Source organism: Poecilia reticulata, chromosome 20 (genome assembly GCF_904066995.2).
Source record: "Poecilia reticulata chromosome 20, P_reticulata-male-v2, whole genome shotgun sequence".
In the NCBI taxonomy this organism is placed as follows: Eukaryota; Metazoa; Chordata; class Actinopteri; order Cyprinodontiformes; family Poeciliidae; genus Poecilia; species Poecilia reticulata.
Window position 1 is genome coordinate 26,313,134 of NC_088849.1, and position 70,062 is coordinate 26,383,195.

The window sequence follows — 70,062 nt, forward strand, 5'->3', positions numbered from 1 at the left end:
CCCTTTAAGAAGCTGTTCTGGAAGGAGGATCTCAGTCAGTCTGACCCTTCAGAGCCAAACTCTCATTTCTGCACCTGATCCAGAACCTTCACAGACCAAACCGGAACAAACCAGACCCATGTGTTAGAACGGCCTAGTCAAAGTTCAGGCACACATCCAGATGAAGATCTGTCTCAAAACTTCAGACATCCGATCTGACTGAGTTCATGAAGCTTTACAAAGAAAAATGGCCAAAAGTTCCACCTGGTCTGGAAGTAAAATCTGGAGGTTAAAACAGAATCAATGATTCTCAAACGTTTACAAATGAAAAACAATTTACAACTTGATTTTCTTTCCTGTATCTAAAGGCGTCTGTTGCTCCGCCTCTTAAGATCTTAGTAAATAATCAAAACCTTCTGATTGGAACCAAACGTGTGAAAACGTCCTGTAAAACCTCAACAGGTTCAAATAACTTTTATTTCATTTCTGGAAGACCAGACGTTTCTGTAAAATGTTCTGAAGTGTCCAGACGTTCTGCAGACAGCGGTCCATCCAGAACCAGAACCAGAACCAGAACCGTCCTGCTAACTGAATATCTGCCAGACTCCGTCCTGGTTTCACTGAGACCATCTGAGGGACCAAAATCCCTGATTTCAGACTCGATGAGGCGACGATGACGACAACCAGAAACCCGCTGAGTCCAGAACCAACCCAACTGGACCCAGACAGGCCAAAACATCAGAACATTTAAATACTGGAAGAAAAGCCGGTTCTGATCCAAACCCTGAAGCTGAGACGGTTCTGAGAGAAACAAACTGAAAGACCAGATTCATCCTGAACTAAACAGCTCAAATAAAACAACCAGAAAACAAACTTTTAACTTTTAAAGACTGAAAATGATTCAAGTTCAGGAAGAATTTATGCAAAGAAAGAAAATATCAAAAACACATTTCAGTTACTCTAAACTTTGCTTTGGTTTCATTCATTAAGTTGTAATAAAATTTAAATGTCAGAGAAATTATTAAATAAATCAACTCAGGATTTCAGACAAAAATGTTTTTCTGTTTAAATTCAGTTCAAACCCAGAAATCAAAGTTTCTGCAAAACTAAAATATAAAAACAGATGAAAGCTGCAGAAATTCATCAATAATAACTAAATATTTCTGTCAAAAACCATCAAATTCAACAAACATCAGATTAAATAATTCACTTGTTTTAATTATTCACTCAAAATCTTCATCACTGTAATTATCATCATCACTGGATCCGAGACGTTTTGTCCTGAAATCATGTTTATATTTAATGACGTATATTATGAAATATGTCATATTTATATTATGTATATTATGATGTATATTAATAAAATGATCTGATTTATTTCTATTTAACTCAAATGGATAAAAAGTGAAACGTCCTCAGATTTGATTTAAATCTGATGTTTGATCCTCCATCAGAACCACTGGCCGTTTAAACTGGACCCAGTCAGAACCGGGTTCTGTTGGTTTAGTTCATCAGAACCTGGAGAAAATATCAATTTAACCTGGAAAACAGAGCAGAAATAAACCAACTGCAGAGGAAATCAAGTCAGAAACGGTTCCGGGAAGTTTCATGTCGGACTGAGTCACAAACTCAGAAATAATCTGTTTATTTATATTATTCAATGAATATTTGAATGTTTTAGAGCTGATGCTTCACAGTGTGGAGGTCAGAACTGAGCAGATAATAACTCAGAACTGAGCAGATAATAATAACTGATAAACTTTATCAGCCAGAAACAACAAACTGAATCTTCCAGGTTCTCAGGAGAAACTTTCATTTCAGCAGAAGAAGAAAAAAATCTGAGAATCTGGGAATAAAGAGCGAAGCTGTTCAGATTCTTCACATCTGGATCAGAACAAACAGAACCGAGTCAAACTGAAGCGGATCGTCCAGGTTCTGACGGAACAGAACATTTCATTATGTTAGCAGATTTAATCTTATTTTAAACATTTAGTCTCATGTTGGTCATGAACTTTACGTCATCTAAATTCATTGTCGTTTAATTTATTGAAATAAATGTTTAATATTATCAGCAAAAGGAGATATGAAGAAAATTAAACAGGATTTTTCTCAATCAGTTCCTGAACTTTTACAGGTTTGTGGAAATAAAAGTGAACAGAAACAAACGACTGAACCCGTCAGAGCAGAAAAGACCCCGGAGCTCCGGAGCTCCGCCGGCCGCAGCCTCACCCTGTCTGTCCGGGTCCGTGCAGCAGCAGCGGCCGATGCGGAGCAGCAGCAGCAGCAGCGCCGCTGCTCCGGGCAGGAGCTCCATGGAGACGGTCCGGTTAGAAAGTAGAGTCCGGCGGGTCAGCTGAGTCTGTCCGACTGCTGCTCCATGAGCCGAACCGAACCGAACCGGGAGGGAAACTGGAGCAGAATGACGGGTCAGAACACATTCAGGGCTGAGCCCAGCAGCACACACACCTCCAACACACACACACACACACACACACACACACACACACACACACACACACACACACACACACACACACACACACACACCTCCTCCTCTTCCGGTTGATTTGGTCTTCATGACGTGCAGATCAGTTTGTTTGAGACAAACGTTTCCCAGAAAGTTCGGAACGTGAAGACAAACAAAAAGTTTAAAGGAAACATGAAAAAAGCATCAGAAACATTTAGATCAGCAGAAACTTTAACATGTTTTTACTCATAAACATTCTGCAAAGAACAAACCTGAAATATTCATTTTATTAGTAAAGACAACAAATTCAACAAAATATTTAAAAAAACAAACATAAAAATCACATTAATTGTTGAAATAAGTTGAAGTAAATATTTTTATTCAGAAGTCAAAAGTAACTAATAATTACAGAGAAAAAATATCAAATTCTTTTTATATTTTATAAAATATTTAATTCTTATAAGTATAATTATTTTATAAAATAAATATTTATAAATATTTAATTAATAAATAAAATAAATACACAACCAGATAAAAATGAAGGCCAACAGACTGAACAACAAAGTTTTAAAGGTATTTATGGACCTCAGAGCTGCTGACCACAGCGCCACCTAGAGGTCAGAAAATGTCCAGCAGCTGCTCAGTTTGACAAGTTTAAGAATAATCTGGTTAGTTTCTTAGTTTGTTCTAACTTTTTTATTTAGGTTGAAATAAAATTAATGTCACATCAAAGATAGAAAAACTTTTTAAATGATGAATTTTCTTTGGAGCCGCTGTGACACAGACTGCTACAGGAGCTACAACTTTACAGAAACTTTAATAAGAGTTACAATAATATTTAATTTCCCTTTGGGATCAAAACATGATTATTATTGACTTATTCATTTTCTTTTAGATTAGGAGAAAAACAATGTTTTTATGTTTTGAATATTTTATCTTTGGTTTTTCTTTGTGTTTCACATTAAAGCAGAGATGCAACATGTCAAGTTTTCATAATAATCACCAACATGTCTTACAGATGATTTATTGTTTTATTTTATGTTGTTTATGTTCATATAGTGATTCTAATGACTGAAAAATATTCATTTCTGAAAATAAAGTTATGTAACATTTCAAAGCTGAAATTTGATTTTCTCTGAACTAAAATAACAGATTTTCTCTCTTCTTCGCTCATTCAGCTGTTTTTGTTGCAGCTTCAATCATTTTTTAATTCCATAGTTTAATTATCTTTTAGATTTTTTAACTGTTTAATCTGATTAAATGTTTAAAACTATATTCATTGCAGTGATAATCAGATGTGATTTAATGTTTCTATCTGATTTGCTCAACATTATTTTATAAACTAAACTGTTGATATTTTTACTTGTCTTGTTTCTGAAGATGTTATTTTTTCTGCAGCAGCAGCAGCAGCAGCAGCAGCAGCAGCAGCAGGAGCTGCAGCAGCAGCAGCAGCAGCAGCAGCAGCAGCAGGAGCTGCAGCAGCAGCAGCAGCAGGAGCTGCAGCTGCAGCAGCAGCAGCAGCAGCAGCAGCAGCAGCAGCAGCAGCAGCAGCAGCAGGAGCTGCAGCAGCAGCAGCAGCAGCAGCAGCAGCAGCAGCAGGAGCTGCAGCTGCAGCAGCAGCAGCAGCAGCAGCAGCAGCAGCAGCAGCAGGAGCTGCAGCAGCAGGAGCTGCAGCTGCAGCTGCAGCAGCAGCAGCAGCAGCAGCTGCAGCAGCAGCTGCAGCAGCAGCAGGAGCTGCATGATGAAGTCGTCCTTCACCAACATGAGACGTTTCATGACCTTCACTTTTTATTCTTCATCTGTTCCAGAGAAAAGGACGAAACCTGAGCTGCTCCACCTGCTGCTGCAGAAATAATCCCACTGATCAGCCAAACCCAAAACCATCAGCCTGACGGTCGGATCAGAACCGAGCGGCTGCAGCAGCAGCAGGAGCTGCAGTGACTCTGTGTCTCAGGTGAGCAGAAAGCAGAGGTTTGGTTTGGTTTGGTTTGGTTTGGTTTTCTGTTGAACTGCAACAGGAAGTAAAGGTTTATTAATCTGATGATTTAGTTCCTCAGGTTTAATCTTTTGGTTTTGAGGTCAGGAGGTCAAACCAAAACATTTGGTTCTTCATGTTGCAGCAGAAACATCCTCTGGTTCGTTACTGCAGAGAAAAACTTGATTTATTATATACATTTAAAGTCTCTTCACTCTGAGCAGCTCAGAAAGTCGGTTTGAGTCAGAAAAGATCAAATGAAGCTTTGAATTTATTATTAGCTGCATTTATGAAAACTATTCAATTTGATCTATTGTCATTTTTAGGTGTTTTTGGAAATGTTTCAAATTTTACATTAAAATTCGCAACAAAAGGTAAAATATTTACTTATAATTCTTTTATTTCGTATTGTTGACTTTCAGGAGAAACTTTTTCACTTTCTGTCGTTTTATTCTGAACAAACTTTATAAAATCAAAGCTCACAGTTTAAATCTCAGCAGGATGTTTTTTTCCTGCTTCCTGTTTTCACAGATTGAATGCAGCATCATGAGCTACATTCATAATTAATATCCATTTTCTGCTTGTTGCCAACAAAGCAAGAAAAACTCCCTGATGGATTTTCGCTGGTCGTTCGTCTCTAACAGCAGCTGACAGCCAGTTGCTGGGCAGAACCGGCTCTGGACCCGTCAGCCACCAAAGTTGGTCCTAAAAGTGAATCTGATTTATGGAAACTTTTCATTTCTACCAATGAAGGAAGAACCAGAGGGAAAGTCAGAGGAAAACTGCAGAAATCCCAGAAAACTCTAGAAAACTGAAAACGTTGCAGCGATTTCTGGATCAGAGGAAGAAAAACTGAAGAAAACAACAACTGGGTCATCAGGGTTCCTTGACCTTTAACCTTTTGGTTTGTTTCTGGGTTTAGACACAATGACACACACACACACTCACACACACACACACACACACACCCACACACACACACACACACACACACACACACACACACACACACACACACACACACACACACACACACACACACACACACACACACTCACACACTCACCTGGGTGTTTCATCAGTGTCTTCACTGTCTCAGCATGTCGCCGTCTGGATGAAACATCAACCTGATGAAATGTGAGGAAATCAAAACGTTTCTGGATGAAACGTTTTAGATTCAGAACCATTTTCATTCCTCCTCACAGTAAAGATCTATTAATTAAAAAATACATGGAGTGGAAACGTGATAAAACATGAAAAATGTCAAACATATAACCGTTAGCGTCACATTAACCATTTAAACAGGAGAAAAGAAAAAAACAGAAACAAGTTCAAAAAGCTACAAATCAGAGAGAAGAACCAGATTTATAACTAATTAATCTGAGTGTGTGTTCGATCAATAATCAGCTACCAGTGGGAACGCCCTCAGTCTGGATGAAGATCCGCTTTGATCCGATCGGACCAGCAGAACCTCAGCTGGATGAAGGAGGATCAGAACATCTCAGGTTCTGACTCTGGTTTGTTTTTAGCTTCTTGTTCAGATTCGGACTCGGCAGATTAACTCACCAATAAAACCAGTTAATGGTGCAATAAATACAGACTATAGGTTAGAAAACGGCTCTGTTGTAAATTAATTTTTATTAAAAATAAAAGCAGATCTCAGGTTTGGTGTTTTTAGATAAAGTCAAACCAAAAACCTTCACAGATAAACTGAAAGTTTTTGTTTCTGTTTTTCTGCCTTCAGGTTGTTTCAAACCAGGTTAAACTTTTAAAATCAGTGAATCTAAAATGTTCAGATGTTGTTTTAAACGTTGATAAATTAAATACAGTTTGATGCACAGAAAGATAGAAATGTTTAAATTAGCTACATTTTATTCTGACTTTATTAATAACACTATAAAACCATAAATGATATTTCTGATGTTTTCTGGTTCTGGTTCTGGTTCAGAACCAGAACCAGAACCAGAAGGAGAAAAATGTTCTGCTTACATCTCAGTTTGTTTTTCTCTTCAGGAGATTAATGGAATTAAATTAAATTAAATTTACAGGAGGGTCAGAAAACCTTCCTGTGTTAAAATAATCCAGATTATCGTCATGTTGACATCTGGGTAAAATCCAGAGAAGGTGAATGGATCCATGTATTTACCTGCATTTTAATCCGGGTGAAACAAACAAGCAGACAGTTTAAGGTTTATTATGAACAGTTATGAAGCTTTAAACCGAAATAAACTTTAATCTGGATGAAGCAGGACGACCTCCAGCTGTTAATACAACAGAAAAACAGTTTTAATCTGCATTTTGAGTTTATGATTTCCGTCCTGTTTCTTGTTTTTATAAATTTTTCCATCCATCCATCCATTTTCTTCCACTTATCCGGGGTCGGGTCGCGGGGCAGCAGCTTCAGAAGGGAGGCCCAGACTTCCCTCCCCAGCCACTTCTTCCAGCTCCTCCGGGGGAACCCCAAGGCGTTCCCAGGCCAGCCGAGAGACATCATCCCTCCAGCGTGTCCTGGGTCTTCCCCGAGGCCTCCTCCCGGTGGGACGTGAACACCTCACCAGGGAGGCGTCCAGGAGGCATCCTGACCAGATGCCCGAGCCTCAACTGGCTCCTCTCGACGTGGAGGAGCAGCGGCTCTACTCTGAGTCCCTCCCGGATGACCGAGCTTCTCTCTCTAAGGGAGAGCCCAGCCACCCTGCGGAGGAGGAAACCCATTTCGGCCGCTTGTACCCGTGATCTCGTTCTTTCGGTCATGACCCAAAGCTCATGACCATAGATGAGGGTGGGAACGTAGATCGACCGGTAAATCGAGAGCTTCGCTTTTTGGCTCAGCTCTCTCTTCACCACGACGGACCGGTACAGCGCCCGCTTCACGGCAGACGCTGCCCCAATCCGCCTGTCGATCTCCCTTCTTCCCTCATTCGTGAACAAGATCCCCAGATACTTAAACTCCTCCACTTGAGGCAGGACGACCCCCCTGACCCGGAGAAGGCACTCTACCCTTTTCCGGCTCAAGACCATGGCCTCGGATTTGGAGGCACTGAGCCTCATCCCGGCCGCTTCACACTCGGCTGCGAACCGCTCCAGCGAGAGCTGCAGATCACGATCTGATGAAGCCAACAGGACCACATCATCCGCAAAAAGCAGAGATGCGATCCTAAGGCCACCAAAACGGATCAACACCTCGGCTGGTCAGACATTCTGTCCATAAAAGTAATGAACAGAATCGGTGACAAAGGGCAGCCTTGGCGGAGTCCAACTCTCACCGGAAACGAGCCCGACTTACTGCCGGCAATGCGGACCAGACTCTGACACCGGTCATACAGGGACCTGACAGCCCGTATCAAAGGGCCCGGTACCCCATACTCCCGGAGTACCCCCCACAGGGTCCCCCGAGGGACACGGTCGAACGCCTTCTCCAAGTCCACAAAACACATGTAGACTGGTTGGGCGAACTCCCAGAACCCTCCAGGACCTGCTGAGGGTGTAGAGCTGGTCCAGTGTTCCACGACCAGGACGAAAACCACACTGCTCTTCCTGAATCCGAGGTTCGACTATCCGACGGACCCTCCTCTCCAGGACCCTGAATAGACCTTACCAGGGAGGCTTAAGAGTGTGATCCCCCTGTAATTGGAGCACACCCTCCGGTCCCCCTTTTTAAACAGGGGGACCACCACCCCAGTCTGCCAGTCCAGGGGAACTGCCCCCGATGTCCATGCGATATTGCAGAGTCGCGTTAGCCAACACAACCCTGCAACATCCAGAGCCTTAAGGAACTCCGGGCGGATCTCATCCACCCCCGGGGCCCTGCCACCCTAGGAGCTTTTTGACCACCTCAGTGACCTCGTCCCCAGAGATTGGAGAGCCCAACCCAGAGTCCCCAGGCTCAGCTTCCTCAACAGAAGGCATGTTGGTGGGATTGAGGAGGTCTTCGAAGTATTCCGCCCACCGGCCCACAACGTCCCGAGTTGAGGTCAGCAGCACACCATCCCCACTGTAAACAGTGTTGGTGCTGCACTGCTTCCTCCTCCTGAGACGCCGGATGGTGGACCATACATTTTTTATTTCAGTTTTATTCATTCTAATTTTATGTTAGATGTTCTGATTCATGTTGGTTTCTGACAGTTTTCTGCTTCTGCTAAATGTTTTAGTTTTGATTTAAAGTTTTTCACCATTAAAATCTGATTGTTTTCATTTCGGTTCTTGTTTTTCCTCTCGGTGTTTAGTTGTTATTCCTGAATTTCTTCCCTGCAGAAGGTAACAGATTGTTGCACTGTGGCGCCATCTGCTGGCTGCGGACTGTCAGCGTTTCAGATTCATCTACCAATCACTGAACAGATGCAGTTCTGACTCAACAGCTTCTCGTTTTGCATTTCAATGCTTCGTTTTTAAATAGCAACTTTATGAAACATTATTAAGTCTTTTCCTTATGAGCAACCTGGCTCACCACCCAGGGCGGCATCGTTTGGGGCAACAGGAAGTGAGTCACCAGTTTCACCACAAATAAGTTTTCTACTTGTTATTTGGAGGCTCAGTGTCTGTTTTTATAAACTCTAAGAAAATTCAGCTCAGTGCAGCAGAATACAGACGATGAAGAGCAAAAGATGGATGGATGGATGGATGGATGGATGGATGGATGGATGGATGGATGATGGATGGATGGATGGATGGATGGATGGATGGATGGATGGATGGATGGATGGATGGATGGATGATGGATGGATGGATGATGGATGGATGGATGGATGGATGGATGGATGGATGGATGGATGGATGGATGGATGGATGGATGGATGGATATTCTTGTTTTTAGCTCTGAATCTTTCCTCTCCATCTGGTCAACATCACATCATAAATTTTTACATAATTTGCTTTCAGACCTAAAACTGAAAAACGAACCAAAGTCCAAAAAAGCTACAGATTATTGATGAGAATCACTGAAAATGAATCTGATCACAGTACAGAAAGTATCAAAGTATTAAAGGTGCTTCAGGTTCTGTACAGTTTATTACTTCATGTTTGGTGTAAAATTGTGAAAATTTACTAAAATAACCAAAAGATTTCAGTTTTTACTGAATTGATTTAGATTTTCTTTTGGTCCGTTTTGGACTCGGTCAGCAGCAGTTTGACCTTTTCCGCCTACAGGAAGATAAAACTGCCCACCTGCAGGATTAAAACGTCACTAATTAACCCCAATTTGTGGTGATTATTATGGGATGTGCTGCTTTGAGTGGGGCTGTGGGATCGTCTCTGAGTGGGAGTGGTCTCCTGCAGGTCACATGGTCCGGGCCTTTGTTGATGTGATCCGGCGGAGAAAGAACAGGAGCACCGAGAGAAAAGAAAGAAAAGTACCGGTCCGACTCCGACCCACCGAGCCTTTCCGCCCAGCCTCCCCGGCGCACAGACGCTCCTGCTCGGCCTGGATGCTGCAGCTGCGGCCCCTCCGGAGCTCCACCTGGATCGGTAGTTCCGCGGCGCCCCGCGGTCGGTTCTTCTCCCCGCCGGTTTGAGCGCTTGGCAGCGGGGGCTGGGGGATGGAGGCTGTGTCCGGGCTGTGAGGTGTGGGGGTCGGTGTGTGCAGCCCCCCGGGCCCTCTGCTGCTTTGTTATCCCTGGCTGCGCTGTAAAGCCTCCTCCCGGCTTTCTCATCGGCTTTTCCAGCCTATTTCCTCTGGAAGTGTTTCTCCTGGAAGCCCAGAGGAGTTTCAGGAGGACGCATGGACACAAAGAGGATTTAAGGATTTTATTTTTGGCTGATTTTTCTCTCTCTTATTCCGGATCAGTTCAGAAGAAGAAGGAGCCAGAAAAACCCAGATTCCTTCTTTTCACCCATTTTTTCCTCAAACCTCCATTCAGCTGCATCTCTCCGTTACCCCCCCTCCCCCCCCCTCCTCCACTCCTGTCCGTCCGTCCATCATGGCTCCTCTGCGCCGGATCTCCTGGTTCTGCTGCTTGCTGGTTCTGCTGGGTCTCCCCGCAGCCCGGAGCTCGTTCCCCCGCAGCGGAGGCGGCGGCAGCGCGGACTGCGGCCCCGGGAAGGCCGCGGAGTGTCCAGGTGAGACACACACCCAACACACACACCTGAAGCTGCAGGTCAGAGGTCACTGGCTGCAGCCTTATTGTTTCTACCCTCTGATCACGTGATTGAGCTGTTGTCATCCCCTGTTGTCATGACGACCAAGCAGGATGATAAACCAGGCGCATCTCAAGGATAACAGGAGGTTCAGCAGGTTAATGAGACCACCTGATGCAGTGTGTGTGTGTGTGTGTGTGTGTGTGTGTGTGTGTGTGTGTGTGTGTGTGTGTGTGACCACTCCTCAGTTCAGGCCGGGTCTATTCTGGGTTTAATTACAGGCTGGGAGGAACTGGGCGAGGCCGACCCGTTTCTGACAGATTCATCAAACCGCAGCTCAGATTTACGGCAGCTGACCTCAAACAGAACCTCAGCTGCATCTGACCGCCGAGACCGGAGGGCAGAGAGTTACAGCGGGTCAGTCGGCTGCAGCCTCATAAACCTGCAGATTTACTGCGAACGGGATGAAACCCAGTAATTAAAGAATAATCTGGGATCACTGAGGTGTTGATGAACGACTCAGACGCTCTGAAGCCCAGAGGACGTCCGTATGTCCGTATTGTCCATATTGTCCGTCTGTCCAGACCTCTGCTGTTCGACTCTCCAGCTCCTCGTTTCACACGTTTCAGTTTCTGCTTCAATGCTGTGAAAACCTCAGAAACTGGACGTTGTTCTGCAGGATTCAAGCTACGGTGGAAATGTGTGACTTTTTCTATCAGCATATTTTAGTCACATTTAAAGAATAAATGTGAAACATTTATGTCTGATCCAGGCTGAAGAGTGAAGGATGAATGGATGAATAATGGCTGCCTCTCCATCCTGGTGTTTGTGCATCTGGAGCCTCAGCAGCTCAGATCAACAACAAAAACACCAAATATACTTTAATATGAATTATTACACGTCTACAGTTTTCCTCCTCTCTGCTCTTTGTGGTTCAGCCAATCAGATCCAAGGAAACTAAATCTGCTCCTGGATTGGCTGCTTTATAAATGCTAACAGCATGTAGCATTGTGTCTCAGTATTCCAGCTTTATAAGCTGCATTTTATTTAAAATATTTTGGATAAACTAACAAATAGCAGAAAAACAGGCAGAAAGTCCAGTTTGTAAAAATCTCTGGATGTGAAACAACTTGAACGTTTTACTGGATGAAAACAGAAACGGCTTTAAGTTTCCAGCTGATTCTGATTTAAAATCTGTTCCTGGTTTATAAATGGATCTTTAACTCCTGAGTGAATCCAGAGTCCAGCTCCGTCCTTCATCAGGCCAAATGCTGACCAGAAGGTTTTTGTCTGGGACTTTATGAAACATATAAACTCTGAACCAATCAGCTTCAATCTGATGGTTTTTCTTTGAGGCTCAGTTCATCCTGAACTTCTGATCCAAATATTTTCTCTGATCATTTTGAGTTTGTGACGAACCAAAAACTAAAACTCTGAAATGTAACATTTAATGTTTTAGTTTTTCTCAGTTTGACTGAATGTTTATAAAATATTAAGTTTCTGACTATTTGAAAGGTTTTTATTCTGGACCTTTTGGTTCAAACTGCCTGGACGAATCCTGGACCTGTTGATGTTCTGGAGGAACGAACATCGGGTCTTTGTTCTGTTTTCACTCAGACGGATCAGCAGAACCTGCAGCTGCTCAAAAAAATGATTATTTTTAGTTATTTTCTGCAGATGAAAAGTTTCACTTTGATGGATTTTCTCTGATCTAAATGTGGAAACGAGGAGCTGAAGGCTGAACAGATGTTCTCCTCGCAAGATGCTCCACTCGGCCTCAGATTTAAACTCGTTTAGTTCAGAATGAGGATTTTAGTGAAGCTTTTATTATCTGAGACTAATGTTGGTTGTGAAAGAAACTAATTGATCACTTTTAGGTTCATGAGAAAAAAAAATTAATGATCTTTAAACAATTTACAAGCTCAACATAACAGATAAGTTATGTTGTCTTCCAGAAGTTTCTGCAGAAGTTTATTTAAATAATTATCTGTAAAATGATTAGTTCAGTTTTTCATGAAGAAGTTTTGACTCCTGAATGAATCCATACTCATGGTTCTGATTAATCAGAACCATGATTATTAATGATGATTAATCATTAATCATCATTAATTCTGATGATTAATTAGAATCATGGACGAATCTCTGCTGACCGATACCAGCTGGTCCATCAGTTCCATCTAAACACTCAGAACCAAACGATCCTCAGTGTCACCATGGAGACGACGATGGAAGCAGCCAGGCTACACAGCCAGGTTAATCCACAAAACGCTTCATTAAAGATTCAGGAGGTTTGATCAGACAGACATGCATCCTGCTGTTAGCTTAGCATCAACCACATGCTGTTAGCTTAGCATGAACCACATGAACCCAGCAGCAGGTCGGGGAGGAGAGGATGAACCACCTGCTGACCAGAACATGGACCGACAGGAGAGCAGCAGCCCAGAGGGTCATGGTGACTCTGGAGGAGCTGCAGCGAGAGGCTCCGGTCAAAGGAGACCAAACTGTAGACTTTTCTACATTCAGAAACTATTTCAAGGCTGATGGGAAGAAAGAGTGAAATCCAGGATGAACCTGAGACTGGAGCAGAGCTTCACCATACAGGAGTGGCCTAGTTAAAGGCTAGATCTACATCCAGCTTTTACTCGGCCCTGTTTTTCCTCCCATGGAGTTAAAATTAAAGAGAAAAGACGAGACGATCTGGAGGTTTTTCTCTCCTGATTCAGTTTCTGAAACATCGAAGCTTCTCTCTCTCTGCGCCGCGTCTCTGCAGACCTGAAACGGTCTGTAAACAACCTGCTGTGGCGGCGGTTACTATAGCAACAGTGCAGCGTTGGACAAGTTGTGGCTTCAGGGACGAGTTTGAAACTCCAGATGAAGATGTGAGGAGGATTTAGGATTTAAACGGTTTGATTTAACGGCAGAATGGAGTCAGATTCCTGAAAACACAGTGGTGTGTGTGTGTGTGTGTGTGTGTGTGTGTGTGTGTGTGTGTGTGTGTGTGTGTGTGTGTGTGATGAGATAGCAGGTGGATGTGGCTGGCTCAGCACTCTGTGGTATTTACTAATTACAGGAGGCGCTGAGGTCACGGCCCCTGTAATTACAGCCTCTCATTGGCCGGCCTGCAGGCCAGCAGCCAATCAGCTGCCATCAGGAAATTACAAGCCTGGACAGCAGTGAGTTTCTGTGCTGGTGGAGGCATTGTTTCAGCTGCAGCGCCACCATCAGGTCAGATGATAATCAGAACCTGATAATCGGAGATTCTGAAGGAAATGAAGCAACTTTACAAACAAACAAACTTTTACTGCATTTAGATTAAAGATAAAAATAATGTTAGAAAACCTTCATAATCTCCAGGAGGGGGCAGCACAGCTGATGGTAGATGTAAGTAATGCTATGTTAAGGAAATACAATGTTTGTTTTCTTAGTTAAAAAAATGAATATTTTTGAAAGTGTGATCCTGAATGATTCGTGTTTTTCAGATTTGTCGGATAAGAAGAGCGATCTGCGCGTGTGCGACGCCGGAACGTGTCGCTTCGGAGGAACCTGCCGCGAAACGGGAGCCGACATCAAATGTGTCTGTCAGTTCCACGTGAGTCCCACCCACCCAGCACAGACAGCGCCCCCTGCTGGCAGCGGGGGGTTAAACATCCATCAGGATGATTTCATTCAGTTCTGAAATCTCCTTGTTTCCCGTTTCAGTGCAACAAGAAGTACGTTCCCGTGTGCGGCTCCAACGGAGACACGTACCAGAACGAGTGTTTCCTCCGCAGAGCCGCCTGCAAGAAGCAGAGAGCCATCAGCATCGTGTCGGAGGGAGCCTGTTACCACGGTAACACTCATCCTCTCACATCCAGCACTTAAACTGGAAGGTTTTGCCTGAAATTACACTCTTTCTAAATTATTCATAAACCTGATCATCGGCTCTCTGCGGCTTCAGAACATCCAGTCAGGGAAACGGGCCGAAGCTCAACGATTAATTATCACACCTCACACAGCTTCTTATTTAATAAAATAAAACTACAAACATTTTACATTTAGATAAATTCTATGAAGCCAGATCTACTAAAATAAAATCATCTGATTGTTTTCATTCTGCTGATAAAAACATTTTTATTTCTTTGGACTGAAAATGCAAAAATAGTCAAGAGATGATGGATGCAGGCGCGGAGCTATACGGGGGGCTGAAGGGGGCGGCTGCCCCCCGGCCCGGGCCCAGATGGGGGTCCATGGGGGTCCATGGGGTCTGGAGGTGCCAGGCAGGGAGGAACGGTTTCAAGTTGCTTTAATGTCTAATTATAAACGGAGAAAGAGCGCCCCCGCCTGTTCAGAAAGGTGTATGTAATGTTAAAGTTACTGTCCCTCAGTGGAATATCGATATGGTAACAGCAGGTCTTTTCTCTTTGTCAGATGGAGGCTCTGGATCTGCAGATGGAGGTAATCATCATTTCATCATCTCCTGGTTGTTTGTTGCTGCAGATGAACTGATGAAGTTTCTGTGTTTCAGATGATGAAGGTTCTGGTCGAGGGAAAAAAGTCTCCAAATGTAAAAACTGCAAGTTTGGCGCCGAATGTGACGAAGACTCTGAGGACTTGGTGTGAGTTTCCTCTGAGCCGCGTTCACACGACCTCCGCCGCCGTCAGGATGAAGCCATTAAAACGGTTTTATCGTTTCCTCAGCTGCATGTGTAACATCGTGTGCAACGGCCACAACGACAACCCGGTGTGCGGCAGCGACGGCCTGACCTACGACACGCCGTGCCACGTCCGCGAGGCGTCCTGCCTCAAGCAGCTCAAGATCGACATCAAACATGTCGGCCGTTGCCAAGGTAACCATCTCCAAAACACGGAGAGAGTGAGAGAAGAGGAGGAGGAGGATGGAAGAGTGGAGGTCAGGGGGGAGAAGAAGAAAAGGTAGAAACATGTTTTCAGTTCATTTATAATAAATGACCTGAATCTGAAAACTGATTTTCCTGCTGCTGTTGATCAACGATGGAGTCAGTTTGGAAGCATCAGACCTGATGCTGCAGCTCAGACCAGATGCTGCAGCTCAGACCAGATGCTGCAGCTCAGACCAGATGCTGCAGCAACTGATGCTGCATCCTGAGAACCAGTCAGATACTTTGGGTTGAAACCCAAACGTGTCTCCCTGAGCCACATTACCGCAGCTCCCTGACCAGCTGCTCTTCCTCTCAACTCCTCCTCTTCCTCACTGCAAGTGTTCAGGATCAAACTGGGAACACTGGGGCTGAAACGGATCTGGATGAATCTGGTTTTAACACTTTAGCCGAGATGAGCAAAAATCACGCTGAAAGACTTTAACATGTTTTTACTCAACTTAAAGTAAAAAGTTTCCATCTAAGAAATGATTAAAGTAAAAAAAGTTTTTGGAAAAAAAGCGACAGAATCATCAGGTGTAATTTGATGATGTGGCATTTTAAGGACCAGAATAAACATAATGAACAAAATAAAAATAATGTATATATATAAATTGTACCCAGTCTGAACTGAAGATATTAGATTGTATGTAACTAAACCTGACAGACTGTTAAAATGTTTATGATCCAATGCTAACTTTCTGTAAGCTAACAGGCAGCATGGAGCAGGACAGACTGATGGACTCAATCTGCCTCCGAGCAGGAGGACAGTTTGATTTATGATCTCAAAATGACAGCAGCGATTATGACATCACATCATTTATATGTCATAAACATGAAAGGATTTGATTTTACAGTTAATTATAATAAATGATCAGATTTTCTGTACTTCCTGAGGTTCTTTATGTTAATCAAAGTTCATGAACTTTTTACTCCTCTTCAAAGTGAGTTTAGAGATTTCACATCATCATCATCATCATCATCATCAGGACGTCCCTGCAGACGCGTCTTCGCCCTGAAGCGTCTCTGTAAACGTTTCCATCGTCGCATTGAGACGAACTCAGAGTTGCATGTTTGCCCTGAGGGAAGAGAAGCTCCTGGACGTGATTCAGGTCAGAGGAGCAGAAACCCTGAGCTCTGCAGGACCAGGCAGCAAATGGATGGAAACGTCAATAAAACAGGAAACAGACAGAAAGAAGCTTAAATACAGAAAAAATACATCCATGAGATTTAACCTGTTTCAGAATCACGGCACAGATTTCCTTCAGGAGAACAGATTTAAAAAATCTAACGATAAACTTGATTTATTTTCTTCTTTTATGATTTTCCTGCTGAAGCATTTTTACTCTGAGCTACAAGATTATGTGCTTTTTGTTTTGTGTTTTAGATAAAAGCAGGAAAGACGACGGCTCCAAGGGGAAACCAGACATCCACAGTAAGCTGCTGCTGCTGCCTCTGTTTGCTGCGACGGCCAATCAGAAATCAGAATTTTCTTCTTCTCTTTTGTAATGCAGCGGTGTCCAAGCCTGACGAGGGGAACGGCTTCCTGGACGGCGCTCTGCCCTGCCCTGAAGACCAAGCTCAGACCTGCCAACACGGCCAGTGTGAGCTGAGACTCAACCTGCCCACCTGCAGGTAAGAGTCCAGTCTGGGTTTACCCAACCGGTCCAGCACCCGGTCCAGAACCTGGTCCAGAACTCCCAACAGGTCCAGAACTCCCAACCGGTCCAGAAGCCGGTCCAGAACTCCCAACAGGTCCAGAACTCCCAACCGGTCCAGAAGCCGGTCCAGAACTCTCAACCGGTCCAGAACCCGGTCCAGAACTCCCAACCGGTCCAGAACTCCCAACCGGTCCAGAACCTGGTCCAGAACCCGGTCCAGAACTCCCAACCGCTCCAGAACCTGGTCCAGAACTCCCAACTGGTCCAGAACCCGGTCCAGAACTCCCATCTGGTCCAGAACTCCCAACCAGTCCAGAACCCGGTCCAGAACTCCCAACTGGTCCAGAACTCCCAACCAGTCCAGAACCCGGTCCAGAACTCCCAACTGGTCCCATCTGGTCCGATTCTCCCTGCATGTTCCAACTAATTTCATACATTCATCTGTTCTGTTGCTTTGTCCAAATGAAACCCAACTGTCTGTCGTTAGAGGCTGTTTCAGTAACCATGGTAACCAGCCTGTGTGTGTGTGTGTGTGTGTGTGTGTGTGTGTGTGTGTGTGTGTGTGTGTGTGTGTGTGTGTGTGTGTGTGTGTGTGCCAGGTGTGACGCCGCGTACGGCGGCCCCCGCTGCGACCAGCTGCTGGACTTTAACATCCTGTATGTGGTCCCCAGCGGACAGAAGCTGCACTACGTTCTCATCGCTGCCATCATCGGAGCCGTCCAGATCGCCGTCATCGTTGCCGTGGTGATGTGCTTCACCAGGTATGCCCACCTGCTGCACATTCAGTACAAAACTTTAGAATCATGTCAACATTTCTGAGAAACTGACAGTTAGAATAAGAGCAACCTGTGGGTGCAGTACCAGGTGTCAGCCAGCAGGGGGCAGCAAACACGTTTTCCTTTGAACAGAACAGCTGATGAAGATCAAGGACATAATTTACAAAAAGGATTTTAACAATATTAAACATTAAGATGTTGCTCTGGAACATCCAGAAGTAAATTAGTCTGATCTTTAAATTCCTTTTGGTTTATTTTGGCTGCACTTTATTCAAGGTTCTGCTTCATGCACTTCCTCTCCTGTCCTGCAGAAGGTGCAACAAGTCGAAGCGTGGCCGCAGACAGAAGCAGCATCTGGGCCACTTCCCGTCGGGAACGTCTTCTCGGATGATGTAGCCGCCGTCCGGTTTTCCCTCCATGTTTTTATATAAATCCAACTGGTCCGGTTTTCGTATCGCAGACAGACTGCAGTTTTATATCGACTTCCTGGTGCCTCTTTTATTATTTCCCCCTTTTTTAAAGTCTTTTATTTCTGATTTCTTAGAGGGGCCTTATTTGTCCGACTTCCCTTCATGTTTTGTGCGGATCTGTTTGTCTGTCCAGCTGCTTTCTGAACACTGTGGGTCCAACAGGAAGCAGAACCTTTATTTATCTGATTGTATCGTTGCTGCAGCGCCACCTTCAGGCTGGCGTCATGCAGGTTGTTTTTGTTTTCACCCTGTGAGACGCAGCCAGACTGTTTTACTGTTTGGTTTTAAACCATATTTCATCCAGTTAAATCTGAAATATTCTGAACTTTCTGGTTCTGCTGCTGCTGAAACATTGAGTTTCTTCCTGCAGGTGTTTTTCTGCAGCCTTCAGGTCGGATATTTAACTTTCCAACATCTGATTCAAGAGCAGTTTTATTATTATGATGACATCATTTCTGTTTAATTTTTAAAATAGAAAATCCACCCATCTCATCGGATGATCCATGTTTGGAATGAACTGATCAGCTGATACCAATTTTAGTCTCTTTGACTGATTTCAATGTTTTTAAGGACCAAAACATGAAGGATAAATGAAAATGAAATCATTTGGATTTCATTTAAAATCCAAATGAAAAATAGAGAATTATAAGTTCAAACTCACCAGTAACTCCAGACCCCAGGATGGATGAATGGATGAGTTCATACTTTATAGTGTACGTCCATAATATTAATTCATTATTGCTAAACAACTGATCGAAAATTTCAAACTGGTTATAATTTAAAACATTAAATGAAAAGAGAAACATTTTTCTGATTAATATTTAGACATAAAAAACTGACATCTGGCTCTGATCTGTTTCTGCTGCACATCAAATTATAAAAAATATCCTTTTATTTAAACTTTGTTCAGATCTCTGGCAGCAGCAGGTTGATAATCTCAGATTATGATCATCTGGAGTTGAAACATTTCATTGTTTCCAGAAACACCTGAAGTTCTGGTTCCTCTGAGCGGGCCGGTCCAGGTCGGTGCGTTTCCGCTGCTTTATCCGTTTCCTTTGGGGAAACGGTGGAGATGTTCTGAATATGCTGGTAATCCGTCAGAGCGATCCGGAGCTGCTGAACTCAGGAGCAGAAATAATGAGCCTGAATTTGGTTTTCAGATTAATATTCTAAGCATTTTGTTTGTTTTATATCTGACATTTTTTCTCTGGAAAGTAAAATCTTGTTTATGTGTCTTAAAGTTTTTCCTTTCAATTTGATATAAAAGCTCATATTTCTCTTTTTTTTTCTAAAATTAAAGATCTGTTGGTTTAACTCTGAATCATTTCATCAGGCCCAGCTTTTCCCTGAGCGTGTCGTTGGGCCTTCCGCCTCCAGGGGGCGCTCTGTACCTGGACTCCAGGGTGATCAGGGACCAATGGCGCCCTCTGCTGGTCGTTTTGTTTCGCTGCGTCTCACAGGGTGACAAACTGAAAATGTAACATTTTGTTCTTTATTCTGTTTATGATGATGATGCACCTGAAAACCAAAATGCTGTTTTTTCTACTGCTTAATAATTAATGAGGTACAAGCTAACGTGTACAGGTTGTTATTATTTTTATTATAATTGTTGCTTCATTTTCAGATGACGCCATTCCGGAAATGGATGCGGATGTTTTTGTGCGTGTTTGGACGAGGATAATTTAAAACGCTTGTTTTTCATATATAATTTGTAACGACGGTACGAACTGTGTTTTGTTGTGGTAGGAAGAGTAGAACGATCAGCTGGCCGCAGGTTCCTCCATGTTCGCTGACCGGAGGTCAGAGGTCTCTGGGATGTGGATCCTGCAGGATCTGGGCCTGGTTTTGCTGTAGATGTTGGTCCTGCATGAACCAGTGAAGTTGTTTAGACTGTGCTGTAGCTGAACTAGAATTAAATTATGATGTTTGAACCTCTGGGTCTTGGTTTCTGTTCTTTCTCTGATTCTGCATATTAAATCCAGGATGTTCACCAAAATAAAAGTTCTGCTGCAGCAGAAAATCAGTCCAGATCGGAAGTGTTGGGATCTTCAATCATAAACATGTTTTCAGTCGTTTTGTGTCTGTAGAGTTTAGGCTGAACGGATATGTTAACGGATCCAACATGAAGATTAAACGGAGCAGGAAGGTAATTATTATAACTCATAAACACAAAGCTAATTCTTGGTGGTAACAATGATTTTCATTTTTAAACCTGAGGAACATCGTATGTTTATACAATTAATAATTATACATTTGTTCTATTGAAAGCACCAATATAGTAATTAGTATTATGATACACGATTAGTTATTTAGGCTCTGGAACAATCAAATGTATTGATCTGAAGTAGAAATCTGTCTAATTTCAATCAGCCTGTAAAACTGACAAACTACTGAAGTGAATCAGAAGTGAAAATCGGTGCCAATAATCTGTCCAGGTCTCCAAATATAGCAGGATAATTATAGGCAGCAGCTGGTGGGGGTTAAACGGTGGGGAGTCCCCGACTCTTTGATTCCTTCCCTCTTTTCTCACCTCTTGTTTTCCTCCTCACACCTGTTCTCATCATCTTTCCTCTTTATCACTCAGCTGCTCTACAAGCTTTAGATTTGAATTGTTTTCATCCCTATTGGTCCACAGAAATGTTCACTTAAGACAATAAATACTTTTTATTCTTAATAGTTATAGTGCAGCAGCTCAAAGAACCTGATAAAGTTTTTAGCTGTCAGCTACGACAGCTGTAGTCTTCTGATGGATCAATATGTAAGATATTGATCAGGTAATATTAGTTATAGCGCAGTACCACTGATGGCCTCTAGAGGCTCACATCAGCTCCAGTGTTTCATGCATCAGGTCTAGTTTTCTGTATCTGATTCATATCAACAAACTCAAAAATTTCCGTTTGTTAAATAAATATTAAAATATTTGAATTAATTTCTGTTTCCTTTCTAAGACGTCTGAACTGTTTGCTCCTCCCACTACAGGCCACGCCCCTTTTGGACCATTTTTAAGTACCTGCTTTCTACCAAGATGGCCGCCATGGCAGCATGTGCCTTAATGAAACCTGACCTGTCGGTTGTCCAACGACAAGAAGGTCTAAACCTGGAGGGAAGGATTATGACAGAAGAAGTGAAAAGTGGTGGGATGACAGACGTGGGGGGGTTTCCAGCTTTTAATACTCTGATCTCAAACAAGCAGAGGGAGTCGCTTTACCACTGCTGTATTTTTAGCAGTGGAGAACAGAGAAACATGCCAGTCTTCATCATCACTGGTCTGAACAACTGGCTTTACTTTCTGTCTGATTGGTCAGTTTCTCCAGGATGACGGACGGTTTTATTCTTCACGCCAGTTAATTAGCAATAAACTCAGCAGTAAAGTTACTTTAGTTCTAGTGTCACACAGGAGGATGATAAACTAATAAATTCAACAACTCCGGTTTATTTTTCTTTCCCCACAAAAGAATAATAATTCAGGTGACACTAATTACCTTCATGAAGATTAATAAAGACTTAAATTAAAGAATAAGGGCAGGTTTCCTAAGTTATAGCTTAGTGAAGCTCATTTCAACAACCGCTTCTTTTCCAAAAGACAAAATTACATGTAATTTGCAGTTTCAATGTGCACATTGAAACTGACCATCAATGTGCACATAGATGGTCAGTTTTGGGGAAAACATGTTCATGAACAAATAGTTTGTGGAATAAAAAAACAAACTAATTCGTAGTATTGGGGGCCCATTTTTGTTCAATAAGCTTATCTGTTGTCCAAGTAAAAGATGGCGGCGGGACCCTCCTGCTTCTGGATGTCGGCCATTAAAAAACCCAACCTGCATGCAGAGCGTTAACCGGTCATGCAGGTAACGGAAATACAAATTTACGGAAATCAGCGAGATTTTTTCAATAAAAAAAAAACACAAAAAAAAAATTAGCGTTTCAAATAAACCTAAAAAAACGCTCAGTAATAAAGAACTTACTTAATAACATCACTTCACCATAAAAGAGTCTCATTTCACAGAACTATGCTGTGAAATGCTGTTATACGTTTCATATAACAGCAGCAGTAGAGAGTAGAGACTTCTCTTCTTCTGCTGAAACGTGCTTAGTCTACATAATCCGCCATTTCTCTCCCTTATGCCTTACTCTTCTTCTTTACCGACACAGGAGACATTTGGGTCTAGTGCCCTCTACAGGACATCCTAAGAACTAATATAACAACACATTAAACATACAGACAGACCAGCGTGGTTTATGGGGGTTACACCAGTAAGACCTCAGCATAAGATCAATATTTGAGTCTTGTTTCTTTAAAATATACAAATATATTGTAAAGTTATTGGGTGAATATCAGTGCAGCTCATTCATCCTCTTGGTGTTTCTCTGGCTCAGGTTACTTCAGCTCCTCCAGCCCTCCCTCCCTCCCTCCCAGGTCCAACAGGGTGGAGACTTTAACTTGATCCGAACGCCATCAGGGTCAACCTCCAGTTGTAGAGGGGTGAGCTGGTCCTTCTGCCTTCTCGCCGTCTCTTCTCTATCCCACTGCCTCAGCCCTCAGGCTGTGGTTCTCGGTTCTTTACCACCACTAACTTCCACAGATTCTACAGGGTTTTTATCTCCCTTCATCTCTTCTTTCATTTTCATTTGGATCATTGAATTCAAGCAACCAACTGACCAGACAGTTCAAAGACCAACCAGCCAGCAAGAATGACGGACAAACCGGTGCTGCCAGCAGGAGGCGGAGATGATGCCGGCGGCATCATGGCGCTGCTGGAGCGTGTGGCGGGCCTCATGGACAACGTCCAGGCCACACAGCAGCGCATGGAGGAGCGTCAGCTGGAGCTGGAGAACACGGTGAAAACCATCCAGGCCGACGTCGTCAAACTCACCAACGATCACGCAAACACCAGCTCCACGGTCAGCCGGCTGCTGGAGAAGACCCGCAAGGTCAGCTGCCACATCAAGGATGTCAGGGTGCGGGTGGAGAACCAGAACCTCAGGGTGAAGAAGGTGGAGGCCACGCAGGGAGACCTGCTCGCCAAGAACAAGTTCAGGGTGGTCATCTACCAGGTGAGGACTAACATTTACAATGATTCTGATGTTTGTTGGCTCTGGAGAAACGTCTGAAACTGTTTTGCATAGTAATGATCGCATCGTGTGCAGCTTAATGTCAGCTGCATGGAAAACAACCAACAGATTCAAGAGACATGGCTGAATTTGAACAAAAACATGATGCATAAATTCAGCTGCTACAGTCCTGACTGACCCAATCAGACGACCGTATTGGAGCGTCGACGATCGGATCGAACAGGAAACTGTCCTGTTCAAACACTGAAAACGATTCAAACTGCTTTTAGAAACTCACAGCAGCAGAAGGTCCAAAATCACCTTAATCATGTTAACAAGACGAGAATAATTCATTTAAGGGATATAAATACAGAAGAATTTTCCATTCAGTGAAAGCTGAAGAAACTAATAATAGTAATTTTATTAATACCAAAGTTTGTTTCATCAGAATTTTATTTAATCTCTACAGTTTTAGAAAAGGTTTTGGTAAATTTATCCTTGTTTTCATGTCTCTTTTAATCCAAATCTGAGTTTATTTAATATGAATGTTGGAGGTCAAATGTCATCAGGCCTCGTTTTACTCCTCAGGCCTTCGCAGTCAGCAGCTGCCAACATGACGGCGTCTCAGTTATTTTAGTTCTGCAGAGACGTCAACCTGCTGAAGGGCCACAGATCTGAGCTTTAATGAGTTTATTGGAGAAATAAAACATTTTGGCTGCTTTAAATCAATCAGCTGCGTTTTGAAACATTCATTGGGAGAATGTTGCATTTCTCTGAATGAAACAGGGAAATAACAGCAGTGTGAGGTTTGGATGAATTACAGCCGTTTAGTTTTGGTTACCTGCACAATAAAAGCTCCAAATACTTTTCTATAATTACTTTATTTTCCTTTTATTAAGCCTTTCCCATAGAAAAGAGCTTATTTCCAGTCATGCATGTAAAGTAAGACCTGCAGAAATTCATTTGACATTCAGAGACTTTCCTGCATCCCTACATCATGTCTCAGGAGTCGGTAGCCAAATATAAATGTCCCACAGCTACAGTTCAAACTGAGCAGCATGTGTTGAGTCCAGAGCTGCTGTAGTTAAATGACTGAGCCAGCTGAGAGCTGAGCGCCGAGTTATTCTGAGTCTGAGCCTCCACCATCTCCTAATATAGCGCTCTGCTAATCTTTGGCCAATCAATGTTTCTGAGCTGCTACCTGCTCCGATGGCAGATCAAGATGAACCAATTAGGGAAAGTTTTCATGCATTTGCTTAGATTAAAATTTCTTGACATAGATTTAGCAAGATAGATTTGGTCCTCTGAGTTAAATGACCATTTCCCTCTTATAGCATAGAGTCAGTGAACACTATGCTACGAAACATGCTTGTTTCATTTGTTCTTGACTAAATCTTACTTAATTCTTCATCTTCCTTCATGATGCACATTGTTGTTGGTTTTCTTTGGACAATAAGCTAACAGAAATCCAGCCCTCCAGGTGCAGATGTCCCAACTTTGCTAGCTGCCAGCTGGTTAGCAGCTGAAGCTAGGTGTTGGCTGACCGTGCAGCTCGGTTACGGCAGGCAGGAAATGTCAGCCTATCAGGTGTCATGAGGCCCCAGTGATGCATGAAATCAAAGATGCTGATTCTCCCATTAACATGATTCCAATTTACTGGTTTGTGACATTTCACTTAGTCATTATTCCAATAATATTTACAAAGAAACTTCCTATTCCTGGACTCACAGAACAGATGATCCATGATCTCAGTGGGTTTTTCCTGACGGGTCCATTTGGTTGAACAGGCCTGGAAGATTTATGGCCCTGAAAGTTTATCTGTCCATCTGTCCATGTCACATTTGGCTGCATCAACCGTTTAGTTTGGGTATTTAGGGATTTTTGTTGGATAGTTTAGGATCAGAAAGGTCATTGTGATGCTAACTAACATGGTTGATCCAAACATTTAGTCTGTTTACTGGCCAGCAGAGTTCAGTCGCCTTTCCACTGGTCCCAGTATGAATGACTGAGGTCTGTTGAATCATGAGTCAGAGTCAGTTTGCTGCTCATTCTTCAACATTTTTCTGAAACCTGACCTGTTAGCGACAGTTGCGCGCTGTGATGCAGCTGGAAGCTGCAGCCCTGACATGTTTAGCTTCCTGCAGCCTGGCGCTGAGCTCCAGAAACAGGTGCTGCGGTTTATTTCTGGAGGCAGGATCAAGACCTGCACACTCACCCCCCAAGTCTGGATGACACATTGTGACCAGCGACAGATTTAAACCTGACATCATCATTAAGAGAAGAAAAGTTAGTGCATAGATCCGTCCTGCAACATCTAGATGCTGATATTTGATCTGTTACTGTTTCTCAGGGTGACCAGGAAGTTAAAGCGATCACACCAGGTAACGAGCCGGCAGAGACCGGCGGTGCAGCTGCAGCAAGGCCTGAGGTGGAACCAGACAAGTTTGAGCTTCCTCCAGAGTCGGACGAGGAGTACATGGTTGTGGAGGAAGCAGACTCCTCATCAGCCGGTCGGATGAAGAAGACAGGCTTGACACGCATCGAGAGCTTCAAAGCCACCTTCTCCAAGGAGAACATGAGCAAAACCCGCGAGAACCTGGGCACCAAAGTCAACAAATTCGGCGAGCGAATCGTAACGGCCGAAAGGCGCGAGAAGATCCGCCAGTCTGGAGAGAAGCTGAAGCAGTCAGGCGAGAAGCTGAAGGAGACCTTCACCAAGACGGTCCCGGCGAAGCTGAACCTGAAGAAAGAGAGGACTGTGGCTGAGGGTCAGGAAGGAGCAGAGGGAGCTGCAGAGGCTGCCGTTCCAGTTCCTCCTCCTAAAGGCCGTAAGAGCAGCCCAGCAGCAGCCCGGGCGGCTGAAGACGAGGCCAAGGCGGCCGAGTCTGAGGTACCCATGTACGACATGAAGCAGCTGTCATAAACAGGACAGGTGGCCAGTTTTCTTGGACCTGAGACCACAGAGAGAGCATGATGTGGTGTCTGAGGAGGAAGTTCTCTGATTGACATGCAGATGGAATCACCTCAACATGACTGAACATTGAGACAAGAACAGATTCCTGGAATCACTGGGATGTTTGATGCTGAGTGTTTTCAGAACATCCAGCATCACGTTTCTGTTTGTGTTACTGTGTCTGATTGAAATGTGTTAGGAGTTTATCACAAGCTGCTGCTGCTGATTTGCATGTTGAAGTTGAAATGTTGGACGGAATGAGTTTGTGGAACGTTTTGTTCTTAAATATGTTGAAAATGAGGAAAAGTAAAGTAAAATGAAGTGAATTTCTTTGTTTGGAAATAAAAGACAAGACAGGATGTTTTGCTCCTGCAGAGACTTTAGTAGATTTTCATATTTGTCCAGAAAGATGAAAGATGATGCAGAAAATGAACAAAACACCCAGATTACAGTTTGTACAATCAGATTTGAACTGATCCCTCTAACTCGTGGTTTTATTTTTATTAATGCTGCATTACAAAGTATAAATCTTTGCATTTTTATTGATTATGTATGTAGAAATGTAGCTTCCTTCACTTTGGTTCTGATCATAATTACATTTTCTTTTCATAATGTAGGCGGTAGAATTAAAGCCTTTGTGTTTCCATAACTGTGTACTGTAGTCTTACAGATAAAAATATTCCACTTGAAGACGATAAGAATAAAATCTAACTTGTCCAGTTTTGAAGGAAAGTGACTGAACAGTGAGGGGAAGTGAGCTAAAGGCAAATAAAGCACTGAGGTTTTGTTGTGTTTTTGTTTTATTCTTTGAATATTTAACTAATGATGGTGTTTTATTGTGAATATAATATATCTACACCCTTGGTAAATTATGAATTAACTGTGATTAAGATTAATTTTGATCAATTTCAGTGATGCAGGTCTGGACAACTGCTAGACCTTTAAATAAATCACTTCAATAAAACTCATCCAACATCATAAAGCTGACAGAATCTCACAACGTGACGCACAGATAAGAGGAAACGAGAATTATTCACATCATGAATATAAAACTCCAGAGGATTTTTATATTTTACCTTCAGAAACAATGAAAATAATAATTTCATTAGTTTCTTCCTCCAACTGAAGAAACCATCATTGACTCACTGAGCTGTTTGCAGCAGCAGCAGATAAAATCAGCAGAGCTGCACAAAAATATGCAGAAAACATCTAAAATATAAAAACATCCAGAAACATCAGGATGGAGCAAAATGCTGAATTTAAATTTATTCATATTTCTTGGTTACAAGTTGAAAACAAATCAAAGGAAAAAAAATTACAGTTTGATCAAGTTCAGAACAAATTAAACCACTAAATGGAGCTTAGATTGAATTTCATCATAATTTATCCAAAGAGACAAAAAAAAAAACAAATGTCAAGACAGGATAAAAAAAATTGTATCAATCAAATTTTATTTGTGTAGCACATTTCAGCAGCAAAGCATTTCAAAGTGCTTTAATTAAAATAAAAACAAGTGACATTGAATAAACTGTGAGAAAGAGATTTTTAAAAAAAAGATAAAAAATATAAAAACATTAAAACCCTTTTAGGACTTCAGTTAAACGTCGTTTAACTGGGACGTTTTCCGAGGGGCTTTATATCATTAAAACGGAAACAATGAAAAGAGAAATAAAAAGAAATAAATAGATAAAAAGTAAAGATTGTTAGGTATTTTCTGAAACCTACATGGAAAAAGAGAACCACAGACAACGTATATGAGTTTTTAACCAAACTTCTGCAGAAGGAGAAAGCACAGTGAACTGCTCCTCCAAGCCGCTCACCATGTGTTCTGAAAATCTTTGGGAACAGCTAGTCTTTTATTATCAAACTTCAAAGAGGGAGGATAGGCAAGATAGACAGCAGAGGAAACAGCAGAGGTCGTAAAACATCATACCCAAACACAGCAAAGGTTGTAAAACAATTTAACATCTGACCTACGATCTGAGCCCGGTTCAAATCTCGGTCAAACTGTTTCACATGAAGATGAACAGACAGCTGTGACCCCCAGGTTAGTTCATACACACACTAAAGAAGAGAACACTTTAAACTGACTAACATTAGACTGAATATGAACTAAAGTAACAACAAAATGATAATACCAAAAAATCCCTATCAAAGATAAAAACATTAAAAACATCAAAGACATCAAAACCCACTCTAACCCTATTTTAGCCATAAGTAACTCTAAACAGGTGGGTTTTAAGTTGAGATGTAACAAAATCTTTCAATTCAGAATCATCAGGATCCAGTCAGAGTCTCTTTAGACTCAAACTGCTGCAGCTTCTGAGGATCAGCAGGAAACAGAGACGATTCTCTTCTTTACATAGTTAATCACCAAAACCTGTAGAGAGAAGAAAGAATCAGAGATCAGATCAGTGAGTTTCCAGCTTCTCTCCAGCAGCAGCAGTCAGTGACGCAGCACATCCAGTAGAAAGAGCAGCAGGGCCTTCAGTCGTGTTCAGAGCAGCTTCCTCTCAGCTCTCATCTTAACGTGTTGCAGTGAACACACTGAGCTCCAAGCTCACACACCTACACACACTTTCAGCATCCAGTCTGCTTCCTCTGCAGGTTCCACTCAAGTCCACAGTGGAAACAAACTGCTGAGAGCCTGAAGGTTCACTGCTGCTCCAACACTGGAGGGATGGATTTGCTGCTGCTGCTGCATTTCAACACAAACTGCTGCTGATGAACAAACATCTGCTGCTGGACATCAGCTGACTGAGCAGCCTGGAGGCTGTCTGTCCCTGAACACATCTGGATGAGACTGAGGACAGGAGGACACATGTCCACATGTGAGGACTGGACTGGAGCAGGAAGAGCAGCTGCTGACTAAATGAATGATGGTTTGTGAAACCAGAGTTTCCAGTGGTTTCCAGGCTGCAGTCAGACTGATCTCAGAGCTGTGACCAACATCAACCTGATCACTTGTTTCCTGTTGAACTGAGAGAACAAGCAGATCTGAGATCAGATCTGCTGCTGCCACAGTTTGATGAATGAGGACCACTGTCTCTAGACATGCTGGACGGCTGGAGTCCAGCTGGACGTCCTGGAGACATGGACACAGCAACAACACTCATCTTCACACCAACACAAACACAGGAACACAGCAAGCTGCTGCTGCTCTGATTGGCTGATTGCTGTCTCTGTGTCCAATCAGGAAGCCTGAACCATTCTCCTCCCACTGAGAAGCTGCAGCTTTACTGGGAACACTGGAGCTTTGATGGGAACTGGTTTAGTTCAACATGCTGACAGCAGCTGGACTCACTGATAACATTTACTTACAAATAATCAATTTGTTTGTCTGGACTTTTTGAAAGATCCTCCAGCTGTTGAACTCCTGAATCCTTCAGGCCGTTTTGTCTCAGGTTCAGTTGAGTCAGATGGAGGCGGCTGGACTTCAGAGCTGAGGCCAGATAATCACAGCTGATCTCTGACAACCTGCAGGTGATCAATCTGGATAAAAAGTTAAATATGTGAGCTGAAGCCAACAGGATGCAGGTTAACCAGTTAAAAAGTCTCATGAATATTAATGCCAACATGCTGCTTCATTATAAAGACCTGCTGACTTCAGTCAGAGCAGTCAAATTCTAATCTTTTCACCCCCAAGAGATCAGATTTGTGCCACTTCCATATGTGGCACTAAAGGTCTGAAGTCTTACAGAGTTTTAAGACTTCAGTTTTTTAAAGAGCTTTTCTGTGTGAAATACAGAAAAAAATCCCAGAAACTCTTAAAAATGCTAATAATCTCAACATTATTAAAACAATGTTGCTGGGAAAAGGAATTAATAGGAAATAGATTCATTATAAATTGACTGAATTCTGGAAAGTTCTTGATAATAGCTGCAACCTCACTGAAAGCAAACTTATTTCATGTTTTGTGGTTATTATTTAATAAATCATGAGAGAAAATGTAAAAAAAAAGAAAAACATTACAACAATCACAACAGTGAAGAAAAAAAAACAGACTTTACCATGAAGATCCTCAGAGAGGATCAGTAAAATATCAACATCTGTCTGCAGTTTAAAATCTCTTTCTCATCATAAAAACAGAACTAAACCAAAACTTATCTTACCTCAATGTTTGTAATTTACAGAAATGATTCAGTAGAAAACCACAGAGCTCCTTCACTCCAGCATCTTTGCAGTCATTAAAGCTAAGATCCAGTTCTCTGAGATGGGACGGGTTGGACTGCAGAGCTGAGGCCAGAGCAGCACAGCTGATCTCTGACAAACTGCAGTTCTCCAGTCTAAAACAAGAACAAAACATGTGAGCTGAAGTCAATGGGATGCAGAGTTAAACAGGTCTAGCAGCTACGGTAAGGAGAACAGGAGCACTAAATATCCTTTCCAGGACAGAAGTCTAAAAAACGTTTTGGGGATTATTACTGCATTCAACACTTCTAGCGATGTTGCGATGTTGGCTCTACATTATTAAAAAGCTACTGCTGGGAATGGGAGTGGGAATTTCCGACATTATCAGCTCTAATTTCATTGGAATTTGGGAGATTATGATAGTAGCAAACTCATGCCGAAATTCAATTCCTGTTAATTTAATAAATCATAGAAGGAAGCTCTTAAAAGAAAATGTAACTAGTGCAAACCAGTGAAGAAGAAAACAGAGCTTAACATGAAGATATTGAGGGTTGATCAAATTTGCATTAATCATTTGTTTACAATTTAATATAAACACAAAATTTACATATTGGCACAAATGTACAACACAGTGTCTTACTTCAATATCTGCAGTCTGCATTCAGGAGTCTGTAGAAAACCACAGAGCTCCTTCACTCCAGAATCTTTCAGGTTGTTGTGGCTCAGACCCAGTTCAGTCAGATGGGAGGGGTTGGACTTCAGAGCTGAGGCCAGAGAAGAACAGCTGATCTCTGACAACCTGCAGTGCCACAATCTGAATAAAGAACAAAACATATGAGCTGAACCCAGCAGGATGCTGTTCTACAGCCCTTATACTGGCTGCTCCACAGATCTAGAACAAATTCCCAGAAAATGGAAAAGATGTTGAAACCCTGAGTTCATTTAAATCAAACTTGTTTAAAGGCATCTTTGATTAATAACTGAAACTCTTATAAATTCTAGTGTTCATTCCAATATCACATGAAGATTATTCTGATGAATATTGGTTAATGTGTTATTTTTCTATCATATAAAATACTTTCAACTTTCTTGCTATTACTATGTGCTACAGAAATAAACTTGACTTGATCTTTATATACACACAAACAAACAACTGCTTAACTGTGATATCGCTGCATTTAGAAATATTCTAGTTTTTAGCTGATTGCTTTTTGTTTGTTTCTTTAGCTGAAAGTTACTAGTAAAGTTATCAAAGTTAATCAATTCAAGTACTTTGACCAAAGCTGGGGCATTGCGAAACTATCTGGTGTGGTTTAAAGAGAAATTGTTTTAAAAATTCTTCATATTTTCCGTGTTTGCTAATTGAGAATGTCAGTGCTTGTATTGGAATCACCCTTTACTCATTTCTAGGTATGGGCTGGTATGAAATTATGATTGTATGATAGCCTTAGGAAAACGTCATGGTTTGTGGTGTCACACTTGTATTTATATTCATTTGATGTGAGATTAGCCTCTTAAATGTTTGCTGAATTCTGGGCAGATCTTCACACTTTGATATCAACCTGTTGTTGCCACTGCTACTGTTAAAGAATGGTTAGGACAGACGTGATGATAATGATACTTCGTTCATTTCAAGACACCATAAACTTGACACTAAATTTAGCAAATAGTGATGATTGATGTTCCACTAGATACGCCATCATGTTTGATGTGCCACCTGTGCTGTTTGTAAGGACATTTTGCACTTAGGACAGTGTTCTTCCCCTTAGTTGCTGTCTGATTTTGAATGGTAGCTGAAATATTCCTGTATATATACAGATATATGCATCTCCCCTTAACAGTGAGTGGGGTAGTACTAGCACAGGTAGTAAGCAGGGAAGTGTGGGGAGGGGTTGTGATACTACAGCTACATGTGACAGGTGGCGTTTTATTTCTGACCAAACAGAATAAATTCTTATACCACAGGAAAAGTGTGATGGAGATTAGAGGTTCTCAACTGCATTTTGTTGTGATGCCTCCTTTCAAACGCTGAGCCTCCGCTGGTCAAAGTGACAAACAGCATTAGGGAAAATTTAAATGGTTTTGAAACCATGGCTTTTTCAAATCGCTATATACCTATGAACCCTGCCCCATACCTAGTCATAGCTCTATGGTGCTTGGTTGGAGCTACTCTTGCATGTGCTACTTTTGGATAAATACATGTTGCTGTAAGAACCATTCAGTCCTTCAACAGCCAGATGTGGTTAATATTTTAAAACCTGCCCATCTAACATTCAGTCATCCCAAAAGAGAATGAACACCAATTCCTCACCAGTTCCTCATGAATTTCCTGAAGAAGGATCTTTGTGCTCAGACGTGGTCAGACAATTTCTCCCTCACCCAACAGAACTACGGCTTCTGAACAGGTTCAGGTACAGGTTTGTTAACCTGGAGGTGTCAACTGTTTTTATAAATATATATATTATCTTTGTTTCTCGTCATCAGTATTTTTATGTGATTTTATAGCTAAGCATAACTTTGTGTTTCTGTATGTGGTCCTGCTAATTTAAATGTATTAAAATTCAGTTCTTGACATAAAGATGTAAATAAAAATATCAGACATAAAGCAAATTCATCTTATCTTGTATGATCAAAATCTTTCCTTTACTAAACATAATTTTCTTAATTATGAACAAAGAAGCAAGTAATATCTTGTGACTTGGTTTCTAAAACTTTTTTTTAGTCCAAACCATTTTAATGTGTGTAAAACTAAAATATTCTAAAATCATTAAATATTTTATTTACAAGATAAAAGGTTTTACAAATTTAGACAGGAGGATGTTTTTAAAGAAATTGTACTAAAATAAAATCATTAAAATAAATAAGTATTAAATTTAAGTAACTGTTTTTAATTGGATAAACAGAAAAGACAAACCTCAGGATCTTCACTTTGCAGACTGAATTCTCCAGGATCTCACACAGATGTTTCATTCCACCATCTCTCACTCCATAGATCTCATTTATTTCCAGTTCAGTCAAATGGGAGGGCTTCGCCTTTAGAGCTAAGGCCACAACTTCACATTCTGCCTCTGAGAGTTTACAGCCAGCAAGTCTGTGATTAGAGAAAAATAACCGTTCTAATTAATTCATACAATTTGTATTATGTACACACGTTAAAAAACTGCAACTGTGATGTCGTCATCTAATGAACATCTGTTTATATTTACTATGTTTGACATGACAGTCTCCAGTCCCTTAAGATCATGGTTCCGGTTCTGGTTATGCTTTGGCTGTAGACTTATGGTTTTGTTAAAAGCTCCATTCATCCACAGAGATGGAATCAGAAAAACTGAGCAACAGGTTAAAACAACCAAACCTTTATGTTCACCAACACAGAAGGTTTTTTTGCAGCAGCCATCTTTACTGCCTGTTAGTAAACCTTCGTGTTTCTTTATCCTGAGTTCTGAGTGCTGTGTGCTGCAGGAACAATCTGGATGCACACTAGGTCTTCATGAAGATTAGTTTAAAATAATTAGACAATTCTAAGTCATTCATGAGCTGATGGTGTAAAGCTACATTGTAACCATCCTGGAACAGAGGCAATAATCTGACCACTGCCCTCAGACAAAGCAGAAGTGCCTGCAGCTTCTCATCTAGTTATGGTTCAAACCAGAGACCCATCAGGACAATAGTGTTGAATTAACAGTCAAACAAGGACAACATTTGGACTCACCGAGCCTTTCTGAAGTTTCTCAGGGCTGGAATCATTCTCAGGCGTCCCTTCTCTGATGTGTTGTATTTCTTCAGGTCCAACTCATCCAGAACCTCCTCTGACATCTGCAGCATGTAGGCCAGAACTGAACACTGGATCTCTGAGAGTTTCTTCCCCAATCTGTTCTCTGATTTCAGAAACTGTTGGATCTCCTGATCAACTGAGAGGTCTTTAATTTCCACCCTACAGTGGAAGATGTTGATGCTTCTCTCAGGAGTGATTCTATTGCTGTTCATCTCCTTCAGATTGTTGATGATTCTCTGGGTGGTTTCTGAACTGTTCTCTGTCTGACCCAGCAGGCCTCTTAACAGACTCTGGTTGGACTCCAGACTGAGGCCATGAAGGAAACGAACAAACAAATCCAGGTGGCCATTTTTACTGCTGAGAGATGTTTCCAAAATTCTCTTCATGAAGTCCTCCAGAGATGTTTCACTGTAATTTTGTTTCAGGATTTTCTTCATCGCATCTATTTTCTTGTCAGTGTCTCGTTCCCTCAGGAACTTCTCAATCACCTCCGTATTATTGCTGGTGAAACAGTGGAACATATAAACTGCAGCCAGAAACTCCTGGATGCTCAGATGAACAAAGCAGTAAACTGGTTTCTGAAAGATCACACTCTCTCTTTTGAAGATCTCTGTACACATTCCTGAGTACACAGAGGCCTCTGTGACATCCAGACCGCACTGCTCCAGGTCTTCTTGGTAAAACATGATGTTTCCTTTCTCCAGATGTTCTAACGCCAGCCTCCCCAGCTTCAGAAGAACTTCCCTGTCAGCCTCCATCAGTTCCTGTGGACTTGTCTCATGTCCTCTATGGTACTTGTTCTTCTTCCTCTTTGTCTGGACCAGCAGGAAGTGTGAGTACATGTCAGTCATGGTCTTGGGCAGCTCTCCTCTCTGTTCTGAGGGCAACATGTTCTCCAGAACCATAGCAGTGATCCAGCAGAAGACTGGGATTTCACACATGATGTGGAGGCTCCTGCAGGTCTGGATGTGGGAGATGATTCTGCTGGACAGCTCTTCATCACTGAACCTCCTTCTGAAGTACTTCTCCTTCTGGGCGTCGGTGAAGCCTCGTACTTCTGTTACCCTGGAAACACATGAAGAAGGGATCTGATTGGCCGCTGCAGGTCTGGTAGTTATCCAGATGAGAGCCGAGGGAAGCAGGTTCCCCTTGATGAGGTTTGTCAGCAGAACATTGACTGATGACTTCTGTGTGACGTCAGAAACCAGCTGACTACTGTTTAAGTCCAGTGAAAGTCTGATTTCATCCAGGCCATCAAAGATGAAGAGCAGTTTGCAGACAGCCAGCTGCTCTGCTGGGAGCTTCTGGAGTGTTGGATGGAAAACATGGAGCAGCGAGAGAAGACTGTGCTGCTGATCTCTGATCAGGTTCAGCTCCCTGAACGACAGCAGAACCACCACACTAACATCTTGGTTCTCCAAGCCCTCGGCCCAGTCCAGAGTGAACTTCTGCACCGAGAAGGTTTTTCCAACACCAGCGACGCCATTGGTCAGAACCACTCTGATGGCTCCATGTTGGTCAGGGAAGGATTTAAAGATGTCATGGCACCTGATTGGAGACCCATGGAGGTTCTGGATCTTGGAAGCTCTCTCCGGCTGCTTCACCTCATGTTGGGTATTAACCTCTTCACTCCATCCATCTGTGATGTAGAGATCAGTGTAGATCTTGTTGAAGGGGGTTCTACTTCCTGTTTCATCACTTTCTTTAGTCACACATTCACATCTCCTCCTCAGACTGATCTTATGTTCCTTTAGAACTTCCTGCAGACAAACGTCTGCTGAAATGAAGAACACACAATTGAAGAAAAAATTCAGGATATTGTGTGATTAAGCTGGAGAAAAACAATCTGTAACATGGCATTTCTCAGTCAACAACTGGGTTGAATGTTTTTATAGAACAATTAGACTGGAAATGACATGACTGTTTCAAGTACATGTTTTTACATGCTACATGGCAAAAAGATGTCTCCATAAAAGTTATACACACTAATATTTTATTGGCTCACCCAAAACTTTGACTATAGTACACATTTGCATTTTTTTGTAAGGCTCTGTGATGTCACAAGATGTATTTCTACACACTGATACATATTTTTTTTCACCAAGCTCTTGTATTGATGAGGGAGAGTCCAAACAATGGGCACTGCAACAGCTCCAGATCATAGCATTGTCCTCACAGGCCTATAGACACTAAGCATGATGGGTCGTCTGCCTCTCTTCTTACCCTGATGTGCCCATTACTCTGAAGGAGGGTAAATCTGGACTCATCAATTTATTTGACCTTCTTACATCTCCCTAAACTCCAATCTTCATGCTCTCTTGCAAATTGTAGCCTTTTTCCACCATTTAGCTTCACTAGTTAGGGTTTTTCTTATGAATTCACAAATTTTCAGCCCCAATTGTGTATGCAAAAATACTCTTATGTAATGCTGTCACCATTAAAGGGACAGTATTACATAAAGTTGAGCTTTTGAGATTTGCATCATGTTAAAATGTTATTCTCTTATCAAAAAGACATCTGGAGTATTGTTTTGTCTTTCATACATGTCTGAACATTTTTTTAACCTTTGGGGCAGCCATTTTGGGTGCAAAACACTTGCTCTCACTCAGCGCTGCCTTTTCCACACAGCTCCTCCTTTGAGCTGCAGTCTCCAATTGTGCTACCAATTCACATATAACTTTTCAGACTGCATTTCTTCCTCTAAGATGATGGCTCCCTACTATCTTTGCAATTTTTAATAATAAGTTGGACAATTATCAGCACTATTTCAGGAGTTTCTGCAATCTCCTTCAATGTTTTTTTCTGCTTGATGAATGTAAATGATTTGACCCTTCTTAAAACAGACTACAATATTTCCCACATCCGCATTATCTTTCCACATAGTTAAGAAATGAGTACCTAGTCACTGGATCAGCTGGGGTTAAATAACGTATTACCAGGTGGAAGACAGGTGTACATGCAGTAACTATCCAATAGGAAGCTCATACTGGTTTGTTCAGTTAAATTCAGTTCGTGACTTATATTGTACAAATAAATAATGTGTAATATGTTACAATTAGTCCAACTGTAACTACAGAGATTTAGTTGAATAATTGATCACAGAAAAATTTTTAAAACTTGAATTTCAAATCCTATTGAAAGATGTCAAAATGTTTAAACAGAAGCAACAGAAGGAAGCTCTGATTGGACGTGTTCAGTCTCACCTGGAGCACAGCTGCTCTGATTGGCTGTCAGCAGTCCAGCTCCTGTTCTGGGTCTTTCTCCACACTGGGGGCAGGAGGAGGGTCCAGATGGAGCAGACTGGTCCCAGTAGGACCTGATGCACTGTCTGCAGAACCAGTGTCCACAGCTGGTAGAGACCGGATCCACCAGAACCTCCTGACACAAAGCACAGCAGGACGGCTGCTCCTCCTCATCAACGCTGCTCCTCTTCCTCCCTCTGTGGAGACATTTCTTCATCACTGAAATAGTTCACTAACAACAGGCTGGAGCTGTCCCACGGAAGATGATGATCCTGCAAACTTTTAGGTTCAGCTGTGATTTATAAAGGAAAATTATGTGCTTGTGTGCATTCACATAGTTGAATAATCAATTTTTTTGTTTGTTTTGGCATACTCCATTGTTGCCTTTTGGGCAGATGTGCACTTGTAGTATGAAGGCTATGCAATCCGTTGTAAATGAGACCCCTGGTTCCTGATATCAAAACTAAAACATCTTCTATGAGGAGATGCTGTGGTCACCATTAAAGACCAGAACCCAAGAACCAAACAGGAAACAGAAGACTAGAAAAAGGTGATGACCCTGGTCTTCTAGTGCTGCTTTGATCTGTTGATGTTTTTGTTTTGAGTTGCAGATACTTGGTGGAAGTGACCAAGTCATCAGCCTGTTGGGATCAACTGGTCATTGTGTTCCCATTTCTAACTGGTCCCAGTTTCCTTGATATAGAGGCTCCTGTGGTTCCCTCTTTTAGTGGATTTAGAAACATTACAATAATTGATCCTCACAGTATTGAATGTTTTTGTTTTGATGCAATGTTTTTATCCATCACTCATTTAGTTAGACCTTCACTGAAACTCTACTGATTTACTGACTAACATTCTTTATGTTTATTTAGCTACAGGTTTAGAGAAAGTCAAGGTACATTTTATTTGCTGAAGACCATCCAGTTTACATTAGATACATCTCTGTGGAGTCAAATAAATCAGTTACAAACTATTTTCTTACTTTATATCTGAATGTTCAGGTTCAGTATTGAAGTCTGGAGGTATACTTTTGGACCGGTCACTCCTCATAGAGGGACAGATGGATCCTGCAGGTTCTGCTCTGTCCTCCTTTTGATCCAAATCTTCCATATTTTGGACTTCAGTCAGTCTGAGAGATAAACCAGAACCAGTCAGTTCCCATTGATCCAGTCCCAGTAACTGTCCTGTAAAGCAGAAAGCTGAGACCCATCATGTGTGTAGAGGATCAGAGAAACGAGATTCCAACAGGTAACATCTGAACTTGAATTATCCTCTCCTTCACTACTTCATGACTTTCCTCAGAACCATCTGCAGAACTTCTGGGTGCAGGAGGAAAATTAATTTCAAACCTTTTCAGGTCCAAACTGGAATCATGTCAGCAGAAATATCCACAGTGAGGTCAGATTTAGTAAATGACGGAGTGAATATTTCCTATGAAGTTGTGATGCGTTGCTCTTGAACAGCAGCTTGCTCACATGTTGGAGTGGCTCCTGTTAGAAAGGTTTTCGTTATAGCAGAGGTTCTGAAGCCTTTCAGGTCCAGACCTCTTTTAGAGGAAGATGGTCTGTTGGTCTCCCTGCTGAGAGTCAGAACCTCAAACAAAATCACTGAGAGGAATCAATGAAAACTCAGTTTAAAATCCATCTGAACATCAGCATCACATGAGGAGCAGGGGCCATCAGCAGTTACCATGGTAACATAGCAGAGAGACGGCATTGCTTCCTAACAGTAACATAACTTCACAGCTGAACTTCAAAGGAAACTAACTGAACCTGTTAACTCAGAACCAGCTGCACTTTAGTTCAAAGATAGAACATTTCAGCAGATCCATTTAAATCTTCATTGTGTGTTCTCTGAGAGCCTGAAGCTGCTGTTACTGGGCTTCACCTTCAGATGGAGGGAAGAGTTCAACATTAACATTCTTCATGTTTATTTAGCTACATGTTTAGATACAAAATGATGCTACATTGATTTACTTTCTGAAGACCATCCAGTTTACATTAGATAAATTTTTATGGAGTCAAATAAATCAGTTAGAAACTATTTTCTTACTTTATATCTGGTGGTCCAGGTTCAGTACTGAAGTCTGGAGATATACTTTTGGAACGGTCACTTCTCATAGAGGGACAGATGGATCCTGGAGGTTCTGCTCTGTCCTCCTATAGATAGATCCAAACCTTCCATCTTCTGGACTTCAGTCAGCCTGAGAGAGAAACCAGAACCAGTCAGTTCCCATTGATCCAGTTCCAGTAACTGTCACGTAAAGAATAAAGTTTGTGTTAAGCTGAAATCCTGTTCCAGGTCTATAGTAACATACAGAGTGAGGTCAGAATAAGTGAATAGAGAAATTAACATTTCCTATGAAGTAGTGATGTTTGCAGGACCTCAGATAAAATCACTGAGAGGAATCAATAAAAACTAGTTTTGATATTTTATCATCAATCTGAACATCAGCATCACCTGAGGAGCAGGTGACTAGCAACTGTTACCATGGTAACATAGCAGATGATGCTGTCTCTCTGCTAACAGTAACATAACCTCACAGCAGAGCTTCAAAAGACACTAACTGGACCTGTTAACTCAGAACCAGAATCTTTAGTTTGAGGATAAAAGTTCAGCAGATCCATTTAAACCTTCATTTTGAGTCATCTGAGAGGCTGAAGCTGCTGTTACTGGGCTTCACCTTCAGGCAGAGGGAAGAGTTCAGTCAGTGTCACAGTTTCAGGCCTGAAGTCCAGATATTGGGTCAGAAAAGGCAGGAAGAACCAAAGAAGAGACTAAAGAACTAAAAGCAACAGAAAAGAAGGTTCTGCAGCTTCTGACTTTGGATCTAAGTTCTTATCTTTAATCATCATATCTGGAGGTTTGGATCAGAACACCGACTTCTTTTTTATTGGAATATTGTTTGTCTTCATTATTATGACTGTCCTGCTCTGTCATCCTGTTCCTGCTCACAATCTCCCATCTTGTGGTTTCAGTCAGTTTGAAAGGAACACTGACTGTGAACTCGCAGCAAAAAATAAGGACAAACAGGTCGGTCCAAGATTCCCACTGAGATAACAGAATATTTTCACTTTCTGTTTCTCAGCCAGTCAGTTTGCGTCTGTCTGTCAGAAAGTAAAAACATTATTTTCTGTGAAGTTATAAAGCTTTGAGGCTGAGGAGAACAAGACTAAATTGTTGCTTTCCTTCACAGTCCACAGAGAGAAAATTCAGTGAGAGGAAAACAACAAGCTGCTGACCCGCGACCTGAACCCGGATAAGCGGAAGAAAATGGATGGCTGGATGGAAAACAAGTACTTAACACTTAACACTCACCCCGATCCAGATTCGTCTCTCTGTTCTGTTACTAACTGGAGTCTGAACATGTTTCTCCTGATCTGATACCTGACTAGACCTGACTCACCTGAGGCTCCGCCTCCTGTCCTCTCAGAGAGAGTTAAAGCTCCTGTACTGTCTTGTCTTCTTCTTTCCTTTGTGTCAACAATGAACTGAGCTGTGAAACCCTGAGTTCTTATTTATACTTTTTTGTTTTGGGTTCAGTTTCTAGCTCATTTCCTGTCAATATATTTTTGTGTGAAGTAGTTTAGTTTTCCATAAACCAGGAATTTATCTGAGGAGATACTGAGAGAAGATCTGATTGTTTTTGTTCAGCTTTATTATTTCTACTTTTATTTCTAAAATAAGATATTTAGCTTCATTTCAAGATGAGCAATTCTCTACCTGAAGTAGATCTTGATCTTAAATTGTGTTTTTATTTCTAACCAAACGGAAAAATTATCATAATCAGAGCTCCAGGTCCAGTAACGTTCTAGTAAAACAGGACTGATCAGATTTGTGTGGATCTGGATCTAGTTTGGTTTAGCTGAGTCTGATTTCAGGAAATCTCTTCTCCAAAGCATCAAGTGTCCCACTGAGTTGTTCCAGAGCCTCCAGCAGCTCAGCTGAGGATCTGTGTTGGTTGGAGACGTTCAGGAAGGAAACAGCAGATGTGGAGGCGACTCTCCTGCAGGTCAACATCCAGCTCTATTCAACCAGCCCTACTGTGGATCAGGCAGCCAGAAAACAAAGCTACATGTTGGTTTTCCTGAATTCCTCCAGCTGCAGAAGTTTTTCACCTTAAAGCTGCTTCAGGGGAAATCTGAGGGAAAGTGGAGCTGAAGAGTTCAGGTGATGTTAAAGCTTCATATTTGCCTCTATGTGTCCCTCCAGGAAGCTGCTCTCTCCCTCTGTATCCCCTACAGCAGCGCCATCTGCTGTCCAAACCAGCTAACTGCACCCATCAACTCTTCATGTCTGGTTCTGGAAAACATCATCTGTGCTGCTGCTCTGCTGGTATCAGACAGGAATCATGGTGGAAAGTTCAGATCTCTGCAGGAAGGAACTAAAAGATCCTCTGAACTGAACGCAGTCATGAAAAGATTCAGGAATCTGGGAATAGTGACTGTAACCTACCTTAACACTGACCTCCTAGAGCGCCCCCTGGAGGATCTTCTCCTCCATTACTCTCTCTGTATCAGTCATGTGTTGGTCCAGATCAGAGTTGGGTAATAACTAGTTACATTAACTTGAGTGAGTATTTGGGGAAAATATTACTTTTAGGAGTATTTTTACCACACTGTCCTTCTTACTTTTACAACTGAGAACAATTCATGGGTTTTCTACTTTCTCTGGTTTAAATAGAACAGAGGTAGATGGAGAAGAAGCTTCAGTGAATCCATGGACATTCATGCTGCTGATAGCCTTAACGAGTCAATTGACCTTTGACCTCTTCTCTCCCCTGACAAAGTCCAGGACTGAAGGATGGCCCAAGAGGATCATCTGGAGCTGGGAGATGTTCAGACCAGAGCTTCCAGAGATCCCAGTCTGATGTTCCACAGCTTCTCCAGTGATGATGAGGACCAGCTGCAGACCTTCATCATCCTCTGCAAGATGAAGAGCAGCTCTGAGCTGCAGCAGGAAGCTGGATCCTGAGCTTCTCCATCTGGTCCTGCTCCTCCTGCAGGTGGAAGCTGTGGGACGTTTCAGACCCGGGTTCTGAGGACCAGAACCAGTTTGGAGCAGACGGAGCGGCTGCTTCTGGACACTCGCTCAGACCGGTCAGTCCAGAATAACTGCCACACATCGGATCTGTTTGATCCCTGACACACAAAGCTCCTCCAGGTGAAAGAGTGTTTGCCTTAATTTCTCTGAGTTTTTTTTCCTTTCACTTTTCTTCAAATTCTTCATGTTTTGAAAAGCAAGAGTAATAATTTTCTGTGGTCACATTGCAGAAAAAGTGATTGCACATGTCACATATACAATCACTGCATGTGAGCACACAGACATGCTCTTTCAAATCCAATTACCAAACACAAACTCTAATCCTGACCCTTGTGGTTTCTTTCACATTTGTATTGATTCTATAACAATAAACAAAGTAATATTTATTCAGTCTGCATTACAAAGTACAACAATCCACATATTTTTACTGATTACTTATGCTTAGAAATATATTTATAAATGTAACTGTCCAAACCTTTGTTTTGATCATAATCTCATTTTTAGCAATATAAGGGATTTGAACAACCAACCCCCCCACTTTTATGAAATACAACTTTCTTTATATCTTTAAAATGATAGCGGCACAAACGAAAGTTTTTGCTGCACAAACGTAGCACAAACGTTTGACATTAATTTTGTTTGATTTCATAAAAGTGGGAGGGCTGGTTGACCTTTTGACCTTTACACATTCATTAATATCTTCAAAGTCAAAGCAGGACAAACGAACATTTTTGCTGCACAAACATAGCCGAGTTGATTGACACCCATTTTGTCTGATTTGAAGATGGTTGACCTTGGATGACCTCTAGAAACATTTCTTTATATCTTTAAAATGATAGCCACGCAAACGAAAATTTTTGCTGCACAAACGTTTGACACCAATTTTGTCTGATTTTGTCTGTTTGAAGAAGGTGGAGGAGGTGGGGGCACCTTCACTCAGATCTGAAAGTAAGGTCCATCTATACATGTGTTTATCAGTGACTTTTATTTCCAAGTTTTGCTGAAGTACCAGGTACCAAGATCCAGGAAGCTCAGAGGGGACAGGGCTTCTCTGTCATGGGCCCTAAGTTATGGACCGACTTGCCTTTGCAGGTCAGAGAGGCCCCTTCACTGTCCACTTTTAAAGTTCGTCTTAAAACCCATTTATTTTACTTGGCTTTCAACTCCAGCAGGATCTAGTTTTAAATTGTATGTTTTGTTTTTAAACTGTAAGAGTTTTTTTATTATGTTGTGTTTCATTGTACAGCACTTTGTATCAGCTGTGGTTGTTTTTTAAAGTGCTTTTATAAATAAAGTTGGTATAGTTGGTATGGTATGAAGTCTTCTGAACAAAGTGGATTTCATCCCTTAAAAGTACAAACTAAATTTAGTTTCATGTTAACCCTTCGCTTGACTTTATCTTGTAATTATATAAACAGAAACTTCCAAGCCAAGATTCAATTTCATGTGTTACAGCAATAATTTGATAACCGCTGCTCCTCCTATTTTTAAAAACACATCATCCATCCATGATGTTCACAGTTTTGAGCCAAAAGGCACAGTCCCCCTAAAAGTCTCCCCAGTGTCTCTTCGCAGTGGGACAAAACTTGTTAAGGAAGACATCCAGGAGACATCATGATAAGATTATTCCACTTTAACTTATTCATTTCAATGTGAAGGAACACACTGAAATACCCTGAGCTCCCTGTGGCTGGAGAATGGTGTCTATTTAAAATGCAATGCTAAGATGACCTAGAGAGGAAGATCAGAAACTTGTATCAAGGATCCAAAGTTTGTGTTTGATTGAAATCCTGATCTTCTTATCACACCAAAATATTGGAAAAAAAAAATTTAAAAGTGTTGCTTGAGTTCATTCACCATGACAAACCACTTCACACTTTACTTTACACTTTCAAATGTAAATATAAGTGCACCATTCATAAAGCAATATTTTCTAGTCAGTCATTGAACTAATGTCAGAAAACAAGTCCTCCAGAGTGAGGCACAGCTTCAACAGAACCATCGTGACAGATTAGGAACTTCAACTAAAGTTAATGATTTCAGGAGGCATAAAAAAGTAACTCAAAGTGAATCTGAAAAGTCCTGAAAGTGAAGAATGTTTACAAGATATTTTACGAGGAAACAGAAGGACAAAAGTAACTCTATAACCAACAGTAGTAAAAATAAGTAGCGTTTGCCAAGTTAAGCTGCCATAAAGGCAACATAAAAATATGCCTCACTTGTTCCTGTAAAAACTCAGACTGCAGGCACCAAGCTGCCTGCTGAAGGCAGGATACTTATCGATTCTTTCTGAAAGTATTTATTTCAGAAGCGCCGACTTGGATCCGCTGCTGAATGTCAGTACTGGTTCTGTCGGCTCACTTTAGATGTTAGATGTTCCAGGTGAGTCAAATCACTCCATGATTATCCTGATGTGCTTTCTAGTGCAGTAAATGATCTGTTTTTAATCTAATATGTTTTCATCACATCAATACGTTTTGATATAGTTTAAAACCTAACCCTAACCCCCTAACCCTAACACTTACATGCACTATATATTAAGATATAACATTTTTCTCAGTCAGATCAGATCAACCTAAAGTATTGTCATATACGCGCACACATCTAAACAGAAATGCTTCACAAATCTGATCAGAATCGCAATAATATAAAGTAAACAGAGGAAACCACATGGCAACAATTTAGGCTGGAATTAAAATCTGCAATGTGTTTGAGCAATAATTTTGCTCAGTGCATTGGAATTGAAAACATTATTAGGTAGCCCAGTTATGTTGATGTTTGTGGTTGTAGATAAACTAAGGAACTGATCTTATCATTAAGGGTAACAGGATTTTCTCTTACAAGCCTGAAACGAGCCATTTAAATTACTTGCATAGTAACTGTAGAAAGTAAACCACACAGAGTAAGAAAGGAAGAATGTGGATAACACTCACCTTGATTACGATTCCTCTCTTTGTTCTGTTCTTACTAAATGGAGTCTGAACTCGTGATCTAGTATCTGGTTATAACTCTCACCTGAGACTCCACCCAGTTTAAACAGGTACATTCAAGATGAATGTACCTGTTTAAACATCTTTATTGTAATTATTCTTCCCTTTGTAGCAATAGTAAAGTAGGGCTATAAAACATTTAAACAGTTTCTCTGATTTTTTTGTTTTTAGTTTTAATTTACGGTCATTTTATATTTACAGGAAATATATATTTTATCTCTGTAAACCACCAACTTTTTGATTGTAAAACTTGTAGCTATGTTTGAAAACCAAACTGGATGAAGATCTCAGTCAGAACCCCAGGCTCAGTAATTGTCTGGCTAACTGAGAAACAGGTCATATCAGACTTTGTGGATTTGGATACATTGTGACTCTGCAGGTTTAGTTCAGTCTGATTTTAGGAGATTTCTTCTATAAAAAGACACTGAGTCCTCTGTGCTACTGAGATGTTTCAGACTGACATACTAACAGCTCAACTGACTTGCAAAAATGTCAGCCAAGCAGAAAACATGAAAGAAATAGTGAATGTAGAGTAGTGAGTGCTCTCTTTCTAGGTAAGCATCCCTACTGCAATATTCAAGATCCAAAGTATCTCTGTTATACCAAGGGAGCAATTCACTTTACAGCAGGCAGTAAAAACATCAAAATAAGGGGGTTGGTTTTTACCAGCCTAGCAACAGGAGGAAGTTCCACATGTTGCTGCTATAGAGGTGGATTCTTTTCAGATGGAGCCACAGATCCAACAGAACCAGAACCGTTCTGCAAGAACAGAGAAAATCCCCCAAACAAAATCTGAAAGTCTCTGTGCTGGTAAAGAAAGTGTTTCCAATGTTCACCAAAGGAGGTTGTAGAGCAGATGAAACTTAAGGTGTTTTAACCTTTCAAAGAAGCATACAGGAATATTTGATTTAAAAATCACAAAATCTTTAATCCTCCAATGGAAGAAACCACTTCTTCACTGAGCAGCAGATAAAATGACCAGAGCTGCTCAAACATCTGCAGGAAATATTTAATATATCATTTAAAGAAAATACAAAAACCTCATCAGAATAAAGCAAATATGCAGGATATAAACTGTTGAAATTAGCTTTATTTTTTTAATTACAGGACAAAATTTAATCAATTTTCCAGTAGATCTTCACTGATCCAAAGATCAGACACAAAATGAAAGACATGAGAAAATGAAGAGGATGAAAATCTTTCATCTCAGAGTTTATCAGAATCTCTTTAGATTCAAACTGCTGCAGCTTCAACCTCCGAGGTTCAGCAGGACAGAGAAGCTTCTCTGGATTACAAAGATCAGTCCCACCTCCACCTGCAGAGAAGAAAGAATCATCTGAGATCAGATCAGTGAGTTTCCAGCTTCTCTCCAGCAGCAGCAGTCAGTGACGCAGCACATCCAGTAGAAAGAGCAGCAGGGCCTTCAGTCGTGTTCAGAGCAGCTTCCTCTCAGCTCTCATCTTAATGTGTTGCAGTGAACACACTGAGCTCCAAGCTCACATACGTTGTTGTGTGAGGTGCTGACCCACTCCCATCTCACTCCTTAGACCTTATCTAACCAGCTCTCTATCCTTCCAGCACTTAGATTTATAAGCCTGCAGAATATTACCTACCTCAGGAATCATAAAGAATGTATTAATCTGGTTTACCAGAGAACACTTGGCTGTATTTCTAACAGTCTACAGTCGCGTTACCCGACTGCCTTTCAATGCATTAACCAGCTTGAGCAGCCAGAAACTTTCTTCACGTTTGATCCGTGGTGCAGGAGGAAATGACAGACTCAAACCAGAGAAACTCTGAAGCCATCTGCTGAGCTTAGAGTTGATCCTGTAGCATGTATGCTACAAGATGGTTTGTTTAAAAATGACTTGGAAAAAAAGATTGCCATATGATTAAACATTGTCACAGCTAAAAAAAGTATAGAGGACAGAGAGCACAGACACAATAAGCGCAGGTGTCATGTCTGTTGCATCCTTCAGCACAGGCGCCATAACAGGGGCCAGGACCAGTTACAGAGGTATCGGCCCCTGTTTGCCTTTCTAGAACCGCCCATGTCAGCCATCTACTGACCTTACAATTTCTACAAGATCCTTCAGCTGCTGAACGTCTGACTCCTTCAGGTTGTTGTCTCTCAGCTCCAGTTCCGTCAGATGGGAAGGTTTGGACTTCAGAGCTGAGGCCAGAGAAGAACAGCTGATCTCTGACAACCCACAGTTATTCAATCTGAGTGAAGAATAAAACATGTGAGCTGAAACCAACAGGATGCTGGTTAACCAGTCCAACAGGACTAGTTAAAAAGCTATTAACATTAAAAATGACAAGCTACTGTTGACTTCATCTCCAACAGCAGCTCCATCAATACAAACTCATGTTCTCCAGCCATTTTATTTTTTCAAATATCATAGAAAATAATAAAAAAGACACACTTTGAAGTAAATATGGATAAATTCAACTATTTAAGTTATTCTACAGCTATAAAATCATTATATCATGGCAATGATTAACTGCATAACTAACTTTAACAGATGAGACACACAGAACCAGAACCTCATATCGTGACATGTTGTGTTTGAGTATCTTATTCTGCAAAATGATTCAACATCAGGAGTTTAACACATGTTCCAGTAAGAGGGATACCAGGAGTTGAAATGTACTTTTTCTGTAGGTGGTGGCGCTAACCACCACCTGGTGGCAACCTACGGACTACAGGATGAACTCCTACCATGCATGTGAACCCCATATGCAATTTTTTTTTAAGAAATCATGTGAAGTGTTGAAAATGAAGAACTTTTAGCTCAACGAAACTACACTTTACCATGAAGATCCTGAGTGTGGAGCAGTTTAATATCAATATGTCTGCCAATTAGTGTAAACCCAACTTTAATGTCATAAATATTAGCTCTAAACCAAAGCATGATGCTATACCTCAGTTTCTGCAGCTTACAAAGAGGATTCTCTAGAAAACCACAGAGCTCCTTCACTCCAGCATTTTCCAGGTTGTTGTAGCTCAGGTCCAGTTCAGTCAGATGGGACGGGTTGGACTTCAGAGCTGAGACCAGAGAAGAACAGCTGATCTCTGACAAACTGCAGTTCCTCAAACTGAATAAAGAATAGAATATGTGAGGTGAAGTCAATAGGATTAATTAAATTAATTTCACTCAATATAACAGAGAAACATGATGCACGACTAAAAACAGAGATGATTCTATATTATATTGTTAGACAGGGTGCTGCATTATAAAAAAGACCAATCTACTATCAATGTTTTTACCAAAGAAACATGAAACAAATTCACAATAAACATCTGATTTCTTCATCCAACCATCAGAATTGATATTTAGGTGGAGGCCAACAGTTAAGATCTCAATGTTGTGTCTGTTAAAAGGTGAAGCTAATAAGACACATTCTTTTTCCAGTTTTCATCATATTTGGAAAACATTCCAGACATTTCTGAATAAATTATGTTTATTTTCTAAAGGACTTTGCTGATTCTGTCTTGACTCCTTAATTGTGAGCTATATTACATAATGCTCAAATAATGGAGAGGATATTTACAGAAAGTCTGAAGTCATTTTAATGGTAATAAATTCCAAAATAACATTATATTTTAGTTGTACACTATGGACATGTCTGCCATCAAAGAGCTGCTTCATACTCATAACTGCTCCCCTGTAAAAACAGGAGCAGCGTTAGAAACACATGAGAAAAGTCTTGGAGTGGAATCACCGGGATTTAGCAGCGCTGCTAGCAGCTCATTTCTCTGATGAATGGACAGCAATAACGGGAGAGAAGCAGTGAAACTGTGGCCAGCTTTCTGACGGAGCTAATGTTTTACACTGATAGTGTGAAACACTGGAACTACATTGGCTTGTGATGTGAAATTTACTTTTTTTTATTTAAAATAAATAAATAAAGTTCAGGCATGGCTACTTGTTTACATCTTTTGACCTTACTATGTAAATCCAAAATGTTTCACCTTTAAAAGCAAAAACAAAGTCCCAGAATGTAGTTACATTTATGTGTATGGGGAAATTAACAGCTGCTCTGAGATTTTATCATGATCAGCAATGAATTTCTATAGGACAAAATGAAATGTCTGGGTTTGAGTCCATCAGAACCAAAACCTCAAGGTTCTCCACTACTGAGTGCAGCTGCAGTCTTTAGTAGAGATGACCACAGCTGCTGCTCCCTCATGTTCTGCTCACAATAACAGGGAACAGAGCGAATAATGGAAAAGCCTGGGATAAATCCAAACCACACCTTAACCGGTTAGCGCACAACTTGCCATAGGAGAAGCTTCTATTTCACCTCAGATAAAGGTTTTATGCCATTTAAAAGAGCTTAAAGATGCCATTTAAGCAAAATGTTTAGAATTAAAATTACTAAAATAAGTATTAAAATGTTGGTGAAAGAGTTTAGTTCAACAGAGAAGAACAAACCTCAGGATTTTGACTTTACAGACTGAACTCTCCAGTATGTCACACAGGTGCTTTATGCCAGAGTCTGTAAAGGTTCTCACTCCAAAAATCTCCCTTATTTCCACTTCAGTCAGGTGGGAGGGATTGGACTTCAGAGCAGAGGCCACAATTTTACATTCACCCTCTGAGAGTCTACAGCCAACAAGTCTGTGATTAGAGAACAAGTAAAGTCAGTTGTACAGTAATTAAATCAGACAATCTGGTGAAGATTTAATGGATTAAAACATGAATGTTATGTCATCATCTTAAAAAAACATCTGCTCTTTATGTGTATAATTTTTCCATAGACAACACAGTGAAACTCTTCAGATCAGAGTTAAGATCATGGTTTAGGGTCCCGGTTGACGGCATTTCAACTAAAGTCCTAAGGGTTAGAAAAGGGGTGCGGGTTTTAATGTTTTAATTTTATTGTTTATTCATTGTTAGATGACTCTGTGTTTTGGTTTTAACTTTGAAATGCCTTGCTGCTGAAATGTGCTATACAAATAAAATTTGATTGATTGATTGATTGATTGATTGATCGATCGATTTGAACATCTGGACTCACCGAGCCTTTCTGCAATTTCTCACAGCTGGAATCAGTCTCCCTCGTCCTTTCTCTGTGGTGTTGTATTTCTCCAGGTCCAACTCATCCAAAACCTCCTCTGACATCTGCAGCATGTAGGCCAGAGCTGAACACTGGATCTCAGAGAGCTTCTTCTCTGATCTGTTCTCTGATTTCAGGAACTGTTGGATCTCATGATAAACTGAGAGATCTTTCATCTCCATCAGACAGTGGAAAATGTTGATGCTTCTGTCAGGGGAGATATAATCACTGCGCATCTCCTTCAGATTGTCAATGACTCTCTTAATGCTTTCTGGACAGATCTCCGTCTGACCCAGCAGGCCTCCTAACAGACTCTGGTTGAACTCAACTGAGAGGCCATGAAGGAAACGAACAAACATGTCCATGTGGCCATTTTTATTGAAAAGAGATTTCTCCAACATTTTTTCCATGAAGTCCTCCAGAGATGTTTCAGTGTATGTTTCTCCCAGGAACGTCTCCATCACCTCTGTATTCCTGCTGGTGAAACAGTGGAACATGTAAACTGCAGCCAGAAACTCCTGGATGCTCAGATGAACAAAGCAGTAAACTGGTTTCTGGAAGATCACACTCTCTCTTTTGAAGATCTCTGTACAAACTCCTGAGTACACTGAGGCCTCTGTGACATCCAGACCACACTGCTCCAGGTCTTCTTGGTAGAACATGATGTTTCCTTTCTCCAGATGTTCAAACGCCAGCCTCCCCAGCTTCAGAAGAACTTCCCTGTCAGCCTCCATCAGCTCCTGTGGACTTGTCTCATGTCCTCCATGGTACTTCTTCTTCCTCTTTGTCTGGACCAGCAGGAAGTGTGAGTACATGTCAGTCATGGTCTTGGGCAGCTCTCCTCTCTGCTCTGAGGTCAACATGTTCTCCAGAACCGTAGCAGTGATCCAGCAGAAGACTGGGATTCCACACATGATGTGGAGGCTCCTGCAGGTCTGGATGTGGGAGATGATTCTGCTGGACAGCTCTTCATCACTGAACCTCCTCCTGAAGTACTCCTCCTTCTGGGCGTCGGTGAAGCCTCGTACTTCTGTTGCCCTGGAAACACATGAAGGAGGGATCTGATTGGCCGCTGCAGGTCTGGTAGTTATCCAGATGAGAGCCGAGGGAAGCAGGTTCCCCTTGATGAGGTTTGTCAGCAGAACGTTGACTGATGACTTCTGTGTGACATCAGAAACCAGCTGACTGCTGTTGAAGTCCAGTGAAAGTCTGCTTTCATCCAGGCCATCAAAGATGAAGAGCAGTTTGCAGACAGCCAGCTGCTCTGCTGGGAGCTTCTGGAGTGTTGGATGGAAAACATGGAGCAGCGTGAGAAGACTGTGCTGCTCATCTCTGATCAGGTTCAGCTCCCTGAACGAAAGCAGAACCACCACACTGACATCCTGGTTCTCCAAGCCCTCGGCCCAGTCCAGAGTGAACTTCTGCACTGAGAAGGTTTTTCCAACACCAGCGACGCCGTTGGTCAGAACCACTCTGATGGCTCCATGTTGGTCAGGGAAGGATTTAAAGATGTCATGGCACCTGATTGGAGAGTCATGGAGGTTCTGGATCTTGGAAGCTCTCTCCAGCTGCTTCACCTCATGTTGGGTATTAACCTCTTCACTCTGACCCTCTGTGATGTAGAGATCAGTGTAGATCCTGTTGAGGAGGTTTCTATTTCCTGTTACATCACTTCCTTCAGTCACACATTCACATCTCCACCTAAGACTGATCTTGTGTTCCTCTAGAACCTCTTGCAGAACAACATCTTCTAAAACAAAGAAGAAAATACAGGATTTTGTGTGATTTTGCTGAAACAAAATGATCTGTAATATGGCATTTCTATGACAAAACTGGGTTGAAAATGTTCGAAGAATTAGAGACTGTAATGACATAATTGTTTCAATTATTATATGTTACACACCAATATTTTGTTGGCCCAACCTTAACTTTGATGTAGCACACATTTGTTGATAAGCCTTTGTGATGTTACAAGATGTAATTCCATACAGTAATATATTTTTTTCACCAAGCTCTTGTATTGGTGATGGTACATATTGAGCACTGCACCAAATATAGATCTTACAAGCCTTTATGTTAAACAGTAAGCATGATAGATATAGCCATTTTGAGGTGCAAAACACTTTTTTACACAACTCCTCCTAACAGCTGGAGTATTCAATTGTTGTTTTACCTCACATAGCACCCCTACCGTGCAACTCCCTTACTAAGCTCAATTGATAGTGCTACTTTATAGCACTATGTTTCTGGAAAATATGTAATATTGCGCTACAACAGTAGAACTTGAGGTAATCAAGTTCTACTGCCATTTTTTATTTGATTTGAAGTCACTGATCATATTCATTCACAGCTTTTTTCTGACTACATTTCTTCATCAAATATGATGGTTTCGCATGATATTTCAGGTTATTAATAAGTTGGACAGTTATCAACTCAATTGCAGGAGTGTCTGCAATCTCTTTCAATGTTTTCTCTACTTGATGAATGTCAATGATTTTACCTTTCTTAGAACAGACTAACATATTTTCCACAATATAATGTGTAATATGTCCCATGTAGCACAGCTAGAACTACAGAGATTTAGTTGAATAATTGATCACAGAGAAATTTTGAAAAACTTGAATTTTCAGTCCCATCAGAAGGACATGAAATTGTTTAAACAGAAACGGCAGAAAGAAGCTCTGATTGGATGTGTTCAGTCTCACCTGGAGCACAGCTGCTCTGATTGGCTGTCAGCAGTCCAGCTCCTGTTCTGGGTCTTTCTCCACACTGGGGGCAGGAGGAGGGTCCAGATGGAGCAGACTGGTCCCAGTAGGACCTGATGCACTGTCTGCAGAACCAGTGACCACAGCTGGTAGAGACCGGATCCACCAGAACCTCCTGACACAAAGCACAGCAGGACGGCTGCTCCTCCTCATCAACGCTGCTTCTCTTCCTCCTTCTGTGAAGACATTTCTTCATCACTGAAATAGTTCACTAATGGTGAAGATGATCTTGCAAACTTTTAGGTTCAGAGGTGATTTATAAAGGAAAATTGTGTGCTTGTGTGCAAACGGATAGTTTAATAAATCTGATTTTTTATTTTATTTGCCGTATTCCATTTTTGCATTTTGGGTATATGTGTGTGGGCTGGAAAGTGGTGCAGTTGGTAGCACTGTTGCCTTGCAGCAAGAAGGTCCTGGGTTTGATTCCCGGCCCAGGGTCTTTCTGCATGGAGTTTGCATGTTCTCCCTGTGCATGGTGGGTTCTCTCCAGGTACTCCAGCTTCCTTCCACAGTTCAAAACCATGACTGTCGAGTTAATTGGTTTCTCTAAAATGTCCCTAGGTGTGAGTGTGTGCACATGGTTGTTTGTCCTGTGTGTCTCTGTGTTGCCCTGCGACAGACTGGCAACCTGTCCAGGTTGATCTTGCCTGGAACGTTAGCTGAAGAGGCACCATCAACCCTCCTGACCCCATTAAGGGACAAGGCTGTACAGAAAATGGACGGATGGGTATGAGTGTGTGCATTTTTCGTGGTTCATGATATCAAAACTAAAGCTGTTCATTTTGCATGAGGAGATGATGTGGCTGTCAATAAAGACCATAACCCGAAGACCAACAAGAAAACAGAAGATTTGAAAAAGGTAATGACCCCGGTCCTCTAGTGTTACTTTGACCTGCTGATGTTTTTGTTTTGAGTTGCCGATGCTTGGTGGGTGAGTTCAGGTTCACTTCTTAAGTCTGGAGTTTGTTGTCTGGACCGGTCACTCTTCATAGAAGGACAGATGGATCCTGGAGGATCTGCTCTGTCCTTCTTTAGTGTCCAGTGTTCCATCTTCTGGACTTCAGTCAGCCTGTGAGAGAAACCACAACAAATCAATTCCCAATGATCCAGTTCCAGTAATTGTCCTCTCAAAAAGAAAGCACATTTCCATCATGTGCCTAGAGAATCAGAGGAACCTGATTCCATCAGGTACTGTCAGGGATTGAAGTGTTATCTCCTTCACTACTTCATGAATATCTAACGTCTGCTGGGAGAGATTAGGAAGATAACGAATTTGAAGCATTTTCAGGTCTAAACTGGAATCATTTTTCAGGTCTGTAGAAACATCCACAGTGAGGTCAGATTAGGTAAATGAAGAAGTGAACATTTCCTATGAAGTAGTAATGTGTTTGTCCTGAACAGCTCACATGTTGGAGCGACTCTTCTGGAGAGGCTTCCGTTAAAGCAGCGGTTCTGAAACCTTTCAGATCCAGACCTATTTCAGAGGCAGGTGGTCTGTTGGTCTCCCTGCTGAGAGTCAGAACCTCAGATAAAATCATTGAGAAGAATCAATGAAAACTTATTTTAATATTTTAACATAAATCTGAACATCAGCAGCACCTGAGAAGCAGGTGACCAGTAACTGTTACCATGGTAACATAGCAGACAGACAGCATTACCTCCTGACAATAACATGACTTCACAGTAGAACCTCAGAGGAAACTAAGTGGACCTGTTAACTCAGAACCAGCTGAACTTTAATAGAAAACTTCAGCAGGTCTATTTCAACCTTATTTTTGTGTCATTGAAAGTTATTGGGTTTCCCCTCAGATGATCAAAAGAGTTCAGTCACTCTCAGTTTCAGGCCTCAAATTAAGACATTTGGACAGAGCGGGCAGGAATAAGAACCAAAGAAAAGACTAAATAACTAAAAGCAGCAGGAAATAAAGTTCTACAACTGCTGAGTTTGGATCTAAGCTCTTATCTTTAGTCGTCATATCTGGATCTTGGGACGAGAATTCTAATTTCTTCTTTATATGCCTTCATTATTATGACTGTTCTGCTATTTCATCTTGTTCCTGCTCACAATCTTCCATTTTGTGGTTTCAGTCAGTTTGAGAGAAAAACTGATTGTGAACTCACAGTTAAAAATTAGGACAAATAGGTCGGTCCAAGATTCCCACTGAGATAAAATATTTTCACTTTCTGTTTCTCAGTCTGTCATATTGCATCTGTCTGTCATCAAATAAAAACATCATTTCCTGTGAAGACGTAGATTTAAAGCTGAAGGAGAACAAGAATTTTCTCCACTGTTCTCAGAGAGAAAATTCAGTGAAAGGAAAACAAAAGATCAACACTCACCCACCTCCAGATTCGTTTCTTTGTTCTGTTGTTGGTAAATGGAGTCTGAACATGTTTCTCCAGATCTGATACCTGACTAGACCTGACTCACCTGAGGCTCCGCCCCCTGAGAGAGTGAGTTAAAGCTCCTGTACTGTGGTTATGTCTTCTTCCCTTGGTGTCAACAATGAACTGAGCTGTGAAACACTTTGGTCATATTTAAACTTTTGGTTTTGGGTTCAGTTTCTAGCTCATTTCCTGTCATATTTTTATGTGAAGTAGTTTACTGAGAGAAGATCTGATTGATTTAGTTCAGCTTTATTATTATTCCTACATATTCAGCTTCATTTCTAGATGAGTGATTGTCTACCTGAAGTAAATCTTAAATTATGTTTTTATTTGTAACCAAACAGAAAGAAGATCCCAATCAGGACTCCAGGTCCAGTAAAGTTCTAGTAAAACAGGCTTGATCAGATTTCTGTGGATCTGAATAATGTGTTTTAGTTGAGTCTGATTTCAGGACATTTCCAGAGCCTCCAGCAGCTCAGCTGAGGTGTTGTGTTCAGGACGGAAACAGCAGGTCAACATCCAGCTCTATTCAACCAGCCCTACTGTGGATCAGGCAGCCAGAAAACAAAGCTACATGTTGGTTTTCCTGAATTCCTCCAGCTGCAGAAGTTTTTCACCTTAAAGCTGCTTCAGGGGAAATCTGAGGGAAAGTGGAGCTGAAGAGTTCAGGTGTTGTTAAAGCTTCATATTTGCCTCTATGTGTCCCTCCAGGAAGCTGCTCTCTCCCTCTGTATCCTCTACAGCAGCGCCATCTGCTGTCCAAACCAGCTAACTGCACCTATCAACTCTTCCTGTCTGGTTCTGGAAAACATCATCTGTGCTGCTGCTCTGCTGGAATCAGACATGAATCATGGAGGAAAGTTCAGATCTCTGCAGGAAGGAACTAAAAGATCCTGCGTTCTTTTCCTGAACGCAGTCTGGAAAAGATTCAGGAATCTGGGAATAGTGACTGTAACTTACCTTAACACTGACCTCCTAGAGCGCCCCCTGGAGGATCTTCTCCTCTATTACTGCTTTGCTAATGGAGGAGTGAAGCAGAATTGGACCCAACTCAACGTTTTGGAGAAAAAATACTTTTAGGAGTATTTTTACTGTGCTGTACTTTTTACTTTAATTCATGGGTTCTCTACCTCTGGTCCACATAGACCAGATGAAGGTTGACAAGAAGCTTCACTGAATTCATGGACCTTCATGCTGCTGTCAGCCTGAAGGAGTCAACTGACCTCTGACCTCCCCTGAGGAAGTCCAGGGCTGAAGGCTGGGAGACGTTCAGACCAGAGCTTCCAGAGATCCCAGTCTGATGATCCACAGCTTCTCCAGTGATGATGAGGATCTGCTGCAGACCTTCATCCTCCTCCAGAAGATGAAGGGTAGATCTTCTTATGAAGAGACGATTTCTACCAGGGATGGAGTGAAGACCTGCTCTTCTGAGACCCGGACCAGTGATAGAGAACTGTGATAAATATTTCAGAACATCGCTTTTTGTTCACCACAAAATGGAAAAGTTAATGGAAAGATGGTTAATTACTCAACCTAAACCACTTGGTATTAAACTAATAATAAACTACTAAAGGTACTAAATGCAGCCATGCATTCATATACATTTTCTAAAAATCAATCTGCTTACACACTGCATAATAATTGTATAATGCATTTAAGAAAATAGTGATTTGTCATTTAAAAAATATTTTTTCTGTATAAGATCATCTGGATAAAAGCAATTCATCAGAGTATCAGATATTAAAAATACATCCTGGACATATTAATAAATTAGGCAATTTAACATTATCATTAGTTCATGCCAGCATGGTATGACTCACAAAGGGGGAATTCCCAAAACCAGTAGAATCAGTGGGATTAACAGAAATCATGCAGCCAACAGGGATGACACAGATTACAGCAGCCAGGAGGAAATATTTTTTCTACTACAGATTATGACTGTAAAACATTAAATTGAATTTGGCTTTGGTTTGGCTTGATGTGCCTTTATTCATCAGCAGCTGCTTCAGTGAGTTTTCATATAAAGTGTCTGGTCTCCTCATTGTGTCTTTAAAAAGTTGCTTTTAAAGACAGTGTTGCACTGGTATTGATGTTTTTACATTACATTCTCACTTTTGCCCAGATTGCTTAGTTAGTAAATGAGGAATTTTTACTTACTTTTCCTTCTCGCTGTAGATGTGAACTAGAAATTGTCCTGCTGACTTGGCATCCAGTGGGCAAAATTTACAATATGTGACACGTGTTACATGTGTGTTGGCTGAAAGTGAACACAGATGCGCTCTTCCAAACCAAAGGACCAAATGCTGTCTGGTGTTGTAAACATCCACATGCAACAAGATTTCATGAATGTAAAGGAGAGTTAAGTTTTTGTAATTATGACCAAAACTGGTTTGTTCAATGAGACCAAGAATCTGAGAGACCAAGACTGAGGCAAGACCTGGAAAATAAACAGGTCAAGGCCGGTCATGAACCCTCCCTTGTCCTTGTTTCCATGGGAACAGTCCCTGTGGAGTGCTGCCATAGTCGGGTCCAAAGATGGAACCATCTGGTCTCCTCAGATCTGGACAGTAGCAGCTGATCTTTCAGGTGATCAGCTGGACTTTGAGAAGTGGATGGATGAAAGTTGGCCCGGTTTCTAGAGTTAGAACCTTGTTCTGATGGTTCTACTTAACGGGTTCTACCGATCCACAGATCAACAAAACTAAGCAGAGATGAAGAAAAAGCCCATTTGGTTCTGTGTAGTTTGACCCGGATGTAAAAATCTGACTGATCGTCTCCACCAGCTGAAGGTTCAACTTTCTTTATTTCAACATTTCATAAGAACAAACTGAACCGTTCAGGTGGAAAATAAAGCAAATGCTGATTGGTGAAAGCGGAAAAAACCAAAACTCATCAACATTTTTCAGGAGCAATATTTCCAAACTCTGCTCAGAAAGAGGCTCCATCTGGTGGCTGAACAGGGAACAACACAAGCAGTTCTGTCCATTTTCTGCTAGTGGCAGCATATCCATCATCTGCAACATTAGGGAAAGTTTTTCAACCATCCAGAACTTAGAACCTTCAACAGGATCCAAATGTCACAACCATGGAGCTGGAAGCAGCTCAGAAACACAGAGACCAGAACAACAGTCCAACTGGGACATCAACTCAGAACCTGGAGCACAGATCAAGTTTGAATCCCATTTTCTACCCTGGATTAGAAATAAGTGGGAAGGGCCAATATTTACTGCGACATGGAAGTGGGCAGAGCTTTCAGCCCAACATAATGTTCATACTGATGTATAAAATCCATGAGGAATAAATGAAATATTTCTAAATCAACCTACTTTAGAGTTGAAGAAACAACCAGGTTTAGTCTGATATTCTCTCATTTCATTGCCAGATCTTCTCAAACGTAGAAAATTGCAAAACTGATTAATTTCTCTGGTCAAATATTTGATTATCTCAAGAAGAGTAAAAGCACTGATGTGTCAGTTTTCATGGATTCTGATGGGTCATGTTTGAATCTTAAGCAGAAGAAAAACAGATATCTGCTGCTGCTCGATGACGTTCCCAGAACATTTACGGGTCCTTCACAAGTTCTGCTTCTGTGCCAAGACTTTGGACACTAATGAAGCATCTGGGACTAGAGTGAAGGACACAGAGATAGAGACAAATATGGACACCGGTACAGAGGAAGCAACAAGAAATGAGATTCAGACCTTTCAAAGTAAGAGCTTTGAGCTGCATTAACAAACTGAAGAGATTTTCTCCATGAGGAAAATCTTCTGTCTCAGCAGTCATCGTAACAAATCTCTGCTGGATCTGAAGCTGGTTCTGTTGGTCCCCCCTCCAGAACCAGCTGACCCAGTTCTGGTGCTAGCTACCATTAGCTCTCTAGCTACCAAAACATGGCATCAACAGGGAGAATCAGGAACTTCTAATTATGAAACATGTCAGCAACAGCTGAGTGATTTTTAAAGAAAAAATAATGATGGGAAAGCTCCCTGGTAACATGACATTAAAGGTCAAAGGTCAGGGTTTGCTGGAAAAGGAGGATTAACACTAGAAACGTGAACTCTGAAGTCTGATCTGAAGGTTTTGAATGTTCAGGATGAGTTCAGGGACGTTTCCTGAAGCTGGTACGGTGAAACCTTCCCCTCAGTCTGATGAGCTTCAGGTTGTCTTCACTGACTTCACATTTGGAACTTTGAAGCTTTTTCTTTTCTGACTTTTCTCCCAGAACCGTTTGGTTCTCCACCATCACTGGGCTGACAAGCAGCTCCTTTTACGCCGCTCTGCTTCTAAAGCCACAAACATACAGAGACAGAAGTAGTCAGGGTTCCTGGAACATTTTACAGTCATGGCACTAACATTTGACTAAACTCTCAGTTAAGGAGAAATTCAATCCTGAACAGCTTCAGATTCGTGAGTTATAATAAAATAATCCAGAAAAAAGGGTTCTATAGTTCAGAACTAGCCAGATCTTCACCAACCTCACAGTGAATCCTCCATGTCCTCTAGACTGCTGGTTTGCTGCTGTGAGTCTTCTTATGTCGTTTTAGATAACGGGACAGTTTGAAAGTCTTCCCACACTGCTCACAGCTGTATGGTTTCTCCTCAGAGTGGGTCTTCTGGTGGGCTCTGAGGCGGTCAGTTCGGCTGAAGACTTTCCCACACTGCTCACATTTGTATGGTTCATCTCCAGTGTGAATGCGTTGATGAGCCACTAAGGATATCTTCCGGATGAAGAGTTTCCCACAGAGACCACAGCAGTATGGTCTTCCTCCCCTATGGATGATCTGATGTGCTTTCAGCTGGTCCCACTCAGTGAAGGTTCCCCCACATGCATCACAGGAGAACCTTCTGTCAGTGTGGAGGAAGCTGTGTCTTTTTAAGTTTCCTTCATGCCTGAATGATTTTCCACACTGCCCACACCAAAATGATTTAACTCCAGTGTGAACCCTCTGATGTCTTGTGAGATTTGATTTGGTGTGGAAAGCCTTCCCACACTGTTCGCAGATGAAGCATCTCCCCTGAACATGAAATCTCTGATGGGTTTTTAACTTGACTCTTGTTGTGAAACACTTTCCACATTCTTCACAGTTGTGGGGTTTAACTCCAGTGTGGAGAAGCTGATGGGTTCTGAGGCTAGTCTTACAAATAAAACCCTTTCCACACTCATCACAGACAAATGGCTTCTCAGCCATGTGGAGGAGGAGATGTTTCTTTAAAGAGGTGCTTACTATGAAACATTTTCCACACTTGTCACATCTGTAGGGGTTTAATCCACTGTGAACCATCTGGTGGTCTCCAAAGTGAAGACGATTTGCAAAGGTTTTTCCACACTCATTGCAAGAGTATCGTTGTGGTTTAGTGTGTAATCGTTTATGGGCATTCAGGTTTAGAGAATTTCTATAAGTCTTTCCACACTGATCACAGGGGAGCTGCTTCTCTGGGTCTGCTGAGTGGGTTCGCTTATGGAGATAAATGCTTGATTTATGACTGAACGTTTTTCCACACTGGTCACATCTGAAAGGTTTTTCTCCAGTGTGGACAACTCTGTGGGCTGTGACTTGTTTTTCTGTGCGGAAGCTTTTTCCACAATCATTACAGCTGTATGACTTGTTCCCACTGTGGATTTGTTCATGAGTCTTTAAATCCCTTCTGAGTCTGAAAGACTCTGAACACGTCTCACAGGTGAATGACTTAACCCCACTGTGGATCAGCTGATGTTTTTTTAGGTCGGTGGAAGAGATGAAATCTTCCCCACACTTCTCACAGCTGCATGGTTTCACCTCAGAGTGACTATTCTGTTGCATTCTGAAGATCTTTGCAGAGGAAACAGATTTCCACACCAGCTACAGATCTTTAATGATGTATTTTTGTTGTTGTTCTGAAAGTTCTGAGGTTTCAGTCCATTCCAGTTCTGATGTTCCTATAGAGACAAAGACAAGAACATGAGCAGATCCGATCGATTGGATGAAAGTTTTCTTTACGCTTTCTTAAATCTTTAATCCATACTGAAAAAGTCTCGTTTGCAGGTTGATTGAGGAGTTAGAATATCTTGGTGTGAATGTGAACAGTTACAGGTATGTTATGATAAGAAAGAAGGAACCAGTATGGCATCTTATATGTGTGAAGAGTATCCAACTGATCCCAGTATCAACACTGAACAAAGGTAAAGCATGTCAGACACACCAACACCAAGACGCACTTTGAGACAGTTCTCTGGAGAACCAAACGTGAGTCTGAACAAGATCTGGCCCAGCAATAACCTGTCCAAAGTCAAATGTTGATAAGTCATAAAATCACAATGAAAAAGTGTCAGAGTTAATATCAACATGTATATTAAAATCAACAGAAACAAGAACAGAATCTAAATCTATTGTGCTTTTAGAAAAAGGTTCAGTAAATTCAATTGAAAAACTAGTTTTAAATCTTAATAAACATTAATTACTGCAGGAGAAGCTAAGTAATCAAATGAACAGGAGGAACCAAGTAAGACATATTTTTGTAATATAAACTATCCGAGAATATGGCAGCAACACCAGCACTTTTCCTATCAGGCATTAAATAATATACAAATAAAAAGTTTAGCAGAGATGCTTAACTTAGGCATGGCAGCCATTTTTACAACATATGGAAACATTCAGGATGAGTAACCCATGGTAACCAAACCACTGCTATATTCTTATAGTTAGCTGTAAAGTGGACAGATGTTTGCATTTTCATTTGTCATAGTTTTTGTATGTGTATGTTTTTTATTTTCTCATGTTGGGGTTTATTTTTTAAAGTATACATCGTTGTATAAAACTGTAATACTGTAAAGAATGCGCTGTGGAAACTGATTTTTTTTTTAAAGAGATGCTTCAGTTAATTAAATATGGCCTCTATCCTCAAGTAAAGTGTCTGTAGGAGAATGCAGTAATGTTTCTGGAATGTTATATAATTTGTGATGAAGGTGTATTATTAACGGGTCAAAAACAATAAAAATGTAAAACTTAAATAAGTTGTCTAGTTGAAACTGGCTGGAAACGACACACCAAACAGTTAGAGCATCAGAACTTTATCAGCATCCATCTAATAACGTTTCCAACCGTTTATAAGACAAACTAAAGGAACAACTGACAGACAATGCTTAGTTTCATACATTCACACACAATCTGTCATTTTCGCGCCTGTTAGCCTAGCATGCTAACGTAGCTTCCAGCTCTGACACTTTCGGGTTGCAGCTGCTGAGAAACTTTCTGAAGCAGCTTTTCAGCGGCAGTAACATTACTGACCATCAGCTTCAGGTTAAAACACGGACTTTAATTTGGCGGTAAACAACAGATCAAGATTTAAACCTTTGCTAGAAGGCAAACTAGCTACTGATTCTCCTGCAACTGTAATGAAGGTTCATTTCTCCAAAAACTCACATCTTCTCTGAACTTCAGTTCTCTCCAGCAGAAGTGAGGGAATCCTTCAGCAGCCAAAGAAAATCTCTGCTCAGACTGATGTTAGCATGGTGGCTACATCTGGACGAGTTCAGCTAATAAACGGAGGCTGGAAAACTGTCTTCTTCTTCTGATGGTGTAAAACGGCGGTTTGCAGATCAACCACACCGGTGCAATACCGCCACCTGCTGGGCTGAGGTGTGAAAAGGAAACTGCAGAAGAAATAAAACTAATTCATATTTATCAAATATATATATATATTTCTTTGTATTTGTAAACAAATAAGTTGTCTTAAAGCCCCTCCTGCTCTCATTACTTTCTTTCATATTCCCTTGTTTTATTGGCGGTTGGCAAACCAACTCAGCCGCCACCTACTGGGCTGCAGAGGAAGTTAACAGAAAAAAGAAAAGTCCATCCATCCATTTTCTTACACCCTTGTCCCTCAGTGGGGTCAGGAGGGTTGCTGGTTCCTCTCCAGGTAGCATACCGGGTGAGAGGCGGGGTCACCTGGACAGGTCACCAGTCTGTCGCAGGGCAACACAGAGACACACAACCACACACACACACACACACCTAGGGGCAATTTAGACAGACCAATTAACCTGACAGTCATGTTTCTGGACTGTGGGAGGAAACCGGAGTACCTGGAGAAAACCCACCATGCACAGGGAGAACATGGAGACTCCATGCAGAAAGACCGGGAATCGAACCCAGAACCTTCTACCAACTGCGCCACTGTGCAGCCCGAAAAAAACAGATTTGTTTTTCAAAAATGACATGACTTAATTTTCTGTTTTAATCATTTTAATAATAAAACGTATTTAATCATCATTAATGATTGTTTTGTATTCAGACTCAATGGAATCTTTTTTGAATGTTTTATTTACTTGGTGATGCCTTTAAATTCAAACGGTGGAGGAGGCCTGGCGCCTCTCCAGCAGCCACTGGGTGAGGTGAACAGGCTGGACGGGTCACCGGTCCATCACAGGGCTATGCAGAAACACATGAAGGTTTTTTGGATCCAGCAGATTTAAAATCTGCAGAATTTAATCAGAAATGATTCAGACACTGAATCCTTCACCTCTGTATAAATATAAAACATTTAATAATTAGTGCAGGAGCTCAGGTCAGCAGGTAAAGTCTTTATAAAGTCTGGATGGAGGTTCTGAATCTGCTCCTCTGGGTCCGGTAGAGAAAGCAGCTCCAGCTCTCTGAACCCGACCAGAACCAGATCATCTGCAGAGGATCAGATCAGGAAACAGCAGGGATGAAATACTGCAGAGAAACGTCTTCATGGAGCAGGACGAGGTGGACCACGTTCTGATGGACAATGTCTGAGGAGACAACAAGCAGGGACACTTTAACTGCCTTCGCAGGACAATAGAGGGGGTTTCTATTCTATTCTATTCTATTCTATGTTCTGTTTTATGAACCCAGAGCTGCAGATAAAACTTCATGTTCATGAGGTCGTTGATGTTCTTCCATCATTTCCTGCTTTCCTGAACCAGCTGGCCTCCTTCGCATCACTTCCTGTTTAGCTGCTGTTCCTGGAACAAGGGACTCAGAAATAAATTTGTCTTCATGAGGACGGCTGAGGGACTCACTGCACAGGGCCTTGCTGGGGTTGACCTGCTGACCCATGAGGAACTGCAGCAGCTTCCTGATGTCCACCGTGACCTCTGCCATGACCTCTGGGTCTCTGCTCTGAGTCGGGCCTCCGTCCTGGGAGGAGACGTCGCCTGCAGAGACACAGGGACACTCAGTCAGTCTCTGTCTTCTCTGATCCAATCAGATCACATTTAACCCTGAAGACAGAAGGTTCTGAAGAAACCAGAACCAGAACCAGGACTTGAGTCTGGAGAGGAGAAGTCATCTTCTCTCCTTTAGCTCCTTTTATGAAACCAACATCTGAGCTAAAAGCTCCTGAGGTTTTGGTTCAGAAGTAAATAAATCAGCACCAAGCGGCTCAGATTCATCCTGGAAGCAGAACTCAAGTCTGGGATTAGCAGTTTCTGGATGTTTTTAGATGTTTCTGGATGTTTCTGGATGTTTCCAGATGTTTCTGGATGTTTCCAGATGTTTCCAGATGTTTCTGGATGTTTCTGGATGTTTCCAGATGTTTCTGGATGTTTCCAGATGTTTTTAGATGTTTCCAGATGTTTCTGGATGTTTCCAGATGTTTCCAGATGTTTCTGGATGTTTCCAGATGTTTCTGGATGTTTCTGGATGTTTCCAGATGTTTCCAGATGTTTCCGGATGTTTCTGGATGTTTCTAGATGTTTTTGGATGTTTCTAGATGTTTCCAGATGTTTCTGGATGTTTCTAGATGTTTCTAGATGTTTCTAGATGTTTCTGGATGTTTCTAGATGTTTCTGGATGTTTCCAGATGTTTTTAGATGTTTCTGGATGTTTCTAGATGTTTCTGGATGTTTCCAGATGTTTCTGGATGTTTCCAGATGTTTCTGGATGTTTCCAGATGTTTCTGGATGTTTCCAGATGTTTCTGGATGTTTCCAGATGTTTCTAGATGTTTCCAGATGTTTCCAGATGTTTCCGGATGTTTCTGGATGTTTCCAGATGTTTCTGGATGTTTCCAGATGTTTCCAGATGTTTCTAGATGTTTCCAGATGTTTCTGGATGTTTCCAGATGTTTGTTTCTGGATGTTTCCAGATGTTTCTGGATGTTTCCAGATGTTTCTGGATGTTTCCAGATGTTTCCAGATGTTTCTGGATGTTTCCAGATGTTTCCAGATGTTTCTGGATGTTTCCAGATGTTTCTGGATGTTTCTGGATGTTTCCAGATGTTTCCAGATGTTTCTGGATGTTTCCAGATGTTTCTGGATGTTTCCAGATGTTTTTGGATGTTTCCAGATGTTTCCAGATGTTTCTGGATGTTTCCAGATGTTTTTAGATGTTTCTGGATGTTTCCAGATGTTTTTAGATGTTTCTGGATGTTTCCAGATGTTTCTGGATGTTTCCAGATGTTTCCGGATGTTTTTAGATGTTTCCAGATGTTTCCAGATGTGTTTACCCCATGCAGGGTTCCCCAGGTCTTTGAAGTGAGTGGTGACAGAAACCAGGTCGGTCTGGATCTTCAGGTTCATGTCTCCGTTCAGGTTGGCCTCCATCACCTGAAAACACACAAACTTTCCTGAAAACGTTTGTTTTCTCCACATCGATGAGGAGGAGAGACTCGGATTATTCTCTGGAATAAAACGAGTCAGAAAGACACAAAAAGGAGAAACAAGTGTTGATTTTATAGGTTTGGTTATGAAACTGATCTGGTTCTGGTTCTGGTTCTGGTCTGAGCTCCACTGATCCAGACCATAATAACATGTGAAGCAGCAGGTACTGGTTTTATTGGGTCGTCTAGGAGACCAATATGAATTCATGAAACTGAACCAGACTGAGGCTCCATGAAGAGCTGTGATGCTGCAGCGCCATCTGGTGGCAGTTTGAGGGAAGGTTCTGACAGATGAACAGAACCGGGCTCTAACTGGACCTGGACCAGTCAGAGCTGGGAGTCCTACCAGGAAGTTAGAGAGGTTCTTCATCCTGTCCACCACACTCTTCATCGTCTTCAGAGGAGGAAGGTAGACGCTCACCTGGAGAGAGAATCAGTATGAAGACGAGACGATTTCACCGGAGGAGGAGGAGGAGGATGAGGATGAGGATGAGGATGAGGAGGAGGAGGAGGAGGAGGATGAGGATGAGGATGAGGAGGAGGAGGAGGAGGAGGAGGAGGAAGAAGACACACTGGGACTGAAAGACCCACAAGATCCTCACATCAAAGTCCGGAACGCCGGATTCCTGGAATTCCTGCCAGAGCCTTCGAGGAATCACGTCGACGGGAACGTCGTGAGTGACGACTCTGCCGACGCTGGACAGGGTGGGCTGATGGGATACATGGAGGTCAGGGGTCAGAGGTCATCAGACAAAACACTGAACTTCATTCACTCTGAAGACCTACAGAGGAGGGGTGCACTAACTTCTGACCTTCAGAGGAGGGGTGCACTAACTTCTGACCTACAGAGGAGGGGTGCACTAACTTCTGACCTACAGAGGAGGGGTGCACTAACTTCTGACCTTCAGAGGAGGGGTGCACTAACTTCTGACCTACAGAGGAGGGGTGCACTAACTTCTGACTAACAGAGGAGGGGTGCACTAACTTCTGACCTACAGAGGAGGGGTGCACTAACTTCTGACCTACAGAGGAGGGGTGCACTAACTTCTGACTAACAGAGGAGGGGTGCACTAACTTCTGACCTACAGAGGAGGGGTGCACTAACTTCTGACCTACAGAGGAGGGGTGCACTAACTTCTGACCTTCAGAGGAGGGGTGCACTAACTTCTGACCTACAGAGGAGGGGTGCACTAACTTCTGACCTTCAGAGGAGGGGTGCACTAACTTCTGACCTACAGAGGAGGGGTGCACTAACTTCTGACTAACAGAGGAGGGGTGCACTAACTTCTGACTAACAGAAGAGGGGTGCACTAACTTCCGACCCAGACTCAGCTCTACCTCAGCCTCTGGCCCACAGCATCACAGAACCTCTGCCAGTCAGAAACTGACTGAGATGCTGCAGCTGCTGAATCCAGAGCTAGAAGATGATTGGTTACCTGAGGAGCAGGAAGTGACAGCTGATGGGTCCCTGTGAGGTTCTGGTTCTGGTTCTGGATGGCAGCGGGCTCTAAATGCTCAGAGAACCTCAGAACCGAACCAGAGTTCTGCTCACCAGCTCGGCAGCGACGGTCAGACAGGCGCAGTGCTTCCTGGTCAGCTTCAGCTTCACCGACTTGGCGGACTGGACCGTCTTCAGGGCCCGGCTCCAGGGTTCTGGACTCACCTCCAGGCAGATCTCCTGGACCTCAGAGGTCACGCCCTCCATCTGGTACTCCTGGAAGAAGTTGGCCTGCAGCAGAACAGAACCGGTCACTGAAGCGTCTCGGTCAACAGCTTCAGGTTTTCTCAGCTTCTGATCATTTGGAGAAAACTTTAGCTTTAATGTTTAGCTTTGACCTCTGACCTCTGATGAAAGCATGTGACCCAGTTGTTTCTACCAGAACCTTCCAGACTCTGATGATCTGCTGGTCGTGTTCAGATCAAAGCTCTGCGGTTCCATTGGTATGGCAAGCCGTTTTAACATAAAATCAGCTTCACTTACATTCCAGGTAAGTGGAGCTGATTTATGACTAGACGTATTAGTGAATTAATATTTCTGATTAGTTGGTGAATAATCTGACTAGACACAAAACCTATTGAGATTTCTCTACTTACATTCTGACTAGTATATGAATTACTGACCATCTTAAACACATATTTCAAATACAGACAATTAAATTATGACGAGTTATAAAGAAAGTTCTAGATATCCTGCTCTTTGTATTTTTAAATAGTTACATTTTACAAGTGAAAAATAAATAGCAGATATTGTGAAATCAAATAATAAGTCAAAACTAAATTAGATATCTGGGATTATAATATTGACAGGAATTTTGACTTGTCAAGATGTAACTGAAGATATCTTGAATTATTGTTCTTAGTAGGCAGAACGTAAACACAGATATCTTAAATTACATTCCTGATAGTCAAAATGTAACTAATGAAAATGTATTTTAGGTATCTGGAATGTAATTACAGTCAGATGAAACCTATTTTATGTTCAAAGTCCTGAATCAGGCATGTTGCTCAGAAACACCAGATTTTCCTGCAGCATCAGATGGAAAAACTCCCTTAAAGCTGCAGGTCCCTCCAGCCAGAGGCTAAAGGCTAACAGCTAAAGGCTAAAGGCTAACAGCTAAAGGCTAACAGCAGTTTGCGATCCGGGATGGAAACCATCGGACCTGCAGCAGCTGGCACCACATGCCGACTCCTCCGTTGGTCACTTTTCCCGGCAGGATGAAGAACAGATGGTCCGGGGTCAGCCGCAGGACGCAGGTCTTGGTCAGCTTGGAGATGGTGGTCATCACTCCTGAACTCAGAGGACCAGGGCTTTAGGCTGTTGTCACACCGCTGATGTCCGGATCAGGCTAAATGCTGAAACCTGGAGGACTCAGTATTTATGTCCGGGAAGATTCTCTGGAGTTATTTCACAGATAACATTCACATGAAGCCACTGCTGCTGGATTTAAATAACAGTTTTATTTATTAAGGTCGATAACTAACGAACCAGACGACAGACTGAAAAACGACGGGTTACATTTCTGACCAAATAAAAGCGGGACTTGAACTTAATATGTTTCCCAGAGTTAATAATCACAGTTGGCAACTTGTTCTTTATTTCTTGAAGCATTAAAGTTACTGTTCTTTCGTTCAAGACAGATTTTCTAGCTAAACATATATTTTAGAGAATAAACTCGGAGCTGAATCGCGTTTTATTCACCGAAAGTTAACATTTTATCACATTTTATCACACTAACAAGTTAACTCATTAGCATTTCAACAAGCTAATATGCTAACAGTTTAAACGGACTCACTGGTGAAGTGGTTCAAACAGGCGATGTCAGTTATTTTCCCCCGAAACTTCATTTTAACCTGAAAATAAAGTTTGAGGGATTTTAACTCCACTGGTTTAAATTCCGGAGGGAGACCGTGTTTGGTCCGTTCCTTAATACAGCTCGACGGAAACAGCGGCTTCTCTCCGCCTGTCAAAGGTTCCTACTGACAGAAGAAGAATATTAACATTGAGCAGTTGGTGAATAATCTGAAGCTGTTTACATATTTTAATATTGAATATCAGCTGCAGTTTAACAATTTAATACATGTTTTCAAAAGCTGCTATAAAATACATTTAAATAATGTAACAGAAAAGCCATACAAATTTAGGCCCTGCCAAAATTAAAGTGTTATACTGATGACTTTGTTTTCTCAATTGACAAACTATTTGACACTTAAATCATTTTCAAAGATAATATTTTGTCCCTATGTTGAATTTATACTTAGGGTCATTTTTATTTTTCTCATTTAT

General features: G+C 41.7%; 5 protein-coding genes, 1 long non-coding RNA gene and 1 pseudogene across 10 annotated transcripts in view; 2 read left to right on the forward strand and 5 right to left on the reverse strand.

Moving 5' to 3' along the window:
* LOC103456976 (melanoma receptor tyrosine-protein kinase) overlaps positions 1-2,409 on the reverse strand; it is a 25,740-nt gene extending 23,331 nt beyond the window's left edge. Inside the window, exon 1 of the mRNA XM_081601838.1 lies at positions 2,209-2,409. Within this exon, the coding sequence (XP_081457964.1) occupies positions 2,209-2,293 (85 nt within the window). The 5' untranslated portion in view covers positions 2,294-2,409. The remainder of the gene's footprint in view (positions 1-2,208) is intronic.
* Positions 2,410-9,701: 7,292 nt separating this feature from the next.
* LOC103457025 (tomoregulin-1-like) lies at positions 9,702-20,202 on the forward strand. Its single transcript, XM_081601881.1, has 10 exons — positions 9,702-10,472; positions 13,970-14,079; positions 14,190-14,319; positions 14,898-14,924; positions 14,995-15,085; positions 15,168-15,316; positions 16,752-16,799; positions 16,879-16,999; positions 17,625-17,786; positions 18,113-20,202. Exons 1-10 carry the CDS (start codon positions 10,334-10,336, stop codon positions 18,195-18,197), a joined length of 1,062 nt encoding a protein of 353 aa, XP_081458007.1. The 5' UTR covers positions 9,702-10,333; the 3' UTR covers positions 18,198-20,202.
* A 2,531-nt stretch (positions 20,203-22,733) lies between these two features.
* Positions 22,734-27,071, forward strand: cavin4b (caveolae associated protein 4b). Its single transcript, XM_008396861.3, has 2 exons — positions 22,734-23,329; positions 25,677-27,071. Exons 1-2 carry the CDS (start codon positions 22,967-22,969, stop codon positions 26,247-26,249), a joined length of 936 nt encoding a protein of 311 aa, XP_008395083.1. The 5' UTR covers positions 22,734-22,966; the 3' UTR covers positions 26,250-27,071.
* Positions 27,072-27,704: 633 nt separating this feature from the next.
* Positions 27,705-41,091, reverse strand: LOC103457023 (NACHT, LRR and PYD domains-containing protein 3-like; annotated as a pseudogene). The gene is made up of 8 exons (XR_014085413.1): positions 40,746-41,091; positions 38,410-38,556; positions 37,389-37,624; positions 34,123-35,962; positions 33,325-33,501; positions 31,051-31,224; positions 30,392-30,565; positions 27,705-29,771 (listed from the first exon to the last, which is right to left on the reverse strand). The product of XR_014085413.1 is annotated as an NACHT, LRR and PYD domains-containing protein 3-like (transcript).
* Positions 41,092-46,530: 5,439 nt separating this feature from the next.
* On the reverse strand, positions 46,531-55,703 carry LOC103456970 (NLR family CARD domain-containing protein 3-like). Of its 3 annotated transcripts, none has more exons than XM_081601860.1 (8): positions 55,630-55,703; positions 54,182-54,358; positions 53,230-53,465; positions 50,486-52,271; positions 49,900-50,085; positions 48,386-48,559; positions 47,536-47,683; positions 46,531-46,775 (listed from the first exon to the last, which is right to left on the reverse strand). In XM_081601860.1, the coding sequence occupies exons 1-8, from the start codon at positions 55,680-55,682 to the stop codon at positions 46,710-46,712; spliced, it is 2,826 nt and encodes a 941-aa protein (XP_081457986.1). In that variant the 5' UTR covers positions 55,683-55,703; the 3' UTR covers positions 46,531-46,709. The 3 variants fall into 3 exon arrangements, with proteins under 3 accessions (XP_081457986.1, XP_081457985.1, XP_081457987.1); XM_081601859.1 differs by having other exon boundaries at positions 50,486-52,274; XM_081601861.1 differs by having other exon boundaries at positions 47,531-47,683; positions 50,486-52,274; positions 55,630-55,702.
* Positions 55,704-61,505: 5,802 nt separating this feature from the next.
* LOC103456971 (uncharacterized) lies at positions 61,506-63,835 on the reverse strand. The gene is made up of 2 exons (XR_014085417.1): positions 63,078-63,835; positions 61,506-61,594 (listed from the first exon to the last, which is right to left on the reverse strand). It is a non-coding gene; the product is annotated as an uncharacterized LOC103456971 (long non-coding RNA).
* A 341-nt stretch (positions 63,836-64,176) lies between these two features.
* hus1 (HUS1 checkpoint clamp component) lies at positions 64,177-69,740 on the reverse strand. Of its 2 annotated transcripts, XM_081601899.1 has the most exons (9): positions 69,572-69,740; positions 68,939-69,066; positions 67,831-68,007; positions 66,881-66,988; positions 66,625-66,699; positions 66,126-66,225; positions 64,700-64,834; positions 64,338-64,429; positions 64,177-64,300 (listed from the first exon to the last, which is right to left on the reverse strand). In XM_081601899.1, the coding sequence occupies exons 1-8, from the start codon at positions 69,621-69,623 to the stop codon at positions 64,347-64,349; spliced, it is 858 nt and encodes a 285-aa protein (XP_081458025.1). In that variant the 5' UTR covers positions 69,624-69,740; the 3' UTR covers positions 64,177-64,300; positions 64,338-64,346. The 2 variants fall into 2 exon arrangements, with proteins under 2 accessions (XP_081458025.1, XP_081458024.1); XM_081601898.1 differs by having other exon boundaries at positions 64,177-64,429; positions 69,572-69,735.
* Between the last annotated feature and the right edge of the window lie 322 nt (positions 69,741-70,062).

Excerpts from the sequence above, each read along its gene's own strand:
- LOC103457025 (XM_081601881.1), top strand. The coding sequence starts at position 10,334 with ATGGCTCCTCTGCGCCGGATCTCCTGGTTCTGCTGCTTGCTGGTTCTG. Across the intron at positions 14,080-14,189 it reads AATGTGTCTGTCAGTTCCAC|TGCAACAAGAAGTACGTTCC; the intron begins GTGAGTCCCACC and ends TTCCCGTTTCAG. Across the intron at positions 16,800-16,878 it reads GGGGAAACCAGACATCCACA|CGGTGTCCAAGCCTGACGAG; the intron begins GTAAGCTGCTGC and ends TTTGTAATGCAG.
- cavin4b (XM_008396861.3), top strand. The coding sequence starts at position 22,967 with ATGACGGACAAACCGGTGCTGCCAGCAGGAGGCGGAGATGATGCCGGC. Across the intron at positions 23,330-25,676 it reads TCAGGGTGGTCATCTACCAG|GGTGACCAGGAAGTTAAAGC; the intron begins GTGAGGACTAAC and ends ACTGTTTCTCAG.
- LOC103456970 (XM_081601859.1), bottom strand. The coding sequence starts at position 55,682 with ATGTTCAGACTCCATTTACCAACAACAGAACAAAGAAACGAATCTGGA. Across the intron at positions 48,560-49,899 it reads TGTAAAGTCAAAATCCTGAG|TTTGAGGAACTGCAGTTTGT; the intron begins GTTTGTTCTTCT and ends TTCTTTATTCAG. Across the intron at positions 47,684-48,385 it reads TGTAAGCTGCAGAAACTGAG|ATTGAATAACTGTGGGTTGT; the intron begins GTATAGCATCAT and ends TTCTTCACTCAG.
- hus1 (XM_081601899.1), bottom strand. The coding sequence starts at position 69,623 with ATGAAGTTTCGGGGGAAAATAACTGACATCGCCTGTTTGAACCACTTC. Across the intron at positions 64,835-66,125 it reads CCTGGGGAACCCTGCATGGG|GCGACGTCTCCTCCCAGGAC; the intron begins GTAAACACATCT and ends GTGTCTCTGCAG. Across the intron at positions 64,430-64,699 it reads CCCCAGCAAGGCCCTGTGCA|ACATTGTCCATCAGAACGTG; the intron begins GTGAGTCCCTCA and ends TTGTCTCCTCAG.